Source organism: Erythrolamprus reginae, chromosome 11, assembly GCF_031021105.1.
Source record: "Erythrolamprus reginae isolate rEryReg1 chromosome 11, rEryReg1.hap1, whole genome shotgun sequence".
NCBI lineage: Eukaryota > Metazoa > Chordata > Lepidosauria > Squamata > Dipsadidae > Erythrolamprus > Erythrolamprus reginae.
The window spans coordinates 23504491-23576579 of NC_091960.1; the positions used below are offsets into that span (position 1 = coordinate 23504491).

At 44.0% G+C, this 72089-nt stretch overlaps 1 protein-coding gene across 5 annotated transcripts; it reads right to left on the reverse strand.

Moving 5' to 3' along the window:
* Positions 1 to 26462: 26462 nt before the first annotated feature.
* On the reverse strand, positions 26463 to 38036 carry SMIM12 (small integral membrane protein 12). 5 transcript variants are annotated; one of them, XM_070764379.1, is made up of 3 exons: positions 37921 to 38027; positions 27224 to 27566; positions 26463 to 27132 (listed from the first exon to the last, which is right to left on the reverse strand). In XM_070764379.1, the coding sequence occupies exon 2, from the start codon at positions 27550 to 27552 to the stop codon at positions 27271 to 27273; it is 282 nt and encodes a 93-aa protein (XP_070620480.1). In that variant the 5' UTR covers positions 27553 to 27566; positions 37921 to 38027; the 3' UTR covers positions 26463 to 27132; positions 27224 to 27270. The 5 variants fall into 5 exon arrangements, with proteins under 5 accessions (XP_070620480.1, XP_070620481.1, XP_070620478.1 ...); XM_070764380.1 differs by having other exon boundaries at positions 37842 to 37927; XM_070764377.1 differs by lacking the exon at positions 37921 to 38027 and adding an exon at positions 36952 to 37266.
* Positions 38037 to 72089: the final 34053 nt, after the last annotated feature.

Here is a 72089-nt window from a genome sequence, read left to right on the forward strand (position 1 = left end):
GTCCTGTCCCCATTTCTAAGAGGTCTGTAAGGGGCGTACATAAGCACACCACTGTGCCTACCATCCCTGTCCTTCTGTCCTATTGTCCTCTTTTATCCTTACTTTTTACTTATAATTATACGAACTATTACTATCCTATACATATTTGACATATATGTATTTCACAAGGAAGCATGTGCTTTGATGGGGCTGCCCAACCAAAGGCAAAGTTAGGAGCAGAACATCTGTCTTGGCCACCAGGGACTGCCTTACATTCTTCTTCTTATTTTTAGTGGTTAGCATCAGCAAACAAGACATTGTTGCCTAACAATGGACAAGGGTCACGTCAATTGAGGAAAAGGAAATGAGCCACTTGGTTAATTAAAGACTCAGCTGAGACGGAAATCCCGTTCCACAAATCTGTTTCTCCTCAGCCCCCCTGTTTGTTCTCATCTTCACCACTGGGGGCACATCTTTCCTGCAGAGTCCTCGATGTTCTCTGGGCTTGGTTGTTTACTTGTAGACAAATTATGAAAACATCTGCAAGAAAACAACTTAGCTCAGAGAGACAAAAACTCCAACCTGCAACCCTGAGTTATTCTCTTCTGTTGGAGCTCTTCCTTGGCTTCATTTTGGAGGAAAAGGCATTCTGAACCGATCCAGACTGGGGGGAAATGAGATATTAAGGGGAGGAGATTCTGGGGAAATATTTGGAGATCTACAACTGTGATGTTGCAAAATATTCCTCCACTTTTATTTCCTGTTCTCATTCAATATGATAGAGAACTGAAGTTTGGCACTTCTGTCCATACAGATGAGGCTCGGACATTTATTTAATAGTGACACAGTAACCAAAAGACTTATGGGAATGGCCTTTTATTGTACACTCAACTCTCCACTAGTCTACTATTTCCCATTTAATTCCCAAAGAAGACATATAGTCCTATTTATGAATTTACTTCAGTGTAGGCAGCTAGTGTTCAAGACTCCATCTTGGGGTTTTTTATATGTGTTAGTTTGGTCTAATGTTTAAGGCAGGTGTCTCCAACCTTGGCAACTTTAAGACGTGTTGACTTTAACTCCAGAATTCCTCAGTCAGCTGGAGTTGCCAAGGCTGGAGACTCCTAAGGCACCAAAACCAGGAGGTAGTAAATTCTAGTCCTACCTTAGGAATAAAAGCTGATTGGGTGACTTTGAGCCAATCACCAACAGACTTGAGTTCTAGTTCCATCTTAGGTAAGAACGCTAGCCTGCTGACTTGGGACCAATTACTATGAAACAGTCAGTTCAATCCCTCCCTTGTAACAAGGAAGCGAGTTCAGAACTTTACCAAATTTGGATTCTTGTGCTGAGCACCAAGTGGGACTTTTTGTGGTCAATCAGCTCTTTCATAGGTGGTCGCTAAGTTTGTTTCCTGCCAAACACAGACAGAATTTAGGCTAATTCAAACACATTTTAAGCACCGTTCCCTGTAGGCTGCGCACGTGAGCGCGCGCGCACCCCAAAATACCGGATCGCGCGCCCTTTTCCATGGGCGCGCAGTCCCCATTTTCCATGGGTGCGCAGTCCCGTGGGGGGGTGGGGGCGGGGAGGCGCCGGCAGCAGAAGGGAAGGGAGCCGCAGTCGCCCCTGCCTCCCCATGTTGCTTCCGGCCCCCTCGGCCTTTCGTCACTGCCCCCCGCCCGATCCGCCCCCTCTGCTCCGCCGCCGCCTCCTACCTTTGGGCGCGGCTCCTCCGCACCCGGAACGCACGCCCTGCCCATCTCAGTCCCTTTGCTGAGAGCACTTTCATCCCAGGCTCTCAGCAAGGGGGTTGCAGGAGAGGCGGGGCAGGTTGCACACGCTCCCTATCTCCATACCAGGCCACTTGGAACATTCAAAATAAGAAAAACTTTCGCCAGCAAAGGCTTTTCTTATTTTGAATGTTCCGAGTGGCCTGGTATGGAGATAGGGAGCGTGCGCAACCGCGCGCGCCCCCCCGACGTTGAATATTACCAGCCTCCGCTGAGAAGAATGGAGAGAGAACGAGAGTGAGTGAGAGCAACAGACAGCAAGATAGAGAGAAAGTGAGAAAGAGAGAGAGAGAGAAAGGGGGGAGAGAAAGATAGCAAGAGAGAGAACAAGAGAGAGAAAGAGTGTGAGAAAGAAAACAAGAAAGAGTGAGAGAGAGAGAGAAAGCAAGAGAGGGAGAAAGTGAGAAAAAGAAAGAGACCAAGAGGGGGAAAGAGAGAGAAAGAGAAAGAAAGAAAGAAAGAGAGAGATGAGAGAGGAAGGAAGAGAGTGAGAGAGAGAGACAGAGAAAGCAAGAGAGAGAGAGAAGAGTGGAAGGAAGAGATAGAGAGAAATGATAGAAAAAAGGGGAGAAAAGAGAAATGAGAAAATGATTGAGGCAGAGAATGACAGGAGAGAGAAACAGAGAGAGAAGTGACTTGATTTAAAGCATATGGTAAAAGCACTTAAATAATAACAGAGAAAAAAAAACCAGCCCTCACCTGTTTTTATTAATAGTTATGTTTTTGGTTTTGCTGGTTGATTTAGTTTTAATAGTAATGGATTTTGGGTTTTTTAAATTATTAATTTCTTTTAATAAAAGGGTTTTTTTCCTTATTTATTTATTTATTTATTTATTTATTTATTTATTTATTTATTTATTTATTTATTATTCTATGCCACTCAGTCCCAAAGGGACTGTCGCTCAGACACTATACTTTTCCGCCCACACCGAAAAAAAATTAGAGGGTACATTGATTTTAAGGGAACTTGAACTGAGCTATATACAGAGGTATATCCAGTGAAGGGTTACCAAAATTTTGACTACCACACTGTGGGCATGGTTTATGCATTTTCTTTCAACATCTTTCAGTGCAAATTGGGTGCTCTGGGTGGAGCTCCAGTTTTGCTACCCCACTGCGTTCCCCCCCATCCAGGCAGTAGCCCATCCCTGGGTATATCCCCGCTTAACAATGGGCCACAATGGTGACTGTATAAATGTTTGAAAGATCTCATCAAAACTGTGTACATCCCATTTTTGAAGTTCTGACAATTTTACACCCCCTGCAGTCACAATTGTGGGCACTTGGCAACCTGTTCACATTTAAGGCCACTTGCTTCATCCTGGAGTCATGTGACTACAATTTTCAGCATTTATTGTGATTTTCTAGCTTTTTTTTTTTCAAATTTCCAGCAAAAAGCACCCATCAATATAATGGACTAGCTTAACAACCACTACATTCTCTTAACCCAGTGCTTCTCAATTATTTTCTGTTATGCCCCCCCACTCCAGGAAGAAGTAAACATTTGGTGCACCCCCAACTCTCCACTTGGAGTATTATTAGCAATATTTGTCACTTTTTTGCTGAAAAAATTCAAGCAGCTTATCAGGGTGATTGGGATGTTTAAATAATGCCTTAATTTATTTGGCTTCATGCTGTCCGCTGCCAACATTTTTAGACACAGTAAACCTACTGGCCTTTCCTTGTCTCTCACTGTAGTCACGGTGAAACCAAGCACTACATACACTTCATCATATTTTCTCGTCTTAGCTTTCGGGAGACTTTGTCTCTTTATCTCTGTCTCTCTCCTCCTTTCTTTTCATCCATGTTAAATATTTTTCCATGGTGTCTCTTAAGGGTTTGTTATCTGCACTTCCTATCTCCTGCTCTGTGCTGTGTGCAAAAAACAAAAGAACACCCTACTCCCTGCGGCAAAAAAAAAGCACCCCTCTCCCATTGTTCTGTGTCTCCCCCACGGGGCCTACCCCACTATTTGAGAAGCACTGGATTAACCACAGCTATAAAACAAGGCTGTAAAGTCAAGCACAGTCATCTGGTGACTCCCTTAACAAACACAACCTAAGACCAGAATTCTGGGCACAATTACACTTATAATTTAAGGAATACATCTGTTGCTCATGATGGAACACACAGCAGAAGTGTGCAAAAAAGAAACAAAAAGACCATGGACTCATGTAACCTTCTCTGCAATAGACAAGGCTACTTTCAGTGACCAAAATAACTTTGCTCAAAAATTTGGTGATCTGTTGTAGGTGTATCGAGGTACACCCACATTACTCCAACACTCTATGTGTTGCACTGGCTCCCAATTGGTTTCCAGTCACAATTCAAGGTGTTGGTTATCACCTAAAAAGCCCTACATGGCTTAGGGCTAGGCTATTTACAGGACCATCTCCTGCCAAATAGTTGCCAGTGACCCATTAGAGCCCACATGGTTGGCCTTCTCCATGTCCTGTTGACTAAGTAGTGTCAGCTGGTGGGACCGCGGGGGAGGGCCTTCTCTGTGGCGGTTCCGACTCTTTGGAATCAACTACCCCCCAAGATCTGTACTGCTCCCACCATACTGGCTTTCCGTAAAGCCTTGAAAACCTGGCTTTGACAGCAGGCCTGGAAGCTGTGAGCAATTGACACCTCTAACTCTGACTCCAATAAGATATGGTATGGTATGCATAATGGTATGATTGTATTGATGTGATTTTAAATTGTTTTTATATTATTTTATTGTTATAAACCACCCAGAGTCCTTCAGAATTGGGTGGCATACAAATTTAGTCAAATAAATAAATAAAATCTGGACTAAGCAGAGAAAAAAAACATTCCACAAAATGCCACCATTGCTTGACTCTGCCAACAGATGGAGACTTGGTATCTTCAGCTTTGGGGTGTAGCTGCGGGTTTCTGGCTTTCCCGATAAACTAAATAAGTACTGCCGGTTTGTGTGCAAAGACAGATAACACACACTTGACCAATGTGGGAACACTGCTTCCCTATCACAGGAAACAATGCTGTTTTGGGGGCAGGGGAGGAGACTTACTTCATTATTCCTGAGAATAATCCAAGTCAACCATGCTTGGTCTCCTACCCATCAGAGTAGGTAGGAGGCAGGAAGCAGCAGGTGAAGCTAGGCAACATCACATCGGATACCTGATGGTAGGGCCCTCCAAGGCTGTGTACTCTGAACACTTCTCTTCTCTCTATATAACAATGACTGCCTCTCAAATATTCCATCTGTTAAACTACTGAAGTGATTAGTCTCATTCAAGACAATCATGAAACTGCATACAGTCAGGAGACTAAACAACTAGCCCCTTGGTGTGACTGGAACAATCTTGGAACTGAACACAATCAAAACCATAGAAATGGTGGTAGACTTTAGGAGAAACCCTCCCATTCTACCACCTGCTAGACAGGACAGTATCAACAGTAGAGACCTTCACATTTCTTGGTTTGATCATATCTCAAGACCTAAAGTTGTCACTTAACATCAAAAACGTCATCAAAAAAGCACAACAAAGCATGATCTTTCTGCGCCAACTCAGAAAGCTCAAACTGCCCAAGGATGTAGTTGTAGCTGCTGATACAGTTCTACAGAGGAATCATTGAGTCTGTCATCTGCACCTCTATAACTAACTGGTTTAGTTCTACAATCCAGCAAGACAGACACACACTTCAGAGGATAATCAGAACTGCAGAAAAAAACAATTGCTGCCAACCTTCCTTTCATTGAGGACCTGTATACTGCACAACTCAAAAAGAGGGCCATGAAAATATTTACTGATCCCTCGCATCCTACCCTCCTACCCTCAAAATGATGCTATAGAGTACTAGAACTAGACACAAGGACAGTTTTTGCCCGAACTTCATCACCTTGCTAAACAAATAATTACCTCACCACTGTCAAATTATTCACTAAGGCTGGATTATTATTTCTATTAGTTTTTTCATCGTTCCTATCACCCATCTCCTCCCACTTATGATTGTATGACTGTAACCTGTTGCTTGTATCCTTATGATTTATATTAATATTGATTATTTCCTGATTGTTTATTTCTACCCTATAACAATCATTAAGTAAGGGGGACATGATCGAAACAGGGGGACATGATCGAAACATTTAAATATGTTAAAGGGTTAAATAAGGTCCAGGAGGGAAGTGTTTTTAATAGGCAAGTGAACACAAGAACAAGGGGACCCAATCTGAAGTTTATTTATTTATTTATTATTCAGATTTGTATGCCGCCCCTCTCCGCGAACTCGGGGCGGCATACAAAGTTAGTTGGGGGAAGATCAAAAGCAATGTGAGAAAATATTATTTTACTGAAAGAGTAGTAGATCCTTGGAACAAACTTCCAGAAGACGTGGTAGATAAATCCACAGTAACTGAATTTAAACATGTCTGGGATAAACATATATCCATCCTAAGATAAAATACAGAAAATAGTATAAGGGCAGACTAGATGGACCATGAAGTCTTTTTCTGCCGTCAGTCTTCTATGTTTCTATATTTCTAAGTATTATACCTCATGATTCTTGACAAATGTCTCTTTCCTTTTATGTACACTGAGAGCATATGTACCAACGACAAATTCCTTGTGTGTCCAATCACATTTGGCCAATAAAGAATTATATTCTATTCTGTTCTATTCTATAGCTCACATCATTCTTTCAAGGCTTGATAGAGATTCAAAAGTTCAGCAGGCGGGCAGTCTCTAGACCCAGCTAAAGAATAGTCCCAAGTGTAGGACAAATGCTTTGCATTGTGCACAATAGTTGATGGAACTCAAGGCCACCAGATGGTTATGAGTCACTGGAACAGAGAACATTTCAAAAAGAAAAATAAATGGACTCTAAATAGTATATGGAACATAAGAAATCTATGATAAAAGTTCGTGAAATGAGTTTCCATATTTTGTGGAATATCAGAAGCAGGAAATCTGGTTTCTTGGGCACTGATGTATATGCAGATATTTCCTCTTACTGTCTCCACCAAATATATTTACATGGGGCTACCTTTGAAAAGTGTTCGGAAACTTCAGATCATGCAGAATGCAGCTGCGAGAGCAATCATGGGCTTTCCCAAATATGCCCATGTTACACCAACACTCTGCAGTCTGCATTGGTTGCCGATCAGTTTCCGGTCACAATTCAAAGTGTTGGTTATGACCTATAAAGCCCTTCATGGCATCAGACCAGAATATCTCCAGGACCGCCTTCTGACGCACGAATCCCAGTGACCAGTTAGGTCCCACAGAGTGGGCCTTCTCTAGGTCCCGTCAACTAAACAATGTCATTTGGCGGGACCCAAGGGAAGAGCCTTCTCTGTGGTGGCCCCAGCCCTCTAGAACCAACTCCCCCCAGAGATTAGAATTGCCCCCACCCTCCTTGCCTTTCGTAAGCTTCTTAAAACCCACCTTTGCCACCAGGCATGGGGGAACTGAGATATTCTTTCCCCCTAGGCCTTTACAATTCTATGCATGGTATGTTTGTATGTATGTTTGGTTTTAGAATAAGGGGTTTTTAGTTGTTTTATGCTGTTTTTATTATTGTTGTTAGCCGCCCCGAGTCCAATAAATAAATAAATGAAAAAACAAACAAACAAATAAATACATTTAAAGCAGCTTTTAATTTCAAAAGAAAGAGAGAGCAGGCCAGCTATAAAACCACATCAGAATCATCTTTGCTCAGAATGATTTCTCCAAGTTTGCAGAGGTGTTAAAAAATAAAAATGTTAGGTGGCTGCAGTCCAGGTTTTCTTTGGCTGGATGCCCATTTGTCCAGAAAAAAACAACAGCAAAGGCGAGATGGATGAACCCCCTGGGAATTAGAAGGGGAGATAAGACCCAAACTCATCAGTTTGTCTTCTGTTCAATGGGCATATTGCAAGTGGACCTTGCCAGTAATATCCAATGTATCAAAAGATTTAAACAGACAATGTGCATCTTTAGATAGTTCCAAAAAGTTTCCTAAAGACAAAGTGTTTTTACCTTACGATTATACATTCTTTTTTAAAAAAACCTAGAATTCTTTATTGGCGAAATGTGATTGGACACACAAGGTCTTTGTCTTTGGTGCATATGCTTTCAGTGTACATAAAAGATACATTTGTCAAAAATCATACAAACCCTGGCCTGCAGCCACCTAACATTTTTATTTCTTAACACCTCTGCAAGCTTGGAGAAATCATTCTGAGCAAAGATGAGTCTGATGTGGTTTTATAGCTGGCCTGCTCCCTCTTTCTTTTGAAATTAAAAGCTGCTTTAAATATATTTGGTGGAGACAGTAAGAGGAAATATCTGCATATACATCATAGAACACTTAATGACTGTCATAGGGTGCAAGTAAGCAATCAGGAAACAATATTAATATAAATTGGAAGGATACAAGCAACAATTTACAGTCATATGATCATAAGTGGGAGGAAATGGGGGGTAGGAACAATGAGAAGACTGATAGTAATAGTAATGCAGCCTTAGTGAATAGTTTGAGTGTTGAGGGAATTACTTATTTAGCAGAGTAAGAGCGCTTGGGGAAAAAAACCCTTATTCTTGTCTCTAATTGTCTTGGTGTGGAGTGCTCTATAGCAGTGTTTTTCAACCAGTGTGCCGCAGCACACTAGTGTGCCGTGAGACATGGTCAGGTGTGCTGCGAAGCTCAGAGAAAGAAAGAAAACAAGAGAGAGAGAAAGAGAGAGAGAGAGAAAGAGAGAAAAAATGAGAGAGAGAGAAAGCAAGAGAGAGAGAGAACGAAACTAAGAGAAAGAAAGAGAGAGAAAGAAAGAGAGAAAAAGAAAGAAAGAGAGAAAGAGAGAGAGAGAAAGAAAGAGAGAGAGAAAGAAAGAAAGCAAGAGAGAGAGAAAGAACAGGAGAAAGAAAGCAAGAGAAAGAGAAAGAGAGAGAGAAAGAAAGAAAGAGAGAGAGAGAGAAAGAGAGGGAGAGAAGGTGGGAGAGAGAAAGACATAGAGGGAGGGAGAAAGAAAGAGAGCAAAGAGAGGAAGGAAGGAAGGGAGAAAGAAAGGGATGGAGAGAGAGAAAAAAAAGAAGAAGGGAGAGAAAGAGGGAGGGAGAGAGAAATAGAGCGAAAGGGAGGAAGAGAGACAAAAAAAATTTGTCCAAACTTTTTTTAGCTGCCCCCCTCCTCAATGTGCCCCAGGGTTTTGTAAATGTAAAAAATGTGCCATGGCTCAAAAAAGGTTGAAAATCACTGCTCTATAGCATCATTTTGAGGGTACAAATTGAAACAATTTACGCCCAGGATGCGAGGGGTCAGTAAATATTTTCACAGTCCACTTTTTGATTTGTGCAGTATACAGATCTCAATAAAAGGCAAGTTGGTAGCCATTGTTTTTTTCTGCAGTTCTGATTATCCTCTGAAGTCTGTGTCTGTTTTATTGGGTTGCAGAACTGAACCAGACAGTTATAGAGGTCCAGATGACAGACTCAATAATTTCTCTGTAGAACTGTATTAGCAGCTCCTTGGGCAGTTTGAGCTTCCTGAGTTGACACAGAAATAACATTCTTTGCTGTTCTTTTTTGATGACGATATTGATATAAGGTGACAATTTTAGGTCTTGAGATATGATAGAACCTAGAAATGTGAATGTCTCTGCTGTTGATACTGTTCTGATACTGTTGATACTGATACATTCACTAACAAGTTAGGAATTGTGGTTTGTTGACTAGTCCCGTACCATGACGTAGGGCTTTATAGATCATAAACAACGCTTTGTGCAGGTGTGATACCTGCAAGCAAGCTAACAGCTAGTTGTGGTAGCTATGCAGAAGACCATTGTTATTTGGAGGAGTTCAGTGACATATTTTTATTTCTCCTTTATATTAAGGAAAGTCTTAAAGTTTAAAGCTCATTCAGATATAACTTGTTGTTGTTGTTGTTTTACTTTTGTAAAAAGGGGGCAAAACCTTCCTGTAAATTGAAGTCTCAGTCTTTCAATTCCTACCCTAAAATCCATGTGTCACTCAGTCAATGCCAGGTCTTGCAGCCTTCTGTCCATAGCAGGGCTATGAAATCCTGGTACCAAATTTTGATAAAACCTTTGGGTCAGGGGTGAAATCAGGGGGAAGGTAGTGGAAAATGGAGCTCCACCCCAGAGCAGCCAATTTGTACTGAAAGATGTTGAAAGAAAATGCAGGGCATCCTGTATAAACCACGGCCACAGTGGTAGTAAAAGTTTTGGTAGCCCTTCGCTGGGTGAAATTCAAACTTTTTCCCTACAGGTTCTGTGGATGTGGCTTATTTATTTATTGGGATTTGTATGCCGCCCCTCTCCTTAGACTCGGGGCGGCTAACAACAGTAATAAAAACAAGTTTTTATTAAAAGTTTAACAATCCAATATTAAAACAGTTAAAAACCCTTATTATAAAACCAAACATACATACAGACATACCATGCATAAAATTGTAAAGGCCTAGGGGGAAAGAGTATCTCACTTCCCCCATGCCTGGTGGCAGAGATGGGTTTTAAGAAGCTTACGAAAGGTAAGGAGGGTGGGGGCAATTCTAATCTCTGGGGGGAGTTGATTCCAGAGGGCCGGGGCCACCACAGAGAAGGCTCTTCTCCTGGGCCCCACCAAGCGACATTGTTTAGTTGACGGGACCCAGAGAAGACCCACTCTGTGGGACCTAACTGGTCACTGGGATTCGTGCAGCAGAAGGTGGTGGGTATGGCAGGGGAAGGATACTGCAAAATCCCTATTCCCTCCCCATTCCTGGGGGGAAGGATATTGCAAAATCTCTATTCATCCATGTTCCACTCCGGGGCCAGCCAGAAGTGATATTTGCTGTTTCTCCAAATTACTGCAAAATTTCCATTACCGATTTTCCAGAACCTGTCAGAACCTACTGAATTTCACCCCTGCCTTGGGGTTGTTATTTTTGGGAGTTTTTGCACAGGACCTTGCCCTGGACTCTGTGGAAACTGTCCACCCAATGGGGCATCTCGGCTGCCAGGAGCTCCTGGCAGCTTGTAAGAGATTTGGATACCATCATTTTTGTATGCATGCTTTTTATGTTATATTTTTAAATCTCTTTGCTTGAGGTAATCATAAAGTTTAAAATCCCTGTATTTACTGGTATGCTCTGGATCCAAAAGAATCAGTTGCTTGGGCACCCAATCACTGCAACGAGACTTGGCAAAGCCCCAGTGAATTCACAAACTGGTGTGTCACATGAGCGCACAGAGGCATACTTATCACTGTCCACACTGCTGAATTCCTAACCAGTTGAACCTTCCAAAATGATAATAACAAAATAACAGAGCTTGGAAGGAATCTTGTAGGTCATCTAGTCCAGTGTTTCCCAACCTTGGCAACTTGAAGATATTTGGACTTCAACTCCCAGAATTCCCCAGCCAGCGAATGCTGGCTGGGGAATTCTGGGAGTTGAAGTCCAGATATCTTCAAGTTGCCAAGGTTGGGAAACACTGATCTAGTCCATACCCCCAACTAGACAGGAGACCCTGCCCCATTTCTGACAGATGGCAGACTGGACTCTCTTCTTGAAAGCTTCCAGTAATGAAACTCTCACTACTTCTGAAGGCAACTTCTGTTCCACTGGTTGATTACTCTCACTGTCAGAAAAGTTCTCCTTATTTCTAGGCTGAATCTCTTCTTGATTAGTTTCCATCCATTGTTATATATATTATAACCTCCTATCTAACACCTTGTCTGGCCTTCAGGTGCCTTGGAAAATAGGTTTATTTACGGTACAGTGTTCCCTCGATTTTCGCGGGTTCGAACTTCGCGAATAGCCTAGACCACGGTTTTTTAAAAAATATTAATTAAAAAATACTTCGCTGTTTTTTTCCTATACCAGTTTTCCCCATCCGATGACATCATACTTCATCACCAAACTAATAATTTTTGCAAATAAATAACAAAAAAATAATTATTGTTAATAAATAATTATGTTTATAAATATCAGGATCACTAAGTGCCTTATTCAATGGTGAGTACCAGTAATAATGGTGAGTAAATGGTTGTTAAGGGAATGGGAGATGGTAATTTAGGGGTTTAAAGTGTTAAGGGATGGGTTGTGATACTGTCCACAGCCAAAAATGGTGTATTTACTTCCGCATCTCTACTTCGCGAAAATTCAATTTTCGCGGGTGGTCTCGGAACGCATCCCCTGCGGAAATCGAGGGAACACTGTGTTTGACTTATATGCCTCTCAATCCCGTGGGACTCAGGGATTGAGCCCCTTCCTCTCTGTGACAGCCTCTCAAGTATTAGGACACTTCTATCCTGTCTCCCCTGGTCCTTCTCTTCACTAGGCTAGCCATGCTCAGTTCCTGCAAATGTTCTTCATATGTTTTAGTCTCCAGTCCCCTAATCATCTACAAGGTGCGCCTAGGTGGAACACCTGAGACAATTAAGACAGTATGGAAGGTCTGAACACTTTCAGATCCATGAAATGAAATTGTGCAAAGGTCTTCCTGGCCACAATTATGACCTACTCAATGAGCAGAAGCTGTGAGTACAGAAAGCCCTTCAAATTCCATGCCATTCTTGGACTGCAAGACGAGCACCACTATCCCATCCAAGTTTCCAGATAAGTTCACAATCTAGATGAATTTATTCTCTGCTAAATGGACAGTGCTAGAAGGCAGCACAGTGGCAGATTGTGTTAGTGCGATTGGTGTGCAGCATTCTTTCAGTGCAGCACAACAGTGCCCCCTAAAGCATACAAAAAAAATGTGGATCTTTAAATTGTCCCAAAAGGATCTTCTGGTGCAGAAGTTGGTGATAATTTAACGGCTTGGCAACTCTTTTAATAGTGGGAAAAAATCAGCCGGGGCCTTTACCTTTGGATCAAAAATTTACTAAGGAAGTTGGAGCTCAGGTTGCTGGCCAGACCCAGCGCTTTAGAGCAGGGGTGGGTTCTAACTTACCTCGTTGCTGGTTCGCTTCCTCCTGCGCCGTGTGGCTGTACCGCTTGGGTGCACACACTCTTCTTATTTATTTGCCATATGCCCCCCCACCCCCAAAAAAGTGAAAAACAAGATGGCAACACTTGCGCAATGCCGGAAATTCTGCTTCTGTACATGCACAAAAGGGGAAAAAAACTAAAAAAAATTTCCCCCTCCCAAAATCTAGCCCTACCCAATTCCTGCCACCATTCTTCATGTTTCAAGAACTCATGGTTTTTATAGAAGACCATAAGTTCTTCTCCTGCCTTGGGCACAAAACCAGTAGGGTGGCCTTGGGCCAGTAATCCTCTATCAGAGGCAAAACCCCAGGGACTACAATAGTCACCAGAAATCAAACAATCTCAATCTATCAGTCAGTCAGTCAGCCTGTCTGTCTCTCTATCTCTCTCTGTCTCTCTCTCTCTCACACACACACACACACTCAGTTGACTTTCCTGAATTTCATTATTAACATTATTATCCCATATTGTAATATTGTAAAACACTCTGGACATTTTTAAGAGAAGATTGAACTGCCACTTGACTGGTGTGCTATAGGGTTCCTGCTTGGGCAGGGGGTTGAACTTGATGGCCTTCATGGTCCTTTCAACTCTAACAATCAATCAGTCAGTCAATCAATCAATCAATATTGATCTGCATGACAGGCAGCCTACCATCCTTTTAAAACAATAACTGCACCTTCTACAGCCGTGATTTTCAACCTTTTTTGAGCCGCGGCACATTTTTTACATTTACAAAATCCTGGGGCACACCACTAACCAAAATGACACAAAATGACATTCTAACACAGTACATATTATACATATAGTTAATAATATAGTTTCTAAATGTGTTTATACCCACTTAGTGTGAAACCTGGGTCTGTTTCGATGAACACAGAAGGGCAGGAATAGTAGAAAGACATACACGAAGCTCTTCCTCAACAGTTTGTTTGTTTATTTATTTATTTATTTATTTATTTATTTATTTATTCGATTTTTATGCCGCCCTTCTCCTTAGACTCAGGGCGGCTTACAACATGTTAGCAATAGCACTTTTTAACAAAGCCAGCCTATTGCCCCCACAATCCGGGTCCTCATTTTACCCACCTCGGAAGGATGGAAGGCTGAGTCAACCTTGAGCCGATGATGAGATTTGAACCGCCGACCTTCAGATCTACAAGTCAGCTTCAGTGGCCTGCAGTACAGCACTCTACCTGCTGCGCCACCCCGGCTCATCATTGTTTGTTTGTTTGTTTGTTTGTTTGTTTGTTAATTGATTTGATTTGATTTGATTTGTATGCCGCCCCTCTCCGGAGACTAGGGGCGGCTAACAACAGTGGTAAAACAACATGCGACAATCCAATACTAAAGCAGCTAAAAACCCTTATTTTAAAACCAATCATACATACAAACATACCATACATAAATTGTAGAAGCCTAGGGGGAAAGAATATCTCAGTCCCCCCATGCCTTACGACAGAGGTGGGTTTTAAGAAGCTTACGAAAGGCAAGGAGGGTGGGGGCTATTCTAATCTCTGGGGGGAGTTGGTTCCAGAGGGCCGGGGCCGCCACAGAGAAGGCTCTTCCCCTGGGTCCCGCCAAACGACATTGTTTAGTTGACGGGACCCGGAGAAGGCCCACTCTGTGGGACCTAAGTGGTCGCTGGGATTCGTGCAGCAGAAGGCGGTCCCGGAGATAATCTGGCCTGTTATAGGTCATAACCAACACTTTGAACTGTGACAGGAAACTGATCAGCAACCAGTTCTCAGTCTCTCTCTTTTTTTAATTTTTATTGCGGTCAAACTTGAGAAGCTTAGCTCACATAGATATGTGGTTGAAACTACATGGGCCGTAGTTTGGGGAACCATGTTTAATTTCCCCATGGCACACCTGACCACGTCTCACGGCACACTGGTTGAAAAACACTATTCTACAGAATAAACCTGGAGCAATTTGAACTGAACAGCTGGATATTGCCATCATACTTTTTCAGGTTGCATCGATTCTGTCTAGAAGCCAGACCACCAACATGGGCCTGGAAATGAGGTGTATTAAGGTGGTGACCAGAGTGTATTCGACCAGCATGAGCACAGAGGTGTCCACAGGAGGGTGACTTGGATTGCATCCATCTGACCGCTATCTTAACTTTTTCAACTCCTTCCTGCAGATGCTTCAGAATCAATGCACACCCAAAAAGAGGTAAACCATAACAGAAAGCCATTAGCAAGCACAGGGAGACTTTCCCCTATGCAAAAAAAAGAAAGAAAGAAAAAGAAAAAATCCACATGGCAAGGAAACAAGAATTATTTCTGACAAAAGGCACCAGTTGCTCCAGAAATACCTCCAGGATTTTTGCTCCGTACAGTTTGTTTTTTTAAAACGTCCACCTGTATCTTTGCCTCTCCCTCCTCTGGAGACTCCTAAGTCTTTTCAGATACGGATGACATGTTATGTTTTTCACAGATCGGATGTGTGAACAGTTCCAAAGGGTCGGCCGCTTTCAAGGACAGCACAGGCATGAAAAATACAAAAAGCCTGCTTATCCAAAGCTATCAGCTGTTTGACCCTTTCCCACATCTGCAGGAAATTAGGTGCCCTCTAACCCTGAATCGGGACTGGAGGAAACCAGCAAACAAGCAAACCGTACAAGCAGCTGACAGAAGGACTTTGGAAATGTGGGGACCACCAAAATCACTGTAAAGGAGGAAAAGAAAACAGAATTGGGCGGTCAAAGAAAGGGGTAAAGGAGGAGACCTGAATTCATTAGTTGCAACCCGTAAGGGGCTGCTGCCCTCACGGAGGGGGGACACAGTGGGGGTAGTACGTTTATGCACTATTTATTGAATGCTTAATAGTTTTTTTAATTGTCCTTCCTTCTCTAATATCTTAGTATGATCCTTAATTACTTTTAACATAGGAAATAATTAAATTGTATGTTTTTACCCATAAATGCTTTAATCATTTTAATAATTATCTAGAACTGAATTTTTATAGCAACTAAAGAAAATTGAGCTACTTGCCTAATCTGTTATCATACTGAAACTTGTGGGTTCAGTACAAAACCTTAAAATGTTACTGTGCTCTTCGACAAATAATGCTGTCTTTCGTTTGTCCTTTTTGTGGCTGTTCAAATAATGTGACTTAATCAACTGAAAAAGAGTCCAAGCAACTATTTGAAAACTTATCTTTGTCGGTAAGCCACTCCCACCCAGTCACATGACCTTTAAGCCACCACCACCACCCCGGTCACATGATTGCCAAGCCACTCCCACCTGGTCACATGACCACCAAGCCACACCCACAAAATAAGCCAGGCCCACAGAGTGGCAGTAAAAATTTTGGCAGCCCATCACTGAGGAGATCTGAATTCATTAGTCGCAATCAATTCCTTTTTTCTTTCCTTTCGCACATAATTAACACAGAGCATTCTTCTCCTTCTCCTCCAGACGGGTTAAAATTTCTTTCTTTCTTTTTTTAAAAATATTTATATTTAAAAACAGCATAGAAAAAGAAAATACAACACAAACTTTACAAACAATACATCTGACATCACCAAAAAAAAACCCAAACAAATGCTGTCTATAATGACAGCTAAGCTATAATTAGGGGTGGGCTGCTGCCCGGATGTGGGGGAACGCAGTGGGGTGGTGAAAATGGAGCTCCACCCCAGAGCACCCAATTTGCACTGAAATATATTGAAAGAAAATGCAGGGCATCCTGCAGTGTGGTAGTAAAAAATTTGGTAGCCCTTCACTGACTATAATCCTTTATTTCCAATGATTTTGAAGTTATTCTTGTGTTAAATATCAACAGTAAATATTTAAATTTTTTGAACGATAGTTTGTAAAATACTATTCCTAATCCTAATTCCATAGTTTTTCCTCATATTTATACATTATATTTATTCTTTTAATTCCTTAATACCAAATTCCTGTATTTATATTCCTATATATATATTCAATTGTCTATCTATTAGGCCAGCGGTCCCCAAGCTACAGCCCGCGGGATGGATGCGGCCCGCTGAGGCCATTCATCCGGCTTGCAGGTGACTTCCAGCGCCGTTAACAGTCCGTTGCTGGGAGGGCAGGGACCATGGCGGTCGGGAGATTGCTGTCGGGGCAGCAGGGGCCCACTGACATCAAGCCCTGCGCCCGCCAGCAAAGCCGCCCGCCCAGGGAAGCAGCGCGCTTTTCAAATATGCTGCTTCCCTCAGCAACCAGCTTTGCTCGGCGCCGCCGGCCTTGACATCAGCGGGCCCCTGGTGCCACGAGAGCAACCCCCTGACCGCCGTGCTCACCTTGTGCCACAGGGGCGGGGGGTGGCCGCTTGCAAGCCCGGGGAGGGTGACACTCGGCGTTGGGGCCGCTCCTAGGCTGGACCCTCCGGTTAAATAAAACAAAGCAAGCCGGCGGGGGGAGGGGACAGACACCAGGGAAGCCTTTCCTCCCCTCCCCCTTCGTGCCTTTTTGGCTGGGGAACGAGAGAAGCGGAGACAGGCAAAAGGTGGACGTGCATGCTCAGTTCCCTTTGGAAGCTGCCCCGAGTCTACGGAGAGGGGCGGCATACAAATCTAATAAATAAATAAATAAGCTAACAAGCTGCCAGGGCAGCGCCGCCTGCGGAGGGAGCCCCCTGGTGGTCAGCCACAGCCACAGCAGCCCCCATTGCGAGCCGGGGGCAAGAGAGATGCACCTTTGCCCGTTCCTGCTGAGGGGGAAAGCGAACGGCTCTACTGTGTCAAGAAAGGGAGGGAGGGAGAAAGAGAGAGAGAAAGAGAGGGGGAAGAAAGAGGGAGAGAGAAAGGGAGGGAAGGAAAGAAGGAAGGGAAAGAGAGAAAGAAAGAGAAGTGACTCTTGATTTAAGCATATGGTAAAAAGCACTCAATTAATAAAAGAAAAAAACCCAGCCCTCACCTGTTTTTGTAAATGGTTCAAGAATTCACACACACTCACATACACATGGGGGAAGGAGACAGGGATGGAAAAAGAGAGGAGCAGTGAGAGGGAAGGAATGAGAGAAAAAAGGGAGGAAGAGGGAGAAATGAGAAACAAATGAGAGAGAAAAGGGGGAGAGATAGGAGAGGTACCCAGAAATGAGAACAGTGGTAGAAATTTGGGATTATTATTAAATATGGATTGAATATGGAATATTGGTAAAATATATATTTAAGTGTTGTTTAATATTAGGATGTATTAATTCGTAAAATTGGATTAGAATTTTAGAACTATAGAATTACATAGGTAAAATTAATGGAAGATACATATGATAGACAAGAGGTTTATGATATGTACTGTATGATTTTATGAGTTTGCATTATGCATTTAAAATATACTTGGAAATGTAGAAGATTGATGAAAGTTAATAATAGTAAATGCTAAGTGCCTGAAAATTAATTGAGCTTGGAAATATTGAATGAAATTATAGAAAAGTATAATTTATGGAAATATATTAATTGATGCATTATTTTTCTATTGGTATCTTACTTTTTCATAGGGTTTTTTTATAGTCCAGCCCTCCAACAGTCTGAGGGACAGTGAACTGGCCCCCTGTGTAAAAAGTTTGGGGACCCCTGTATTAGGCAATAAAAATATTTTAAGTTCATTATATTCAGCTTTCTACTATTTCCTTTCTCATATCCCAAAGGTACATTTTCAAGAAGCAACTTTCTGATTGTTGATTTTTAAGACGTTTTGCTTCTCACGCAAGCATCTTTTTCCCGATCTTCAGAGCTCTTTCTCTCTCTCTCTCTCCATCTCCAGACTCTTTTTAAACTCTTTTAAAAAGATTACAGTGATGGAGTACCTGCAGCTTCTGAAGGCAAACTGTTCCACTGGTTAATTGTTCTGTCACAAGGTTTCTCCTTAGTTGCAGGTTGCTTCTCTCTTGATTAGTTTCCACTCATTGTTTCTTGTCTCACCTTCTGGTGCTTTGCAAAGTAGGTTGACCCTCTCTTCATTTGTGGTAGCCCCTCAAATTAATTAAATTCGCAGATGACACCAAGCGGGCAGGAGTGGCCAACACCCCAGAGGATAGACACAGAATTCAGAAAGATCTAGACAGACTTGTACAGTGGGCCGAAACGAACAAAATGAAGTTCAATGTAGAGAAGAGTAAAATCCTGCACCTAGGCAAAAAAAACCCAAAACATGCATACAAATTAGGCGAAACTACACTCACCATGAGTGACTGTGAAAGGGATCTTGGAGTCTTAGTGGCCAGCTAAACATGGGCCAGCAATGTGCAGCAGCGGCTAAAAAAGCCAACACAATCCTAAGCTGCATGAACAGGGGGATACACTCCAAGACCAGAGAGGTAATAATACCACTCTATAAGGCCCTGGTCAGACCGCACCTGGAGTATTGCATCCAGTTCTGGTCACCACACTTCAAAAAAGATATAGAGACTCTAGAGAGGGTGCAGAAAAGAGCAACTAAAATGATAAGGGGACTAGAGACCAGGCCATACGAGGAAAGGTTGCTGGAACTGGGCATGGATAGTCTAGTAAAAAGAAGGGCTAGGGGGGACATGATAGCTGTATACAGGTACTTAAGGGGTTGCCACGGAGAGGAGGGGGACACACTGTTTTCCAGGGCAACAGAGGGCCAGACAAGGAACAACGGTTGGAAACTGACCAAGGAAAGATTCAACCTGGAGATAAGAATTTCCTGACAGTGAGAGTGATCAACCAGTGGAATGGCCTGCCAGTGGAGGTTGTAGACTCCCCAACTTTGGACACTTTCAAGAGGAGATTGGACTGCCATTTGGCTGGGGTGATGTAAGATTTCCTTCTCAGGCAGGGGGTTGAACATGATGACCTGTAAGGTCCCTTTCAACTCTAATAATAAATAAATAAATAAAATAAATACAATAAACAAACACAACTATCTCTTCATCCCTAGTCCTTTTTCTTTTTAGACTAGTCATATCCAATTCCTCCAACCATTCTTCATATGTTTTAGTCCCCAAGCCACAGGTGGGTTCTAATTTATTTCGCTGCCGCTTCGCTTGCTCCCATGCCACGTGGGTGTGCCTTGCGCACTCAGTACTGAATTTAAAAACAAAAACAAAAACCCAGAATCTGAAAACAAGATGGGGTCATATGCCCACAGTGCTGGAAACTCAGCTTCTGCCCATGCGCAGAAGAAAAAAAACTGGGGGAAAATCGCCCCCCTCCATTTTTTAAAAAATGGCAATGTCCACAGACTGGCACAGACAGAACCAGTTCCCTGACATCATTGTGATGTCACCAGCAGCTTGCTAGCAGTTTGGGCGAACCGATCCGTACTGGTCAATGCATAACACCACAATAGAGCTTGTGGTCTTATGTAAGTACTTTACTGACCTGCAATGGTTGTAAATATAAGGTTTAGTCCCCATGTTACTTTTTCATCACCGTCGTAAGTACAAATGGTCACTAAATAAGGCAGTCGCTAAGCAAGCACAACTTGTATATGGTAAGGGAATGATCCAATCAAGCCCTTGGTTAGTTGAAAGAGGCATTGAATTGACTGCATGGAAGTCTTTGCAAATAAACCATTCTGACTTCCTAAACTGCAGTATGAGGCATTCATAATTAATAATGAGAACACTATGAATAAATAATTTTTTTAAAAAAAAAGCAAAGCACTGTTCATTTACAAGCATCCAAGTCTCTATAAACTATTTAAAACCAACTTGAACTGTGTGAGTGCATCGATGTTGTAGCTTCAGAATGTTTAACCTGTGTCCTTTAACACAGCACGTTGAATGTACACAATAGTAAATTCTTGGCAAGCATGCATGCAATTTCAGCCATTTTTAACATGAAATGTTTTACTACTATTCCACCCTGAATAACAATTTTTGAAAGTCATTTGTTTTGCCTTGCTCTTCCTCAATTGGATACCAGTTCTTTAGTTCAAAAAATTTCTTCCATTTTTTTAATGCATCAGCAGCAAAGTCTAAACCAGTGGTTCTCAAACTTTCTACTGCCACGAGCCCTTGTCTAGTGCCAATTCTCCCAACAGAGCAATAATAATAATAATAACCCCCCCCCCCCGCCCAGGAAAGTGGCACAGGAAAGTGGCACATTTGAAAACCACACCGCTTTCCCGTGCAGCCAGCTTTGCTGGCCGGTGCACCCACCCCTTGGCTCCGCGCCCTCCCCTTGGCTCTGCCTCCCGCCTCCCGCCTCCGTGCCCTCCCCTTGGCTCTGCCTCCCACCACTGCCGCGCAGCTCACCTCAGTAGAAGCCTTGACGCTTGAGAGCAGGCTCGGGGCTCTCGGCACCAGCGGCCACCACAGTGCTGTTGCTGAGGTTGCTGTCACGGCAGCTGCCCTGCGCCGGCCAGCAAAGCCAGCTGCGCAGGAAAGCGGTGTGTTTGAAAAGCGTGCCCCTTTCCCAAGCAGCCGGCTTTGCTAGCTGGCGCAGGGCTTGAGCCTAGTGCTGCGGAGGGGGGGGCAGGCGCCTCCCTACCACCCACCACCCCTGCGTAGGAAAGCAGCGCGTTTCAAAAGCACGCGGCTTTCCCGGGCAGCCGGCTTTGCTGACTGGTGTAGGTCTTTGCTGGCCAGTGGGGAGGCGGGGGAGGAGGCAAAGTTCAGGGCCGAATAGGCCGAGCCCCAGCTCCGGGGGCAGCCCCCAGCGCGGCAGCGGGGGAGGAGGCAAATGCCTCCTCTCATGCTGCACGGGTGGGTAGGTGTCAGAGCCTCAGCCCTGGCTGCCGACGCCAAAGCGGGGTGGCGAGGGGAAGGTCCTCTCCGCCGGTATTTAAAATTCCTGCGCTGAGCACTAAGAACCAGCGCGCTATAGCACACTGCGCGCCTTAGAGGAAACACTGGTTAGTGTGACTAAATTTAAGAAAACTTTCTGGCATTAATATACTGCCATAATATATATTTCTTCAATTTTTTGCTATTTCTATGCGCCAGGCACACATGCACAGAAATACATAGTAAACAGTGTACATCATCTATGCTGTTTAATGGGAGGCAGAGGCAGAATTGTTTTTCATTGTTTTCCTTCTCCAAAACTAAGGTGCATCTTATACTCCAAAAAGTATGGTACCTTAGCTTTTAAAATTTCACTTTCACCTCACTATATTTACACCACCTCTATTATCTTTGTGTTAATTGCAATATTGTTTACAAAATGCATTGCTTTTGTTTTTTGTTGAAATTATTTTTAAAGGAAGAGTGGTCTTCAGTGGAACACCTTTAAACTTTGTAATACATACCACAGGTTTTGTGATAGTCTACTCTATTATTACAAAAAAGAATCAGTTTGGTACAGCACTTAAGGCACATGGGCAGGGACCGGGAGACTGTGAATTCTAGTCCTACCTTAGTCACCAACTAGCTAGGTGACTTTGGGCCAATCTTTCTATCTCAGCCCTAAGAAGGAGGCAAGGAGAAACCAACTCTTGCCAAGAAACTGTAGGGACCGGTCCTGGCAGTCACCAGGAGTCAATACTGTCTCAACGGGACAATAAATAAATAAATATCCAAAAACAAACCAGTTTGTTCAGCAGTTGAGTGAACCCAATTACAGACAACAGCAGCTTCACTTCCCAAAAATTACATAATTTTTTTAAATAGATGAGCAAAACTCTAGTCTAGTCTCTAGTCAGTTATTGTTAATGGCGAGTATTCTGAGCAGAGACAGGTTACAAGCAGTGTGCCACAAGGGTCTGTTCTGGGTCCTATTCTTTTTAATATCTTTGTGAGTGACATAGGGGAAGGTTTGGTAGGGAAGGTTTGCCTATTTGCCGATGACTCTAAAGTGTGCAATAGGATTGATATTAATGGAAGCGTCTGTAATATGGTAAATGATTTAGCTTTACTAGATAAATGGTCAAAGCAATGGAAACTGCAGTTTAATGTTTCCAAATGTAAAATAATGCACTTGGGGAAAAAGAATCCTCAATCTGAGTATTGTATTGGCAGTTCTGTGTTAGCAAAAAGGATTTAGGGGTAGTGATTTCTGACAGTCTCAAAATGGGTGAACAGTGCAGTCAGGCAGTAGGGAAAGCAAGTAGGATGCTTGGCTGCATAGCTAGAGGTATAACAAGCAGGAAGAGGGAGATTATGATCCCGCTATATAGAATGCTGGTGAGACCACATTTGGAATACTGTGTTCAGTTCTGGAGACCTCACCTACAAAAAGATATTGACAAAATTGAACGGGTCCAAAGACGGGCTACAAGAATGGTGGAAGGTCTTAAGCATAAAACATATCACGAAAGACTTAATGAACTCAATCTGTATAGTCTGGAGGACAGAAGGAAAAGGGGGGACATGATCGAAACATTTAAGTATGTTAAAGGGTTAAATAAGGTTCAGGAGGGAAGTGTTTTTAATAGGAAAGTGAACACAAGAACCAGGGGACACAATCTGAAGTTAGTTGGGGGAAAGATCAAAAGCAACATGAGAAAATATTATTTTACTGAAAGAGTAGTAGATGCTTGGAACAAACTTCCAGCAGACGTGGTAGATAAATTCACAGTAACTGAATTTAAACATGCCTGGGATAAACATAGATCCATCCTAAGATAAAATACAGAAAATAGTATAAGGGCAGACTAGATGGATCATAAGGTCTTTTTCTGCCATCAGTCTTCTATGTTTCTATGTTTTTAGTCCTGAAGTTTCATTAGGTTTAGTTTATACTTAATTACATAGTTTAAACCTAACAGAAGAAGGTATAAGCTGGGGAGTATAATTGAAAGAGACAGCAAATTTAATCTAGTGGTTAGGGTATCAGATTAAGAAGTGGGTGACTGTGAGTTCTAGTTCTGTCAGCCAACCAGGTGACCTTGAGCCAGTCATTCTCTCTCAGCCCTAAGGAGGACCGAAATTGTTAGTGATGGAAATCAAGATTGATTTCAAGAATACACATAGACCACAGACATGCCATTAAAATAATCCTTCACACTGCAGATAGCAATACAGTGATCCCCCGCTCGTTGCGAGGGTTCCGTTCCAGGACCCCCAGCAACGAGCGGGTTTTCGCGAAGTAGCGCTGCGGAAGTAAAAACACCATCTGTGCATGTGCAGATGGTGTTTTTACTCCCGCAGCGCTAGCGAGGAGCCGAAGATTGGGGGCGGCGCGGCTGTTTTAAAACGTCGCCGCTGGCATGGGGGGCTTCCTAGCAGCCCCCCAAACCCGGGTTGGGGGTCCGGGGGGTGCTGGCAAGCCCCCCATGCCGGCGGCGACATTTTAAAACAGCCGCGCCGCCCCCAATCTTCGGCTCCTCGCTAGCGGGCAGGCAGGCGGCGGACAAGCCGTTCGCTGGCGCTGGCTCTCGGTGCTTTTGAGCTGAGTCCTGGAGCGAATTCGCTTCAGGACTCAGCTCAAAAGCGCCGAGAGCCAGCGCCAGCGAACGGCTTGTCCGCGCTGGCTCTCGCCGCTTTCCAGCTGAGTCCTGGAGCGAATTCGCTTCAGGACTCAGCTCAAAAGCGCCAAGAGCCAGCGCCAGCGAACGGCTTGTCCGCGCTCGCTCTCGCCGCTTTCCAGCTGAGTCCTGGAGCGAATTCGCTTCAGGACTCAGCTCGAAAGCAGTGAGAATGAACGGCGTGGGCGGGCGAAGGGCGGGCGGCAGCGAGGAGTTTGCGTGGGCGGTGGGGAAACTCCTTGCTGATGCCCGCTGCTCGCCCTCCCGCCAGCAAGAGGGGGAAGACCCAGGGAAGCCGCCCAGCAGCTGATCTGCCGGGCGCCATCTACGCATGCGTGCCCATAGAAAAAAAGGGCACACATGCGCAGATGATGTTTTGACTTCCGGGTTGAAAAATCGCAAATTACCCTGTTCGCAATGGTCGGGGACGCAATAACCGGGGTATTACTGTATTTTCTCTTTTGATTTGGAAGACAATAAATGCAAAATTGCAACAAAGCATAGTGGTATAAAAAAGGGCACCTGAACAGTCCATGTCTAAGTTAAATTTCCAGCTGATTCAAAGTTAGTTTTATTCATTAAAAAAATAAATATGCATCCCATTCCACCTGCAGCCCTCAAGCCTCATCAGGCCAGTAACCAATGAAATAACAAATTTTTCAAACAAATTTCCCCAGATTGGTTTGCTCTGTGTTCCTGAATTAATGCATTGCAGTTCTTCAGTTAATTAACTGTATGTCCATGTTCTGCATGCAGTCCCAATTTACTGGTCAGCATAGGATGCTCCGTGAATTCAGCTCTAGATTGTGTGTTTGTATTGTGGCAGCCTTTCTGAATCTATCTGTGTGCATTGTGTTCGTGCACAGGAGAGAGAAAAGGCAGGATTCTGCCTTCCATCAATTTTTTCAGTGTCCCAAACTCCAAATCTTTTCCTCTTTGCATCCCCCCAAGGATTCCAGAATGAAAAGATGAGGTTCTTATCCACAGCATAAGATAGGTAGTCCACAACCTATGACCATCATTGTGCATGGAATTATGATCATAAGTTGTGGCAGTCATGAGGCAGGTCATCCCATGGTGATGCCTGATTATATGAGCTTATTTGTGTCAGTTGTTAAACAAATGCTACAGTCCTTAAGCAAGTCCATGTTATTCAATGTGAATTTTTTTGTTGCAAATAAGACAATGCCGAAAAATCAGTCGCCTGACCACAAGACAGTACCAATGGCCTTAAATATGAGCCGATTGTCAGTGTCCAAACTGCAATCACATTACTGACGGTGTGTGTGTGTATACATTTCTTCCAACTTCAAAATTGGGTCTTAAATACCTTTGGGGGAGGTTTGTCATAAATTTGAATGGTTGCTAAGCAAGGACATGTAGCCTAGTTCTGTTTAAAAAGTGCTATTGCTAACATGTTGTAAGCCGCCCTGAGTCTAAGGAGAAGGGCAGCATAAAAATTGAATAAATAAATAATAAATAAATAAATGTGTAGGTCAAAGTCATCATTGACTTGGAGACTTTGGCCTGCCACACTTTATGCTTTCGAATGCATTTTTGCTGTGGGAATTTGGAAGGGTCTGTTGTATGAAGGTTGTAGAGTTGTAGCCATAACAAATTTCTTCTAGATTCTCAAGGTCATCTTTTGTTCAGCACCTGCCTGGAAGCTGATGGGAGTAATGGACATGTTGGCAGAAGAAAACGGTTCAACGTGATGAAGTGGTGGGTTTGGGAACAAGGGAATGAACTTTAAACTGGGTGGAGAAACCCTCATAGTTTAGAATAGGGTTTCTCCCAGATGTGCCAACATAGCTCTGCTAATAAATTGGAACTTTCAGGAATACTTTGCCTCGGACTCTGATTTAATTTTCCATCCTATTTGGAATCCTGACAACATGTATGCTAGGCAGCTCAATATGTTTCAGTTTTCTTGCAGTTCTGTCCTGTACAGTAGGCATTTCTCAACCTCAGCAATTTCAAGAAGGGTGGACTTCCAACTCCCAGAATTCCCTAGCCAGAGGAATTCTGGGTGTTGAAGTCCACACACCTTTAAAAGCAAGGGTGGATTCTACTTACCTTCCCCACCAGTTCGCATTGCAACGGAAGTGAACGTTTTGCTCGCTTGGCTCGCACACCCCTTCCTGGAAAATAATCAAAAAATAGCTGCTGCGCATGCCCAGAAGCAAAAATTAGGTTCTGCACATGAGCAGAAACTAAAACCAAGGTGGCGGTAAAACGCACTGACGGAACCGGCTCTGTGACGTCAAAACTGGTTTATTAATAGTTCTAAAGAACCGGTTAGAACCAGTAGGAACCCACCTCTGTTTAAAAGTTATGAAATTGGGAAACATTGATATAGAGAAAGACCGACAAGCAAAATACGAACTTCTCTGGGTAAAAGTTCTCCTTCATTCCTGTTTTATTGAGGAATCCCTAATACACAGGTGAAACTCTTAAGCACTTTGCATGCAAAGGCACAGCTATTACAACCTGCAGATAAGATTTATTCTCTTCCCCACCCCCCAGCTCTGGTATAAAACACAGGATTCCCAAAACATGGAAACTTGATTTAAATCTTTTAATTTCAGCAGTGGGCTGGTATTCTTTTTAAAACAAAAAACCAGCACAAACTCCCCAACATAAACTTCCAGGGAAAGAAATGCACAATTTCCTGAGAGATACACAAATACACTGAGGGGACAGTGCAAATATGGTCCACGGTGGCTTCTAGCTTCCCACTTGAACTGAGCTTTCCAGCAAGAACAGGAATCATTCTTCATTTGCTTGTCCAGAGTCAAAAAGTCTCCAAGCTAGTTGAAGAGTAGATCTTCCCTTAAAAGAGGTCTACATCGACAATCCCTTTAAAAAAAAATCAAATCCTGCCTTGGATGTGAACTTATCTTTTGGGTGTCCATTAACTGAGCTTCTGCCATGTCTATGGAGGCCGTTCCATTAGAGAATAAACCACCTTTTATAGAAGATCTGAGATTCGGAAGCCAAGGCCGAATATCAAGATTCATGAAGTCCATCGTCATCTCCGTGGAGATCCCAGCAGTTCCAGAAATCTAGTGAGAATGGCAAACATATATTGTATGGGCCGGTGGGCTCAACAATAGTAGGAAACCAACATTCAAAAAGAAATCAAAGAATTCAGACCTCAAATAAAATGTTAACTGGCCAACAAAGGAAACAAACCAGGTTCCTTAATTCTTCTCGGGCCGGTTGCGGTTGAGAACAGCTTTGGGAGCAAATTCCAGCTTGTTCTTCAGACTGATCACTTGGGTAAGGTCTTTCCCTGCACTCTCTTGGAGCTTACGGTCCTCGCGTCGTTCCGAAATGCTCTTCTCGTCCTCGGGGGTCTGCGGAGGGGGCTTGCCCCGGATGAACCACTCCAGGTTGTAGCCCACCACCCCGACCACAAAGGCTACGGGGAAGGTGACGTAAGGAGCATAGGTGCGGATACTCGCCCAGAAGATGGGCCACATGATGCCAGCAGGTTCTGTAGAAGTGAATGAAGGAAGAGACTGTTGAAGGACCAGCAACTCCGCCAAACCTATACAGGTAGTACTCGACTTATAACAATTCACTTAGTGACTGTTCAAAGTTACAACACTAGTTATGAGCTTTGCAGCATCCCCTTGACCATGTGATCAAAATTGATGCTCGGCAACTGGTTTGTATTTATGACCGTTGCTGTATCCCAAAGTCACATGACCCCATTTGGTGACCTTCTGAGAAGCAAAGTCCACGGGGAAGCCAGATTCACTTATCAACCGCAGTGATTCACTTAACAACTGGGGTTGAAAGAGAGGTCATTAAAAGGGAGCAAAACTCCCTTAACAAATGTCTCATATAACAGAAATTTTGGGGGTCAATTGTGGTCGTAAGTCGAGGACTATCTGTGGTTACATTCGAGACATGCTCAGAAAATGGGATTGCACAGGGAAACTTAATCAGCTACGATTAGTCTAGCCAGAAATCCCAACTTAAAAGCGTCTGCTTAAAAGCATCTGTGGGGTCTTTGGTGCTCTCTGAGCTTGGTGGTTTTGGAATTAGAAATATTAGAATTTTCTTGCAGATGTTCCATTGGTACTGGTGACGTTACCTAGTTTAGCAGTGAAATGTCTGCAAGAAATAAGGAATAGAGAATATAATAGAATATAATACAATAGAAAATAGGGAATAGAATAGGGAATAGAGAATAGAATAGAATAGGGAATAGAATATAGAATAGAATAGATAATAGAATAAAACAAGTAGAATAGAATAGAATAAGGAATCGAGAATAGAATAGAATAGAATAGAATAAGGAATCGAGAATAGAATAGAATAGAATAAGGAATAGAAAATAGAATAAAACAAATAGAATAGAATAAGGAATAGAGAATAGAACAGTGATGGTGAACCTATGGCATGGCCATATCTGCTGGCCCGCGAACTGTTGACCTAGCTCAGCTCCAACATGCATGTGTGTGCCAACCTGCTGATTTTTGGCTCACACAGGGGCTCTGGGAGAGCATTTTTGGCTTCCAGAGAGCCTTCGGGGAAATGGGGGAGAGCGATTTTACCCTCCCCTGGCTCCAGGAAAGCCTTCGTAGCCTGGGGGGAGCAAAACATGAGCCTACTGGGCCCACCTGAAGTTGGGAAACAGGCCATTTTTGGCCTCTCGAGGACCTCTGGTGGACAAGGGAAGCTGTTTTTGCCCTCCCAAAGCATTGAATTATGGGTGTGGGCACTCACGCGTGTGCGATAGCATGCACGCACGCTCTTTCAGCACCCGAAGGAAAAAAAGGTTTGCCATCACTAGAATAGAATAGAATAGGGAAGAGAGAATAGAATAGAATAGAATAGAATAAGGAATCGAGAATAGAATAGAATAGAATAAGGAATAGAAAATAGAATAAAACAAATAGAATAGAATAAGGAATAGAGAATAGAACAGTGATGGTGTACCTATGGCATGGCCATATCTGCTGGCCCGCGAACTGTTGACCTAGCTCAGCTCCAACATGCATGTGTGTGCCAACCTGCTGATTTTTGGCTCACACAGGGGCTCTGGGAGAGCATTTTTGGCTTCCAGAGAGCCTTCGGGGAAATGGGGGAGAGCGATTTTACCCTCCCCTGGCTCCAGGAAAGCCTTTGTAGCCTGGGGGGAGCAAAACATGAGCCTACTGGGCCCACCTGAAGTTGGGAAACAGGCCATTTTTGGCCTCTCGAGGACCTCTGGTGGACAAGGGAAGCTGTTTTTGCCCTCCCAAAGCATTGAATTATGGGTGTGGGCACTCACGCGTGTGCGATAGCATGCACGCACGCTCTTTCAGCACCCGAAGGAAAAAAAGGTTTGCCATCACTAGAATAGAATAGAATAGGGAAGAGAGAATAGAATAGAATAGAATAAGGAATCGAGAATAGAATAGAATAGAATAAGGAATAGAAAATAGAATAAAACAAATAGAATAGAATAAGGAATAGAGAATAGAACAGTGATGGTGTACCTATGGCATGGCCATATCTGCTGGCCCGCGAACTGTTGACCTAGCTCAGCTCCAACATGCATGTGTGTGCCAACCTGCTGATTTTTGGCTCACACAGGGGCTCTGGGAGAGCATTTTTGGCTTCCAGAGAGCCTTCGGGGAAATGGGGGAGAGCGATTTTACCCTCCCCTGGCTCCAGGAAAGCCTTTGTAGCCTGGGGGGAGCAAAACATGAGCCTACTGGGCCCACCTGAAGTTGGGAAACAGGCCATTTTTGGCCTCTCGAGGACCTCTGGTGGACAAGGGAAGCTGTTTTTGCCCTCCCAAAGCATTGAATTATGGGTGTGGGCACTCACGCGTGTGCGATAGCATGCACGCACGCTCTTTCAGCACCCGAAGGAAAAAAAGGTTTGCCATCACTAGAATAGAATAGAATAGGGAAGAGAGAATAGAATAGAGAAGAGAATATTCTTTTGGTACTTTTAATTCATTTTGAAATATTTAAGGGTAAAGGCAGGAAGAAAACTGGTGATCGCTAAGAGTAGTGTTCCCAGGGACTCTGTTATACCTCCTCTGCCCCGTTAAATTGGCATGAAGCTTGCATTTAAGGCACATCTGTAGTGGCACAATTTCAACAAACAATGGCTTATAACAGACTGGGGGCCTAGAATCCATTTTGCTAGAAGGGGGAGCATTTATCTGCAGTGATTGAATTCCCCCGGGTGATGACAAAACCACCACGGAGTATGTGATAGCACTTTAAAAGACTAACCCTAACTTTATTGGTCTTTAAAAAGCCACAAGGCTCTTGATTGGTTTTCCCTGGGTAGCTATTTGAAATGTCATTTTGTCCCCTGGGCTCTTTCTTTGCAAAGAGCCAGAAATCAAAACCACTTTATTGAACCAGAATTATCTCTTGCTTGCTTGGCTCCAAAGTCCTATTGCAAACCAACACACCCAAGAATCACTGTGGCCTCTCAGCCTGCTTCAGATTGGACCAGATTTGAAACCGAGGTTATGAAACAGTGGCGGGCTTCACTTTCCTTTGCTACCAGTTTGGATATGAGCATGCGCACTGATGACATTTGGTTGGGTGGGTGGAGCCTCATGCTGCCGCCACCAGTTCACTTGAACCGGGGCGAACCAGTGGCAACCCACCATTATAAATATCCGTACAACAGAGAGTCCTCAACTTACAACAGTTCATTTAATGACCAAAGCTGCAACAGAGTGAAAAAAAAGGACCATATTTTTGGAGTATAAGACGTACCTCAGTTTGGGGGGAGGAAAATAGGGGGGTGTCTGCCTATCAGGTATTTATCTGGCTAGCATCCTTAGTCTGGTCAGCTTCAGCACATTATTTTATCTCCTGGTTAGGGCTGGGGGGAAAAAACTTTTTTGAAGAGAATAGCAATGAAACAAGCCTGCAAAGACTTAGAGTTGGAAAAAACTTCGGAATAGCAATGAAAACAAGCCTGCAAGCTAGGAACATCATTAGTACTTTGTTAGAGCTGGAAAACAAAGCTTTGAAAAAGCTACATTCAGAGTAAAAGATGCACCCAAATTTTCAGCCTCTTTTGTGTAACTGTGAGAGGGATCAATTGTTTAAATATGAGCCAGCAGTGTGCAGCGGCTGCCAAAAAAGCCAACACAATTCTACATTAACAGAGGGATAGAATCAAGATCCCGTGAAGTGTTAATACCACTTTATAATGCCTTGGTGAGGCCACACTTGGAATATTGCATTCAGTTTTGGTCGCCACAATGCAAGAAGGATGTGGAGACTCTTGAAAGAGTGCAGAGAAGAACACAAAGGTGATTAGAGCAGTGTTTCCCAACCTTGGCAACTTGAAGATATCTGGATTTCAACTCCCAGAATTCCCCAGCCAGTGAATGCTGGCTGGAGAATTCTGGGAGTTGAAATCCAGATATCTTCAAGTTGCCAAGGTTGGGAAACACTGGATTAGAGGAATGGAAGCTAAAGCATATGAAGAACGGTTGAAGGAACTGGGTATGTCTAGTTTAATGAAAAGAAGGACCAGAGGAGACATGATAGCAGTGTTCCAATATCTCAGGTGTTGCCACAAAGAAGAAGGAGCCAAACTATTATCCAAAGCACCTGACGGTAGAACGAGAAGCAAAGGGGGGAATCTGAACAAGGAGAGAAGCAATTTAGAATTAAGGAGCAATTTTTTGACAGTTAGAACAATTATCAGTGGAACAACATGCCCCCAGAAGTTATGAATGCTCCAACACTGGAATTTTTAAAGATGAGATTGGACAACCATTCATCTGAAATGATATAGGGTTTCCTGCCCGAGTAGAAGGCTGGGCTGAAAGACTTCCAATCTCCCTTTCATCTCTCTACTCTACTCTTAACCAGCAAACCTGATCCTTTGTGAGAAACAGACCAATCCAATTCCAATCACTTCCGCAGTTGCATTACCCATCAACAGTCCTTGTTAGGATGGAGCTTTACTGATTTTTCTTTGCAGGGAATCAACTGAGCTGGAGGTTGATGTAACCAAATTTCTAAAGTGCTTTGGAGCTGTCTTGGCCTGTTTCCACCTAGTGGAGTCAATACTGAAAAGTGAAAGACCATATCTCTTATTGAGATGCATAAGAACAAGGGACATGGCTATCTTACAAATATTGACAAGACCTTGCTCCAAATTCTGAGGTGCTGCCATGTTGTATTCCCAGGAGAAAAAGACAGGGACAAAGTAGAAGTCTGAAAAATCCTACAGCAGGAAAGAAATGGAGCAAAAGTTCGCGGAGAGGGGCGGCATACAAATCTAAATAATAAATAAATAATAAATAAAAGTGGATTTTCTCTACTGCTCAAGAACAAGGCCATGAAAGTCTCATGGCCTCAAAGAACAAGAGCATCCCACGCGGAGAGAATTGACAAGGCTATACAATTTGGACACACAGAAAGAGACAGACAAACAGATATGGCAAACCAGATATTAGTTCTTCTGAGCTTCTCCAAATTTTACCTTCTACTGGAGATTAAACCCCAAAAAATGAAAGTCACATTCAAGGAAATACCTCAGGAGAGGCTGAAGCCAAGAACATGTTCTTGAACTTGAGACATTTTGGATGTCTAACCCCACTCTTGATAGAATAGTATAGAATAGAATTCTTTATTGGCCAAGTGTGATTGGACACACAAGGAATTTGTTTTTGATGCACATGCTATCAGTGCCCATAGGGAGAAAAAATACATTTATCAAGAATCATAAAACACAACACTTAGTGATAGTCATAGGTTACTAAATAGGCAACCAAATCATACTAGGAAAACAAATAAAACAAAATAAATTGTAGAGATACAACCAACAAGGTTTTTAGTTATAAGTGGGAGGAGATAAGAAATAGGATGGATGAGAAGAATAATAGTAATACAGTAAATAGTTTGAGAGTCTTGTGGGAAGATAATTGTTTAGCAGTGATGCCATTCAGGGGGAAAAACTGTCCTTGTGTTTAATTGTGCAGTGCCCTATAGCATCGTATTGAGAGTAGAAGTTGAAACAACTTATGAACAGGATGTGACAGGTCTGCGTACAACAAACACACATATTATATATGTATGTATATACGTAGAACAAGGACAGAAGCACCAGCCTGAAGATGATGAGTGGGACCTCATCGAAACGTCACCAGAAATTTCCAAATCCTACATGGGAAGAAACCCGAATATGCCAAGACCATCATACCTGTACCCGTGAAAATCTACAAAAACAAATATATATCCCTTAATTTTCAAATTCAGCAAAAACAACAACATGTGACATATATATATACACACACACACACACACACATACATACACATATACATAACATTATATTATATTATAGTAATATAATATTACTGCATTTTCCAGTGTATAAGATGCACCGGTGTATAAGACGCACCTAGATATTACAGGAGGAAAACAAGGAAAAAAGTATTCTGAACCAAATGGTGTAGTATTATATTGTTTAACAAAACACTAGTGTAGCAGAATACTATTTTATAACGATGTATACTTTTTAAAACCATGTACACTTTTTACAAACTTCAAACTTGACAGCCTGGAGGACTTCAAGCTTGTGGACTTCAACTCCCAGAATTCCTCCACCAGTTATGCTACCTTAGGAGTGGGAGTTGAAGTCCACAAGCCTTAATCTTGCCAGGTTTGAAGACCCTCGCACTTCTAACCCCTAACCCAGGGGTCTTCAAACTTCACAGTTTTAACACTAGTGGATTTCAAATCCTTGAATTCACTCCACCCACTTACCCCCTAGCTACCCACCCGGATTTCTTTCTTGGTTTGCTAAAACTTGGAAGTCCAGTTTGCGCTTCTGCGGAGGTAGGGGGGATGAGAAATCCACCCAAAGACCTCTCCCTCCCTCCTTTCCTCCCCCCCTCTCTCCCTCCTCTATTGCTCTCCAATGCAATCCGTTGAAACCCACCCACTTCTCTATAGCTGCCGTCGCGCGTGCCCACCTCACCTGCGACCTCCCAAAGGCACCCCCGAAGGCAGAAGATTGGGGTGGAGGCTGATGGAGCTGAGCCCCCTTGCGCCAATCAAGGCCGCCTCACAGGCTTTCTCCAGCGACTGGATACACCTAGTGCCGAGGGATGCCCATCCACTTCTCCTTAGCTGCCGCTGCGCGCCCCATATCACTTGCCCAGCAGCAGGCATTTCTCGTGATGTCCCTGCCGGCACTACCCCCAGTTTGGATGGAGTCAGCTAGTTGCCACAGGCATCCGAAATGGGGGTGGTGCCGGCAGATGAGAAGTGGATGGGCATCCCACGGCGCTCTGGAGCTGCTGGAGAAATAATAATAATAATAATTTATTAGATTTGTATGCTCCCCCTCTCTGAAGACTCGGGGCGGGACAGCCTTGTTCGGCGCGAGGGGGCTCGGCTCCATCAGCCCCCACTCCAATCTTCTGCCTTCGGGGGTGCCTTTGGGAGGTAGCAGGTGAGGGAGCCACACACGCCGGCAGCTGCAGAAAAGCGGGCCCGCTTCGCAAGGCCTTGATCATCCGGCGTGGGGGGGCTCGGTTCCATCAGCCGCCCCCCTCACTGTGCTGTTGGGTGGCCCGTTCGACTGGGCAAGCGGCTCTGGCAGGGGCTGGGCAGAGGCAAGCTGGAGAGTCACTGCTACAGCCGCTCACCTAGCCGAGTTGAGCCGGCCACCCAACAACACAGCGCTGGTGCGGACAATGGCTCTGCTCCTTTAGGGCCTGTTCACCGACCTCCTCAGCCTTGTGAATCGGCCTGGGGCATGAATATGACATTCTCATCCATAAATGACAGCTGCCGGAGCTGCCTCAGCAGTTGCCGCTGCCGGGGGGACTGGCTAACTCGGGTGGTGCACTCGCCTTTTCCCTGCCAGCTGGAGGTCCCGGGAAACCGCCTGGTGCTATGCCCGGCACCCTGCCCAACCCTGGGGCCGAGATGCCGGGCGGCCTCGGCAGCGTTCGATGCATAAGAATTTTAAAATTCTTATACAATTTTTAAAGCGCTTTTTTGCAGTAAAAAGGTGTGTCTTATACAGTGTTCCCTCGATTTTCGCGGGTTCGAACTTCGCGAATAGCCTATACCACGTTTTTTCAAAAAATATTAATTAAAAAATACTTCGCGGATTTTTTTCTATACCAGTTTTTCCTGCCCGATGACATCATACGTCATCGCCAAACTAATAATTTTTGCAAATAAATAACAAAAAAAATAATTATTGTTAATAAATAATTATGTTTATAGATATCAGGATCACTAAGTGTCTTATTCAATGGTGAGTACCAGTAATACAGTGATCCCTCGATTATCGCGAGGGTTACGTTCCAAGACCTCTCGCGATAATCGATTTTCCGCGGTATAGTGGTCCGGAAGTAAAAACACCATCTGCGCATGCGCGCCCTTTTTTCCATGGCCGCGCATGCGCAGATGGTGGAGGCGGGGAGCGACGAGAGTGCGGAAGCCGACAGATTGCTTTGAATGGCGGCTGCCCCCGCCCCCCCCAGCACCCGCCCGCCCGGCCGCCGTTCGCCGCTCGCCCGCCCGGCTGCTCGCTCGCTGCTCGCCCGTTCACCCGCCCGGCCGCTCGCTCGCCCGTTCACCCACCCGCCCGGCCGCCGTTTGCCGCTCGCCTGTTCACCCGCCCGCCTGGCCACCGTTTGCTGCTCGCCCGTTCACCCGCCCGGCCGGCCGCCGTTTGCCGCTCGCCCGTTCACCCGCCCGGCCGGCCGCCGTTTGCCGCTCGCCTGTTCACCCGGCCGCCGTTTGCCGCTCGCCTGTTCACCCGCTGTATATATAATAAGGAACCTCACATTTTTGCTTCTCAACATCTAATGAAATCTATATTCGACATAGAGTGGTGTGGGAGAATGTAGCTTTCCATTCTCTTTTGGAGAAATCTCAGTCCATCCTTCGGAGGATATGGAAATCCACCTTTTGAATCAAAGGAGGAAGGCACCCTGAGTCCAACAGCAGCAGGTTCGTTTTGCAAAGTTAACAAAAAAACCTGATGACTTAGCCAACTTAGGACAAAGTTAGGCAAACAAAGAAGAAATTCCTCTTGCAGAGCCCCCAGACCAGTTTCTTCGACCTTAGCAACTTTAAGACTTGTGGACTTCAACTCCCAGAATTCTCCAGCCGGCTTCTAAGAGTTGGAGTCCACATATCTTCAAGCTGCTAAGGTTGAGAAAGACTGCTCTAAACATTGGATCAATTTTATAAATATCCCCAGGCACAAGTGCCATCTCAGAAAGTTTAGCAGTGGTATTTTTAAAGACAGATAGAAATTGCTGGATTGGAGGAGCAAAACTGTTGAGGGAAGAGGAGCATCTCCGTGGAAACTCCTATCAGTGACTGGCAGAGAGTGACATTTCCTAGGGGACCTAGCCCACTAGGCAAGAGAGCAGTTAAGTTAGAGCAGGGGTCTCCAAGCTTGGCAACTTAAACACTTGTAGACTTCAATTCCCAGAATTCGTCAGCCAGCTTTGCTTTAAGACTTATGGACTTCAGCTCCCAGAATTCCTCAGCCAGCTTTGCTTTAACACTTGTGAATTTCAACTCAGAATTCCTCAGCTAACAAAGCTTTGCTGGCTGAGGAATTCTGGGAGTTGAAGTCCACATGTCTTACAAGTTGCCAGGGTTGGAGATGCCTGAGTTAGATGACAAAGCTTACATGTAAAGAAGACCAAAAGTTAAGCATGCAAAACCCACTGAAGTACAAAGTCTTAATTTATAATTAGCCAGGGTGGACTTCTCTCTCTTTTCCACCAAGGCAGAGGGATCTGGATAGATCCATTTCGAATCGGATAAAAAATGTAATTATGTTGCACATGATCCAGCATCAAGGGGGAAAAGTTACGGTTTTATTAGGATCTGGATCTGCCAACTATATCTCACCCTTTGCCTTGGTTTCCAAACTCGGCTTTGTTCCTCTCTGCAAAGACAAAGGTTGCATCCAATTCCATCTCGGGTAGGGGGCTTTCCTATCTCCCCCGGCCCCAAATTTCTCCTAGGCAGGTTGCTCAGCCCCTTGGCTCCCTCCAGGTTAGGGAAACTCTGTAGATAGGTAGGTAGGTAGGTCTCTCTCTCTCTCTCTCTGTGTATATATATAGAGAGGGAGATAGATAGAAGATAATAGAGAGAAGAATAGAATAGAATAGAATGGAATTCTTTATTGGCCAAGTGTGATTGGACACACAAGGAATTTGTCTTTGGTGCTGTCAGTGTACATAAAAGAAAAAGATACATTTGTCAAGAATCACTTAATGATTATCATAGGGGTCAAATAAACAATGAGGAAGCAATCTGTATTAATAAAAATCTTAAGGATACAAGTTATAGTCATGCAATCGTAAGTGGGAGGAAATGGGGGATAGGAATGATGAGAAAAAATTAGTAGTAATAGTAGTGCCGCCTTTGTAAATAAGATATAGGTAGGTAGGTAGGTAGGTAGGTAAGTAGGGAGGGAGGGAGGGAGAGAGAGAGACAGACAGACAAGACAAGACACACAAATACACACACACACACACGCAGTCGTGGCCACCCCAGCGGTTTAAAAGAGCCTGGCTTTTTTCCAAAGGGGGCGCCCGGAAGGAGCAAGCCAGCCCCTTTGGAAACGGCGCCCGCGATCTTCCCTCAGCTCGTCCTCCTCCAAGGTCGGCAGCCCTCCGCGGCCGAAAAAGCTCCAGCCAGGCGTGCCGGGAGCGACCTTGCGGTCGATCGCCGTTTCCCAAAGCCAACCGGGGGCCTTCCCAGCCCGTGCAGGTCCCCCCCACCAGCACCCTCACCGGCGGGCTGGGAAGGCTGGGCAAGGGAAGCACGCAAGGGGGCTTCCGACGGCCAGGACTCGCCTCCCCTCCGTCTCACCTCCGCTTCCTCCGCCTCCTCCTCCAGCGGGGCCGCCGCCAAGCAAGGCCAAGCCTCCTCCGGCGGGCTCCGCGTGCGCCCTGGCTCCGCTTCCTGCCGCCGCTTCATTGGGCGCCGTGGCTCTCCGCCCAGGGCTGCCCATTGGCAGCGGGAGGAGAGGCCGGGCCGAGGAGGGACCGAGCGGGAGAGGCTTCAGGCCCGGTCCTGAGGCCCGCCTTTGCGCGCTCCTTGAAGGGAAGGACAGAGAGAAAGAGAAGAGAAGATAATTTAATTTAAAATGTTATTGGCCAAGTGTGAGCACAAGGAATTTATCTTTGGTGCACAGTCTATCAGTGTACATAAAGGAAAAGATACGTTAGTTAAGATATAGAGGCCTTCAAACTTAGGACTTGTGGACTACAACTCCCAGAATTCTCCAGCCAGCATAGTCAGCTAAGGAATTCTGGGAGTTGAAGTCCACAAGTCTTAAAGTTTCCAAGTTTGGGGACCCCTGGTTAAGAATCATACTATACAACATTTAATGATAATCCAGGTACAAATAAGCCATCAAATCATATTAGGAAATGGTCAATATCAATCGTAAGAATATAAGCAACAAAGCGTACAGTCATAGGTAGGAGGCGATGGGTGATTAATAGTAGTACAGTCTTAGTAAATAGTATGACAGTGGTGAGGGAATTATTTGTTTAGCAGAGTGATGGCATTCGGGGGGAAATTATTCTTGTGTCTAGTTGTCTTGTTGTGCAGTGCTCTATAGTGCTGTTTTGAGGGTAGGAGTTGAAACAATTTATGTCCAGAATGTGAGGGGTCAGTAAATACTTTCACCGCTCTCTTTTTGACTCATGCAGTATATACATCCTCAGTGGAAAGCAGGTTGGCAGCAGTTGTTTTTTCTGCAGCTCTGATTCTCTTCTGAAGTCTGTGTCTGTCTTGTTGGGTTGCAGAACCAAACCAGACAGTTATTTATAGAGGTGCAGAAGACAGATTTGTTTATTGGTTTGCTTGTTTATTTATTAATAAAACTTGGGAATCTGGTTTCCCTCTTGACTTTGCTTGTCAGGAGGTTGCAAAAAGTGATCACATGACCCTAAGACATTTCAGTCATCATAAATAAGAATCGGAAACCAAGCATCTGAATTTTGATCATGTGATCATGAGGATGCTGAAATGATTGTAACAGTGAAAAATAGTCAGAGGTCTCTTTTTTTCCAGTCCTGTTGTAACTTTGAATGGTCACTAAATGAACTTCGTGGGGCTTCCTAGATTCGCCCACGTTTCTCCAGCACTCTGTGGCCTGCACTGGCTGCCGATCAGTTTCCGGTCACAATTCAAAGTGTTGGTAATGACCTTTAAAGCCCTACATGGCATTGGATCAGAATACCTCCGGAACCGCCTTCTACTGCACGAATCCCAGCGGCCGATAAGGTCCCACAGAGTTGGCCTTCTCCGGGTCCCGTCGACCAAACAATGTCGTTTGGCAGGCCCCAGGGGAAGAGTCTTCTCTGTGGCGGCCCCGGCCCTCTGGAATCAACTTCCCCCGGAAATTAGAACGGCCCCCACCCTCCTTGTCTTTCGCAAGTTACTTAAGACACACTTATATCGCCAGGCATGGGGGAACTAAGACATCTCCCCCAGGCTTCTTATATTTCATGTTTGATGTGTATTTGCTGTATGGTTTTTATATATTTTATTATTAGATTTGTTCCATTGTTATACTGTTTTTATTACTGTTGTGAGCCGCCCCGAGTCTTCGGAGAGGGGTGGCATACAAATCTAATAAATTGAATTGACTTGAATTGAACTTCCAAGATGAGGGCTGCCTGTATTAGTACAGCTTTATAAAATCTTAGTAAGGCCACATCTGGAATACAGCATCCTGTTTTGTTCACCAAATTACAATAGCATTTAGACTTGTTTACCGCTTGCTTCATAGGGCTTTTACAGCCCTCTCTAAGCGGTTTACAGAGTCAGCCTCTTGCCCCCAACAATCTGGGTCCTCATTTTACCCACCTCGCAAGAATGGAAGGCTGAGTCAGCCTTGAGTCGGGGGTGAGATTTGAACTGCTGAACTACAGCTAGCAGTTAGCTGAAGTAGCCTGCAGTGCTATACTCTAAGCACTGCATCACCCCGGCTCTTGAATTTGTTTTTAGTTAAGTTTCAGCCATCATTGACAAATATCCATTTGTCTCTTCCACCTATCACCCATAGAACATAGAATCATAGAATGACAGGCAGGGTTGGATTATTGAGATTTTGGAAAGGGTTGGCTTCCCTGAATTGATTTGTAGTTTTTTGATGATTCTAGCTGTAGTATTTGTATTGGAGAAAAGCAGGAACTCCAGACAGGGTTACTCATGCTTGAGGATTCCTCTGAACATAAACACTAAGTCTTCTCTCAGATGTCAATGAGGACTAGTAACTTCCTTTTAAAGATCCAACAAGCCAGGAATGGAGTCTGTTGAGATGTTGGCAAAAACTGGGCATGGCTAATCTAAGTGAAGAGAAGGACCAGGGCAAACATGATAGCAGTGTTCCAATATTTGTGGGGGCAATATGCTGGCTCTGTTAAAGAGTGCTATTGCTAACATGTAAGCCGCCCTGAGTCTAAGGAGAAAGGCGGCATAAAAATCGAATAAATAAATAAATTTGAGGGGCTGCCACAGAGAGGAAGGGGTCAAGGTATTTTCCTAGGTACTTGAACAAGGTACAAGGAACAATGGATGGAAACTGATCAAGGAGCGATTCAACCTGGAAACAAGGAGAAATTTTCTGACAGTGAGAACAATCAATCAGTGGAACAGAAGTTGCCTTCAGAAGTTGTGGGAGCTTCATTGCTGGAAGTTTCCAGAAAGAGATTGGGCTGCCATTTGTCAGAAATGATAGTCTCCTGCTTGAGAAGGGGTTTGGACGAGGTGACCTCCAGAATCCCTTCCAACCCTGCTATTCTGTTATCTTCTGTTAACGTCTCTTTTAAGTAGTGAGTTGGAGTAGAAGATCTCAAAGGTCCTTTCAACCCTGTCATCAGAGGTGAGTTCCTCCCAGTTTGGACCGGTTTGCCTGAACCTACTGGTGATGTCACGATGACATCACTGAACCGGATTGGTCAGTGCCAGTCCGTGGGTGCCACCATTTTCTTTTGAATTTTTTTCAATTTTCTTTTTCAATTTTTTTTTCTTCTGCACATGCACAGAAGCCAAGTTTCTGGCACTTGTGCATGCGGTCGCCATTTTGTTTTAGTCATTTTTTTATTTTGGGGGGGTTGTAGTGCACATACGCATACGTGCAAAGCATGTGCATGCCCATGAGGTATGGCCACGCAGCGTGGGTGGAAACAAACCAGCAGTGAGGTAAGTTGTAACCCACCCCTGCCTGTCATTCCATGATTCTATGTTCTATGGGTGATGAGTCAAGATGGCACAGCAGGTAGAGTGCAGTACTGCAAGCCACTAAAGCTGACTATGGATCTGTAGGTCAGCGGTTCAAATCTCATCACCGGCTCAAGGTTGACTCAGCCTTCCATCCTTCTGTTGTGGTTAGCTCTGGCTCAGCTCCTGCCCCAAGGAATGTGGAGGTGGAGGTGGGGGAGACATCCACATGCCGCAGGCCTGTTTTGCTCCCAGTAGAATCTGCCGACAAAGTCTCCTCTGACAGCCCAGGAGGAGATCAGTCATCTGTATCATCCTGGGTCTTGAAAGCTTAGAACTACGATGCTTTAAACATGATCTAAGTATTGTCCACAAGATCATATGTTGCAATGTCCTGCCTGTCAAAGACTATTTCAGCTTCAACCACAACAACACAAGAGCACACAACAGATTCAAGCTTAACATTAACCGCTCCAAACTTGACTGTAAAAAATATGACTTTAGTAATCGGGTTGTTGAAGCGTGGAACTCATTACTGGACTCCATCCCCTAACCCCCAACATTTTACCCTTAGACTATCCACGGTTGACCTCTCCAGATTCCTAAGAGGTCAGTAAGGGGCATACATAAGCGCACTAGAGTGCCTTCTGTCCCCTGTCCTATAGTCTCTCCTACATCTCGTATTTCTTCTCTACTATATCCTCTATAATCTTCATTGTGTATTATTGTGTATTGAAATAAATAAATAAATAAATAAATAATCCCTTTCTCTGCTATTACGCCTGGTTTCAGCCAGCCTGATTAAGCCTGATTTAACCAGTTTTCCTCACCAGTATTAACCATACCAGTTATTTCTGAAGGCAACGAAGACGGAGCGATTTGAAAAGAGGCAACACTTCTTTTTAATTTAATGTAATTTTACCGTGGTACAGTCTCTCCCGCTAATGATTATTTATTAATCTAATTTATGGGATAAGAGTGTTATTGGGGAATGCTCTGTCAGTTTGATTATTGTCATTTGTATTGTTTGCCATGGTCGTTTTATTTTTTAATGGTTGTGCTGTGGATGTTTTATTAGTTTGTACTGTTGGTTGCACCCTGGATGCATTAATTGGAGTTTGTGTCAGCTGCTGTGAGGCTGAATAAATTTCAGGCACACAGAATTCATAAATAAAGTTAGAGCTCCCACAATACAGGGACTGGGTTTTCACCACATGCAACATTACAGCAAACCTACAACAATTAACTTTAGCTCTGGGTTCATAGTACATGTTAAATATGATTTTTTTTTAAAAAAAATTGTAGTTGCTGTGTTTATGCCACAGATTAAAGTGGAACCAACTTGTAGTTTACAGAACTAGTTCAGTGCATTGTAAGATAATAATAATGTAATGGCCTGTTTTGAATATAATGTACTGCATTCAAAATGGTGCAATTCTACTTTTGAGGTTTTACTCTGTCTGGAATGGAATGGAATGGAATAGAATAGAGTAGAATAGAATAGAATATTATTGGCCAAGTGTGATTGGACACACAAGGAATTTGTCTTGGTGCATATGCTCTCAGCATACATGAAAGAAAAAGATACATTTGTCAAGAATCATGTGGTGCAACACTTAATGATTGTCATAGGGGTCAAATAAGCAATGAAGAAACAATCAATATTAATAAAAATCTTAGGATACAAGCAACAAGTTACAGTCATACAGTTCTAAGTGGGAGGAAAAGGATGATAGGAATGATGAGAAAAACTAATAGAATAGAAGTGCAGATTTAGTAAAAAGTCTGACAGTGTTGAGGGAATTACAGGTATTTGTTTAGTAGAGTGATGGCGTTTGGGAAAAAAACTGTTCTTGTGTCTAGTTGTCTTGGTGTGCAGTGCTCTGTAGCGACGTTTTGAGGGTAGGAGTTGAAACAGTTTATGTCCAGGATGTGAGGGGTCAGTAAATATTTTCCCCACCCTCTTTTTGACTCGTGCAGTATACAGGTCCTCAATGGAAGGCAGGTTGGCAGCAATTGCTTTTTCTGCAGTTCTGATTCTCCTCTGAAGTCTGTGTCGGTCCTGTTGGGTTGCAGCACCAAACCAGACAGTTATAGACAGTGTTCCCTCTAATTTTTTTGGGGGGTGGGCGGAAAAGTATAGTGTCTGAGCGGCAGTCCCTTTGGGACTGGGTGGCACAGAAATAATAAATAAATAAATAAACAAACAAACAAATAAAAACCCCACCCTGTTTTGCCTCAGAGAATTTCAAAATAAAATACTGTACTGTGTGTCTATAACAGTGAGCTCATAATAGGGCAACTCTATCAATATCAAAATGCCACTTAAATAGTTGAGCTAGTTTCAAATTAGATTTTGATTTTCTTTCTCTCTTCCTTACTCCCATTCTTTTTCTTTCTCTTTTCCTTCCTCTCTTTTTTCTGTTTCTCTCTCTTCCTCTCTTCCTCTCTTCCTCTCTCCTTCCCTCTCACTCTTTCCCTCTCGGCTTCTGGGCAGGTTTGGAAAACTCTGAGTTGATGATGATTTTTAAGTGAGCGATTGCTCACTGCTCAGCTTAGAGGGAACTATGGTTATAGAGGTCCAAATGACAGACTCAATGATTCCTCTGTAGAACTGTATCAGCTGCTCCTTGGGCAGTTTGAGCTTCCTGAACTAGCGCAGAAAGAATATTCTTTGTTGTGCTTTTTTGATGATGTTTTTGATGTTAGGTGATCATTTTAGGTCTTGAGATATGATAGAACCTAGAAATTTGAAGGTCTCTACTGTTGATACTGTGTTATCTTGTATTGTGAGAGGTGGAAGGGTGGAAGGGTTTCTCCTAAAGTCTACTACCATTTCTACGGTTTTGAATGTGTTCAGTTCTAGATTGTTCTGGTCACACCACAAAGATAGTTGTTCAACTTCCCATCTGTATGCAGATTCATCATTGTCTCGAATTAGTCCGATCACTGTTGTATTATCTGCAAACTTCAGTAGTTTAACAGATGGATCGTTTGAGATGCAGTCATTAGTGTATAGAGAAAAGAGAAATGGTGAGAGTACACTGCCTTGGGGGCACCTGTGCTAATTGTACATGTATCTGATGTGATTTTTCCTAGCTTCACCTGCTGCTTCATGTTTGTGATCCACTTACAAGTGTGTTCAGGTACCGCTAGCTGATTTAGTTTGGTTAAGAGAATGTCCGGTATGATGGTATTCAATGCTGAACTGAAGTCTACACAGAGGACCCTAGCATAGGTCATTGGAGATTCAAGATGTTGAAGGATGTAGTGTAGAGCCATATTAACAGGGGATATTAATAGGGGATTCTTGGTTTTGTTGAAACCAATCATGTCCCCAAACTCTGACTGAATTCTACAATCATTTCACATGCTGGTTTTTATGTATGTGATGATGAGGAGAAGTGTAATTTTGCCATATTCTAACACCCTTGATCTTTAATTAGTTGTATCTTGTCCTTCATCATGGAATTTTATTTTCTTGAAAATATTCAGATCAGAGTTAGAAGGAACCTTGAAGGTCATCTAGTCCAACCCCCAGCACAAACAGAAGATCCTGTACCATTTCTGTCCAGTCTCTTCTTGAAAGCTTCCAGTGATGAAGCTCCCACAACTCCTGAAGGCAACTTCTGTTCCATCGGTTAATTGCCCTCACTGTCAGGAAATTTCTCCTTATTTCCAGGTTGAATCTCTCCTTGACCAGCTTCCATCCATTATTCCTTGTCTGGCCTTCTGGTGCCTTGGAAAATACCCTGACCCCCTCCACTCTGTGGCAGCAAATACTCTCAAATACTGGAAGACTGCTATCATGTCTCCCCCTGGTCCTTCTCTTCAGTAGACAAGCCATGCCCAATTCTTGCAACTGTTCATTGTATGTTGTGTGAAGGCAACCGTCAAAGATTGCAAGTATTATAGTATAATACTTGACGTACAATTTGCCACTTGGGGCCAGAATTTCAACTACTAAGCAAGGCAGTTGTTAAATGAGCCATTCTCAATTGTATGACCTTTTGGCCATATTTGTTAAGCCAATCACTACTCAAATGATTCTGACTTCCCCGTTATCTTCTGCTTGATGGAAACTTCCTGGGAAGATCTCAAGGGCCAATCACATGATCCCAGAACACAGAACTGTCATAAATACAGGTGCTCCTCAATTTACAACAGTTCATTTAGTGACTGTCTGAACGTACAATGGCGCTAGAAAAAGTGGGACGTGAACCACTTTTCACACTTATGACAATTCCAGCATCTCACATGATCAAAATTCAGATGCTTGGCAACCGACTCATATTTACGACAGCAGTATTGTCCTGAAGTCATGAGACTTTGTGACCTGACAAGCAAAGATTCAGTTAACAACCGTGTTACTGTCCTACTAAATTAAAAACTGGAGTGATTCACTTAATAACTACCATGTTTCTCAGAAAATAAGACCGAGTCTTATTTTCTTTTAGACTTGAAAATAAGCACTTGGACTTATTTTCGAGGCAGAATTCCTTTTTTTGAGGTGCAGCAGGTGAGACTCGGTAAAGTGTATGTGCCGTGAACGTAGCGGCACCTCCATTCCGAACTTTCAGCGTTCAGAATGGAGGTTTTTTGGTGAATATAAGGTCATTCATGCCCTTATCACCTCACGCTTGGACTACTGCAATGCACTCTACATGGGGCTACCCCTGAAGAGTGTTTGCAGACTACACCTGATCCAGAATGCAGCGGTGCGAACCTCTGTGGGTGCACATTATACCAATTTTCTGTGGACTGCATTGGCTTCCAATTGGTCTCCAAGCGCAATTCAAGGTGCTGGTCATTACCTTTAAAGCCCTACATGACTTAGGGAAGGACTATCTTCACGACTGCCTTCTACCATATAGCCCCCAGCGACTGATAAGGGCCCACAGGGTTGGTCTTCTCTGGATCCTGTCAGCTAAACAGTGTCGGCTGGCGAGCCTGTGGAGGAGGGTCTTCACTGCGGCGGCTCTGTCTTTTTGGAACCAGTTACCTCCTGACCTTCCGAAAAGCCATAAAGAACTGGATTTTCTGGCAGGCCAGGGTCATTGATCAGAGAGAATTCCATTGGGATCTGACCAGGAAAGATATGCATGGTTTTTAGTTGCTTTAATTGTAAATTTGGGTTTAAAATTGTTTTGTACTGTTTCTTTGTTTGTTTTTAGGGTATTTTATTGTATTTGGTTGTAAGCCACCCAAAGTCCCCCAGGAGTGGGGCGGCATATAAATCCAAATAATAAATAAATAAATGAACAAATAAAATGGGGAGGAGGAGGGATTTTCCTGCCTGTCATCTATTCCTCAAGCTCAGCACAGGCTGAGGGAAGGAGGGCAGGCAGGAAAATCCACCCTCCCTATTTTCCTTCCATTTTCCAAAAAACCTCCTGCAAGGCCCCCCAAAAGAGGGGGAAGGCAAAGCAGAGCTGCCAGCTTTGGGGGAGCAACCCGACGAGCAAAAGCACTGTCCCCAGAAAGAGAAGGACAAAAGTGGTATTGGCACTGCCCCAAGGGGGCAGCAGGCCGTAGCTGCAGCAGGACAGTTCCCCACCTCCCAGTGCCCACAGCGCCACTCATGCTGGCTATGACCACCCTCCCGGCTTTTTATGGGTGAAGACTCACCACCACCACCCAAAAAAATTAGGGGAGGTCTTATTATTGAGGTGGATCATGTTTTCAGTGCGGTCAGGTGGTAGGGAAAGGAAGTAGAATGCTTGGCTAGAGGTATAACAAGCAGGTAGAGGGAGATTGTGATCCCGCTGTAAAGAGCGCTGGTGAGACCACATTTGGAATAATATTGTGTTCAGTTCTGGAGACCTCACCTACAAAAAGATATTGACAAAATTGAACGGGTCCAAAGACGGGCTACAAGAATGGTGGAAGGTCTTAAGCATAAAACATATCAGGAAAGACTTCATGAACTCAATCTGTATAGTCTGGAGCAGAGGTCCCCAACCTTTTTTGCACCAGGGACCGGCTTTAAGCTAGACCAGTTTTCCATGGCCCGGTGGGGGGGGGGGGGCTTTGGTCATATGGGGGTGGGGTTATGGAGGGGTGGAGCCAGGGCCGCCATCAGGAATTTTGGGGCCCCATACAGCCTAAATGTCTGGGGCCCCCCCTCCCCGCCATTTTAAAACTACTTTATTTTGCGACATACCAATTATGTATGAAATTTACCTTCTTTGGGGAGGGGTGAAAGGGGAGAGTAAGTGAGGAAGGAGTGAAAGAAGGGAATGAGGGAGGAAAGAAGAGAGGAAGGAAAAGGAAAGCAAGAAATGGAGGGAGGAAAGGAAGGAAAGAAAGAAAGAAAGAAAGAAAGAAAGGGGGAAGGGACAGGAACAGAGGAAGGAAGCAAGGAAACTTATGAAAGGGGAGAGTAAGAGAGGAAAGACTGAAGGAAGGGAGGGAGGGAAGAAGGTAGGAAGGAGAAAGAAAAGAAGAAATAGAGGAAGGGAAGGTAAAAGAGAGAAAGAAAAAGAGCAAGAAAGAAAGCAAGCAAGAAAGAAAGAAAGAGAATGAAAGAGAAATAAAAATAGAGAGGGGGAATGAAAGAAATGGAAGGAGGGAAGGAAGGAAAGAAAGAGAAAGAAAGAAAGCAAGAGAGAGAAAAAAGAATGAAAGAGCAAGAGAGCAAGAGAGCAAAAGAAAGAGAGAAAGAAAGAAAGAAAGGCAACTTCAAAGAAAGGCTCACTGAGCATCTCTCACTCTCTTTCTATCCCTCTTTCTTTCTCTCTCTTCCTTCCTATCTCTCCTCTTCCTTTATCTCCTCTCTCTCTCTCCCTCTCTTTCTCTCCCCCCTCTCTCCCCCCTCTTTCCCTCTCTCCCTCTCTTGCTATCTCTCCCCCCTCTCCCTCTCTCTTTCTCTCTCTCCCTCTCTCTCTTTCTCCCCCCTCTCTCCCTCTCTCTTTCTCCCTCTCCCTCTCTTTCTCTCTCTCCCCGCTCTCTCCATCTCTCTTTCTCCCTCTCTTTCTCTCTCTCCCCCCCTCTCTCCCTCTCTCTTTTTCTCTCTCTCTCTCCCCCCCTCTCTCCCTCTCTCTTTCTCTCTCTCCCTCTCTTGCTATCTCTTTCTCTCTCTTTCTCCCCCCTCTCTCCCTCTCTCTTTCTCCCTCTCCCTCCATTCACCCATCCCAGGGGTCTTTTTCGGACTTCCCAATCCAAGTCACGCAGCCTTGCGGAGCTCCTGGTGGTCTCTCATCCCCGAATCAGCCAGGTAAACACGGCCCCCTCTTCCCTGGCCCGAAACCAGCGAAGATTGGGGGAATTTCTGCGCAACCCCGGCCACTTTCGGGGTTAAATTCCTCTCCCCGCCCTCTCCGCACCTCCGAAGGGAGCAGGGCAGCGTTGCTGGGCTGGCCAATTCTGGGCACGGGGCGAATTCCTCCCGGGGGTGTGGAGGTGTGGATGTGTGCGTGCGCCCGGAAGGCGTCCGAACTTTGCCCGGCAGAGCTCTGCAAACACGAGGCAGGGAGGGAGGGAGGCCGTTGCCCAGCCAGCGGGCACCAAACAGGGCAGGGCTCCATGGGAGGGGAGGGGGCACCTCGCGGTTGGGGGCTGCCTGGCTTTGTGATTTTGGCTGGGGGGGGGAGTTAGGAAGGTCTTACTTCTCCCCCCCCAGCCAAAAATTCAAAGCCTATCTGCTGGATACGGGCGATGAGTGGGACAGAGCGGCGCGGAAGCCTCTTGCAGCAGCTGCCACAGCCACCGGCTTCGGCGCCGCTCGTCCCGCTCATCGCCCGTATCCAGCAGATAGGCTTTGAGTTTTTGGCTGGGGGGGGGGAGAAGTAGGACCTTCCTAACTCCCCCCCAGCCAAAATCACAAAGCCAGGCAGCCCCCAGCCGCCAAAGGAGCCTCCTGATTCTTCCCGCCCTGCCCGACGCCCCACCCTGTCCTGCATAATGTCCTCTGCCGGGAGGGCAGCGGCGCCGCGGACCGGCTGAAAAACCCCAATGGCCCGGTCCCGGTCCGCGGACCGGCGGTTGGGGACCTCTGGTCTGGAGGACAGAAGGAAAAAGGGGGACATGATCGAAACATTTAAGTATGTTAAAGGGTTAAATAAGGTTCAGGAGGGAAGTGTTTTTAATAGGAAAGTGAACACAAGAACAAGGGGGCACATTCTGAGGTTAATTGGGGGAAAGTTCAGAAGCAACGTGAGAAAATATTATTTTACCAAAAGAGTAGTAGATGCTTGGAACAAATTTCCAGCAGACGTGGTTGGTAAATCCACAGTAACAGAATTTAAACATGCCTGGGATAAACATATATCCATTGTAAGATAAAATACGGGAAATAGTATAAGGGCAGACACATGAGGTCTTTTTCTGCCGTCAATCTTCTTCCCCCCTGTCACTAGCCCTTCTTCCACCGCAAGCCCCTCCCTCACCTCTCATGCCGGCTCCCTCCACCGCACACGCTTATGCTGGCTCCCCTCCACCACCACCGTCCACGCTGCCGCCGTTCACCCCAAGAGCAAGAGGCGATTGGGGCAAACAGAGGTGAACGGTGGTAAGTAGGCAGTGGGGGTGGGCAAACAGCAGCGGGCAGCGGCGAACAAGCACTTACCTCTTTGCCCATTTCCGGATTCTTTTCGCTTCTACGCAGGCGCAGAAGCAAAAAAACCCATAAAGCACACTTGCACACTCGTGTGAGATTCAGCTTCTGCACATGCGCAGAAGCTAAATCCCGTGCAGGCACGCACATGTGTGCGTGCGTGTGCTCCCATGCGGGGGGAAAGTGAGGGCACGCTCCCAGTCCATTCCGGAAAGGGCAGAAATGGTAGCCCACCGCTGCATATATATCTATACTAAGATATAAAATACAGGAAATAGTATAAGGGCAGACTAGATGGACCATGAGGTCTTTTTCTGCCATCAACCTTCTATGTTTCTATCTTTCAGCGAAACACAGTATGATAAGAAAGTAAATAAGCCGGAGCAAATTCACTGAACAGCTGTGTCACTTAGCAAAATAAATTTTGGACTCAGTTTTGTGGTAATAAGTCAAGGACTACCTGTACATGCCAGTTCCAGGGACCGATTGCTTCTGCTGCTGATACCAATGCACTGTGCGTGCAGCTTTGGTTGTGTTCTGCGCATGCACAGAAGCAAAAAATCACTGAAATCTGTCTCACGCATGCGTCCCCTCACAAGATTTTGCTTCTGTGCATGCACACAAAGCAAAAAATACAAAAAAAGATGGTGGCACCCTTAAACTGCCACTGGAGCGGTCGTGCGCAAATTGCACAATCTGGCCGCCGCTACCAGTCTGCAGTCCACTACCACACCTGTAGCAGTCCATTGTTGTCCAGTTCCCAAGTAACCAAATTTAGATCATGTGACCGTGGGGTGCTGCAATTTTTGTAAGTGTGAAAAGCAATTTAAGTCACTTTTTTAATCAGTGATGCCATAACTTGGAACAGTCGCTAAATGAACTGCTGTTAGTCGAGGGCTACCTAGCAAATCAAAGGCTATGAATTCTCCCCATGGATATTCTAAGATTCCTCTTCAGGGAATTCGTAATCCTTAAATTCTATCAGGTACCTAGAAAATAAACATTGATTTGTTTAGATCAGGCAATTCTCTCCCGTGCTTTTCCTTCAGACACTCAAAATCGCTTACAGTGAATAAATAATGCATATAAACTATTTTTGCGGTAGATGAAAGCTACGAAATGCTACTTGCATTTGGGTGAAGCTCTGTACATTTTTTCTGCCCAATGTTTTTTCCCCAAGAGAGATGCTGCTGTTACTGGCTCTATTCCTGCTTGTTGATTGCTTCTGGCTTGGGTCACACATCACATTAAATCTTGCTTTCTTTAACCACGGTGTGTGAAATTAACTTTGACTGGATTCACACAACACGGCAAGCCAGGAATCAATAAACTGCGTTAAGGTTTGGTGTGATTCTTGAGCCCCCTGATTCTATGCCCACAATGTAACTTTCTCACACAATATTCTAGGCTTACTTGGTATTGGGTTTTGATCTTTTTGTAGTTCAGTGTATTGTGTGAACTCAGGCCTCTTGACTCCTGTTTTGTTTAATGCTAGTATATCTAAAATAAGTTGATGCACTAATCAAAGTTAAGACTCTTTCTTTAGAGATTGTTAAGGAAATATAATGAAGATAGAAAGTGACAAAAATACCTTAATATTGGATTAGAGAGGTAAATAAATTTATTAAAAGATTAGATTAGATTAGTTGGAAGTGACCTTGTAGGTCATCTAGTCTAACCTCCCCTCAAATGGTCCATACACCATTTCAAAAGATCTAATATGTCAGGCCATATCAGTAAAAAAAAATGTGATCCAAAGTTTCTCTTCTATTTTCATTTCCTTTCATTTCTAACAATCAGAAATGTATTTCTTTAATTCAACCCTAAACTAATCCATGAAGACTTTGTTTATATATTCCACTATCCTTTATTCCTTTTAAAATGCAAATCTCTGCACTCTTCTCTTTTTCTCATGTAAATATTCTTGTTCAAAGATTTAAATGCAAATGCTATGAAATGTAAGCATTTTTTTTTAAAAAAAATGACTGCTGCTATTTGCCGACATATTTTTGTTTTATTACTAGCTGTGTCTCATTGTTAAAATCCAATTCTGAACTCAATTCAAAACTGGCTTTAAACTTGAAATTATCTTACCTTTGAAGTTCTTGGAGCTTGATGATTTGCTTACAAACATTACTTACCCAGGTAGGTACCGGTAACTTTATCAGTGTGAGTGAATGTGGTGTCATATATGCTCTGTTTATATACATTAACTTGCCCTGCTACTTTGGTTGTAGCAGGGCAAGAAGTGTAGTTTTCTTGATTAGAATATTGTTTTCCGATTGATTGATTGATTGATTGATTGATTGATTGTCTGGTATCTCACAACCCATAGATAGACTCAACTATAGTTTCAACTGAGAAAATTTTAGCATCTTAGACCAAACAAACAAAAAATGCACTACAGAATTTCTGGAAGCTTGACATTCAAACAGATTAGCTTCAATCGACCCATAGAGGTAAACCACATTTACACACCATTCAAAAGAAGCAATTAAAAAACCTAGGAACAAAATACGAAGACCATGGGTGTTGACTCCTTCAACCGACACCCAGATAAGCAAGGTTTAACACCAGACAAAGAATCGTGCAGAAAACTCTGTGGCTATTTGGGTAATGAAGGAAACAAAGCTTAGAGATCACCAAGAAATCCACAGTTTAGATCTGAGATACCTGAAATATTTTCTTATATTGAACTCCTTTATCTTTTAGTAGCCTGAGCAGCTTCCTGCCTACTCTTTGCGAGACTCACAAATTAAGAACAGGTTTAAGGAACCTCAGGGCTGTAGCCACATTAGATGAGACTGGGGTAAAAAAATCTGTGTTTGCGAGAAAAGCTCATGTCACTCTGATTTGAGCTCAGTTTTTCAAGGGCTATAGGTGATTTTACAAAGCGCCCTTACAATTCAATTCAAATATCTTTTTTTTTTAAAAAGAAAAACTGTTTCCCATAGAATCTTTTGGAGTATTTACCATATTTTTCAGAGTATAAGACACAGCTTTTTCCCTGCCTAAAAGAGGCTGAAAATTTGGGTGCATCTTATACTCTGAACGTAGCTTTTTCAAAACTTTTTTTCCCCCAGCCCTAATGATGTGCTAATGATCTTCCCAGCTCTTATCAGCTTGCAGGATTGCTTTCATTACTTTTTTAAAGCCCTAACGGGATAAAATAATGTACTGAAACTTACCAAACTAAGGATGTTAGCCAGATGAATACATGGTAGGCAGATTTCCCCCCCCCCTATTTTTCTCCCCAAAAGCTACAGTGTGTCTTATATTCTGGTGCATTTTATACTCTGAAAAATATACTGTACAGTGATCCCCCGTTTATTGCGTCCCCGACCATTGCGAACAGGGTACTTCGCGATTTTTCAACCCGGAAGTCAAAATACCATCTACGCATGCGTGCCCTTTTTTTTTCTATGGGCACGCATGCGTAGATGGCAACCGGGAGATCAGCTGCTGGGCGGCTTCCCTGTGTCTTCCCCTCTTGCTGGCATCAGCGAGGAGTTTCCCCACCGCCCACGCAAACTCCTCGCTGCCGCTCGCCCGCCCTTCGCCTGCCCACGCCATTCGCTCCCCCTCTTGCTGGCGGGAGGGCGAGAAGCCCTCCCCAGCACCCCGCTCGCCCGCCCTTCGCCGCTCGCCCGCCCTTCGCCCTGGCGGAGAAATTCCAGCCCCCACCTGGTCCCGCCCGATCCTCCTCCCTGAGGCAGCTCGCCCTCCCATGGCCGCTTCCTCCACCCTCCATCGCAAGCCCTCGCCACCGCAGCCAACGCGCGCTGCGATCTTCAAGCCCGGCTCCTTTCGGCCCAGCATCCCGGGCCAAGCAGCTGCCTTCCGTGACTGAGCCTGGCTGGCCCGGAAGATCGTAGCGCGCGTTGGCTGCAGCGGCGAGCGAAGCCAAGCCGGCAGCAATGTCGCCGCCGCTGCAGCCAACGCGCGCTACGATCTTCCGGGCCAGCCAGGCTCAGTCACGGAAGGCAGTCGCTTGGCCCGGGATGCTGGGCCGAGAGGAGCCGGGCTTGATCCGCTGAGCCTGGCTGGCCCGGAAGATCGTAGCGCGCGTTGGCTGCAGCGGTGGTGACATTGCTGCCGGCTTGGCTTCGCTCGCTCGCCGCTGAGGAGCCGAAGATTGGGGGGCGGCGCGGCGAGCGAAGCCAAGCCGGCAGCAATGTCGCCACCGCTGCAGCCAACGCGCGCTACGATCTTCTGGGCCAGCCAGGCTCAGTCACGGAAGGCAGTCGCTTGGCCCGGGATGCTGGGCCGAGAGGAGCCGGGCTTGATCCGCTGAGCCTGGCTGGCCCGGAAGATCGTAGCGCGCGTTGGCTGCAGCGGTGGCGACATTGCTGCCGGCTTGGCTTCGCTCGCTCGCCGCTGAGGAGCCGAAGATTGGGGGGCAGCGCGGCGAGCGAAGCCAAGCCGGCAGCAATGTCGCCACCGCTGCAGCCAACGCACGCTACGATCTTCCGGGCCAGCCAGGCTCAGCGGATCAAGCCCGGCTCCTCTCGGCCCAGCATCCCGGGCCAAGTGACTGCCTTCCGTGACTGAGCCGGCTTGGCTTCGCTCGCTCGCTCGCCGCTGAGGAGCCGAAGATTGGGGGCGGCGCGGCTCTTTTAAAACATCGCAGCCGACATAGGGGGCTTGCTAGCACCCCCCCAAACCCGGGTTGGGGGTTCGGGGGGGTGCTAGCGAGCCCCCCATGTCGGCGGCGATGTTTTAAAATAGCCGCGCCGCCCCCCGATCTTCGGGTCCTCGCTAGCACTGCGGAAGTTTAAAACACCATCTGCACATGCGCAGATGGTGTTTTTACTTCCGCAGCGCTACTTCGCGAAAACCCGCTCGTTGCGGGGGGTCCTGGAACGGAACCCTCGCAACGAGCGGGGGATCACTGTATATGTTGTGGTTAGCTCTGGCCCAGCTCCTGCCCCAAGGAATGTGCAGGTGGATGTGGGGGAGATATCCACATGCCGCAGGCCTGTTTTGCTCCCGATGGAATCTGCCGATGAAGCCTCCTCTGACCAAGGAAGCATGAGTGACAGAGACGAGGGGAGTTTGGCAGATAGCTCAGGAGGAGATCAATCACCTGTATCATCCTTGGATTCTGAACAAGAATTAATGACACATCCACCCATGCGTAGAGTAATGCATAGGAGACAACAACTGAAGGATTATTACAAGAGAAAATGAGGCCACCTGTGGTTGGGTGGGGCTCCAGTAATTAGGGCTGCTGCTATAAATAGCAGCATGTGGGTTTGGCCGTTGTGAAAGAGTATCTGATCGCAGTTCTTCAGGAATTGTGTGTTGCTGTTTTCTGGACTTTGTTGATTTTTCACGCCTTTGAAACCACAGCAGAGCAACGTGTGTGTGTGTGTGTGTGTGTCTCACTTCATTGGAAGAAGGGGTGTGAAGTTTCTTCACAGCTGCTAGCTAAGTACTTAATGACTGCTTAAGGGAAATTGTACAGACTACCTGGTTGTTTTGGGACGAATGCTCTTTGCAATACAACAAGAGTGCTTAGTTTATTTTGAATTTTGTGATAAAGAACATTGTTTTGAATTTTCAAACGTGTGTGTCTGCAATTTGTACCCTTGAATTTTTGGTAGGCTCCTACCAGAGAGCCCGGCAGAACAATATACAATTATTCTGCCTTCATAGAACTAAGGGGGGATTTCCTGACAGTTACCATAGAACAATTAGTCAGTGGAACAATTTTCCTCCAGAGGTTGTGAGTGCTCCATCACTGAAGGTTTCTAAGAAGAGATTGGATAACCATTTGTCTTAAATGATATAGGGTTTCCTGTTTAAGCAGGGGATTGGACCAGAAGACCTCCAAAGACCCTTCCAGCTCTGTAATTCTGTTATTCATTCTTTAAAAACATGATAAATGTAGGCATATCTGCGAGGGCTTTCTGTATCTACCAGCATGGGGAAAAAATTAAACTGGAATTCTGGAATTCGAACTTAGTTCAAGGCTCCCATCGCTTTTTGTTCTGTCCTCCAGTTATACTATCGGTATCCCTGAGTTTTGTAACAATGGAAGAAGCAATGACTTGCAGTGAAAGCTTTAATAATAGGATACGTGAGTTTCAGCTAAGGCAGATTAATGAATTATCCCTACAAAAGGAAAAGTTCGGGTTTTATCTGCTAGAAAATTGCTGACTGTTCCACACACCTGCTTCCCTATTTCAGAATTGGTGAAGAAATTATACATATAAATATACATTTGGTTGCATGTAGATCATCTCTTTCTCTCTTTTTTTAACCCCAGAATGTTACTTCTATTAAAAGCGTAAAGAATAGAAAAACAGGTACAGCTAAGCTATGCAGCTAGTCTCCAAATGGGTCATACTGCAGCATTTTGAACTACAGAATTGATTTCCCTGTGTTCCTTCAAAGGGTGACTTTTAATGTCTAGTCTAATCCGCAGCCCCTGGGAGGGGGCACTTCAGAGGTGGGTTTCAACAGGTTCCGATCAGTTTTGGAGAACTGGTAGCAGAAATTTTGAGTAGTTCAGAGAACTGGTAGATACCACCCCCATCTATTCTCTGCCTCCAGAGTCCCAGCTGATCAGGAAGAAATGGGGATTTTGCAGTATCCTTCCCCTGGAGTTGGGAGAAATGGAGATTTTGCAGCATCCTTCCTCCAAGAGTGGGGGGCCAGCACTGTGCATGCAGTCGCCATATTGTTTTCAGCTTTTTCCCCAGAAATGTACCCACGTGGTACGGGGGGAAGTGAACTGGTAGTGAGTAAGATAGGACTCACCCCTGGTAAAACTTTATGTGAGTTTTTCAAGTTGGCTGCTGGATGGTAATTAAGTTTGGTCAGAGAATTTAATAATAATAATAATAATAATAATAATAATAATAATAATAATATTGTTGTTGTTATTATTATTATTATTATTAGTGAAATACAAAGATCTAAAAATCGAGCTGCAACGACTCTGGCATAAGCCAGTGAAAGTGGTCCCAGTGGTACTTGGCACGCTGGGCGCAGTGCCAAAGGATCTCAGCGAACATTTGAAAACCATCGGAATTGACAAAATCTCCATGTGTCAATTGCAAAAGGCCGCTTTACTGGAATCGGCAAACATAATTCGCCACTACATCACACAGTCCTAGGTGCTTGGGAAGCGCCCGACTGGTGATGAAATACGAAATGCAGCATAGTGATCTCGTTTGCTGTGTTGTATTGACATAATAATAATAATAATAATAATAATAATAATAATAATAATGATGATGATGATGATAATAATAATAATAATAATAATAATAATAATAATAATAATAATTATTAGACTTGTATGCCGCCCCTCTCTGAAAACTCAAAACAGAATTATTTATATGTAGCAATAAAATAGCAATGGAAGACAAATATGAAATTTACAGAGAATTAGAAAAAAATGCTTTTTCCCTGATATATTATTCCAGTGGTGATTACTTAAATGGATAATTCATAATCTGAAACTTCATGGAAACACACTCGTTTAAATTGGATCATTTTTTATATTATGTTTAGTAGAAATATATCTATAATTCTGGAAAATAATGAACATTTACATTCCTGCAAAATGAAGTAAATTTTAAATATTGATTTTTCTTTCCTGCCATCTGTTTTTTGCTAACTGTTATGAAACTTTACATTCCTACAAAATATACAGACTCTGTGTACGGAAACAGTTATTGGAATACTTCATGTTTTTTCCTAGATATTACACATCTTTAAAAGAATGGCAAAGTTTTAGGGCACACTAACAGTGAGTCAGTATCAAAAATATTTTCATATTTAAAAGTGAACTGGGAGCAGAATTTAACTTAACCTAGGAATTATTTATGGATTGTAATTCTAATTATTATTTAGTCATGCCGCTTATGGCATTTGAATTATTCTTAATGCAATGGTTTAAAACATTAGATTTTGTCTTTCTTGTTATATGGTCCTTACAGACATTTTGATTAACTGTCTTATCTGACTAATTATACTTATCATATTCTTATTTTTTTAATTCTTATTTTGTTCTTTGAATTAATTTTAATGAAAGTTACTCCAACGTTATTTTAAAATCCTTGTTCAATTTTATATATCTGAATACTTCCACAATTCTCAAAAATCCTTGTTTTTTTTTCCTTGATTGAGTTTTTAAAAGTCTATTAAAATGATTAAAACAAGCCAAAAAACCACCTACTTTAAAGAAAGCCTGAGATTGGAGTTGCACTATTAGAGATTCTTTGAATGCTGAGAGGTAATCCTCAGGATGTGATCCTTTTATAAAAGTGATTAAAGCTGTGTTCACTGTTGCAAGACAGCAGCTGCGCCTTTCACACTTCAACACGACATCACAAGTACAACAGGAGCAGAAATGGCATTATGATGGTGCACTACTGCCTTGTTGATTGTTGCCTACCTACAGGACAGAGGTGGCTTTCAGATTTTTAAAATTACCAGCTTTGTGGCCATGGCTTGGTGAGTGTGGCTTGATTTGGTGGCCGTGGCTTGGTGGGGCTGGCAGGGGAAGATTACTGCAAAATGCCCGTTTCCTCCTGATCAGCTGGGACTTGGGAGGCAGAGAATAGATGGGGCAGGGCCAGCCAGCCAGAGGTGGTGTTTACTGGTTCTCCAACCCACTCAAAATTTCTCCTACTGGTCCTCCAAACTATTCAAAATTCCCTCTACTAGTTCTCCAGAACTGGTCACAACCTGCTGAAACCCGCCTCTGCTTCAGTACATACTACAGTATATATGCAACTTTAGATTAACAGAGTTGGAAGGGACCTTGTAGGTCATCTAGTCCAAACCTCTCCCAACCAAGCAGGAGACCCTGCACCATTTCTGACAAATGGCAGTCCAGTCTCTTCTTGAAAGCCTCCAGTGATGAAGCTCCCACAATTTCCAAAGGAAATGGTTGATTGTTCTTACTATCAGAAAATGTCTCCTTATTTCTAGGTTGAACCTCTCCTTGATCATTTTTCCATCCGTTATTCTGTCAGGATTCCAAGCAATACACCAATTACAAATGGCCACAACCAGGTCAGCTTCAGGGTTGACATTTATTCCTTGTCTGGCCTTTAGATGCCTTGGAAAATAGGTTGACCCCCTCCTCTCTGTGGCAGCCCCTCAAGTATTGGAACACTGCTAACATGTCTCCCCTGGTCCTTCTCTTCACTACGGTAGCCATGCCCAGTTTCTACAATTGTTCTTCATATGTTGGCAATGCCAAGTGACAGCAGCACCAGGAAGGAGCATGAGAAACTGGAGAAGGAGCAGAGCTGAAGGAGAAATTTAGGGAGGACAGGGAAAGTAAAAGGCAACAATGGTGCTATACTTATTGATGACAGCAAGATTACTTTACTCTTAAAAAGTGGAAAGACGCTTCAATTGCAACAATGAACGAACGTCTGCAAAGGTTGATGAAGTTAGCAGAGATAGTGAAATTGACCACTTTAATCAAAGAAAAAAATACAAATACCTTTGATTCTACCTGAAAACCACTTCTGGACTTTTTGCTTGAAGTAGAAAAAAATGAAACTTTGATTTTGGTTTTTACCGATTAGATAAATATGGTGTTACGGCAATGGCTAGTTGAAATTACTATGGCATGTAAAACTAAAAAATTGTGGTTTAATGTTATTACCCTATTCTACTGCACCAAAGGGAGTCAAAATTCAATGCCTTTTCTTTCCTTTTTCCTACTCTCTTCCTTAGGAGATGATGTGCATCTCCGTTTCTTAGCCGAGGGAGCCAGCATTATCTAAAGATGCTCCTATGGTTGTGTGAGCAGCATGACTATATGTTGAGGTGCATGAGATGCTGTTTCCTTCTCACTAAAGTGGTACCTATTTATTTACTTGTATTTGCATGCATTCAAACTGCTAGTGGGCAGGAGCTGAGATCAGTAATAGGATCTCCATCCACTCCACTCCATCACAAGACACTGGGGTTTTAAACAAGAGTTATTGACTTTAGAGCCAATAAACGCATCATCTTAACTGCTGAGGCATTGCACCCCTCTAGCCCTAGATGTTTAGGGCTTTAAAATGTAATATCAGCACCTTCAGGTGCACCTGTTACACAAGAGGATCCTATATGGGTCTTTTAATAAAAAGTCAAGCACTTCCTGTAGGTTCTACTAATTACTGTAGTAGCTTTGCTGCCATGTTTTTGTATCAGTTGCTACCCCTGAACACTTTCTAAGGATAATCATAATCATGGAACATTAATAAAATATGCATAATACCACCTTTCCCAAGGTGGCATCCTCTGTAGCAGTGTTTTCCAAAGTTGGCAGTTGCGTAGATTTCAACTCTCACAATTCCTTGGCAGGCATGGAATCAGACACAACTCATGGCAAATCACAAGCCATGTTTTTTAAGTCACCATATTTGGGTCAACCCAACGTGCTAAACCAAAAGCAATAGCCCACATTTGTGGTTGCATGTGGTACTTTAACTTTTGCATTATACAGTCTGTATACTATATAGGGAAACATGCTAGGCAATTGAACCACTTCCACATGACCTGCCTCCATATAATTCTGAGAATAAAGTGCCTGACACTGAGATCCTCCCCAGAACAGGCCTGCCATCAATTCCCACCCTGCTGATGAAAGCCCAGACATGCTGTGCAGGCCATGTTGCTAGGATGGTAGACCATCACATCCCCAAACAACTCCTATGGTGAGCTGTCTAAATGAAAGTGATTGCATGGAGGACAAAAGAAATGATACAAAGACACGTTGAAAGACTCCTTCAAGTCCCTCGATATCAACACCACCTCCTGGGAAGCCCTGGCACAAGATCGACCAACATGGTGCATGCTGTTCCACCAAGGCTGCCAAACATCTGGGGCCAGAAGAACATTAATAGCAGTAGAGAAGCAAGCACGCCACAAAGCCAGAGTTGCAAAAGCTGTGACAACAGTGCCCACACATGCCTGCTCAACATGTGGCAGAACACTTGCAGAGACATTGCGTACAGCCCACAACTCATTAGATGTCAAGGTCTTCTTCGAACGAGATGGACGAACATCATCAACCTTTGCATTAAAATGCAAGGATAGTTCTGCTAGATTAAAGTAGTTGGAAGGAATCAATATTATTGGCAGTATCTTTCTGGGGGAAATTAAAATGCCGCAGGGATGCTTAGGTTTCTGAGATCTTCCAACTCTATTTATCAGGCAAGGTCTTTTTAAGAGAGGGGAAAGAGAGGGAGAAGGAGAGAGGAAGACAGAGAGAGGGAGAGAGAGAAAGAGAGAGGGGTAGAGAGGGGGGGAGGGAAGGAAAAAAGAAAAGAGGGGAGAAGGAGATTTTCTGCAGAGGATTAAAACAAAACATAGCAAAGCACTGAAGACAGATCTATCTCTACCCAAGCAGCATTGAATGGAAGTGCACAAATGAGTAACAGATGGCCAGCATACTAAACCTGAAATCCAGGGGCTTTAGAGTCCCTTGGAGTGCTGCAAAATTGGCCACGTCCCATATAACTGAATAAAGTTTAGTTATGGATCCTCCAGAGATATCAGGACTGACGTGTTTGTGGGTGCCAACTAAGTACTACTGAAAAATACAGATTACTTCAGCAAAAGATTGAGGTTCCATCTGTAAAAATCTTCATTAGATTCTTAACTATTTGACATTTACACTATTATAATAATAAATAACTTGATATTAATAGCATGGAAGTTCCTTTCATGCTATTCCAGGTATACCTTTGTTAGCTGTTTGATCTTTTCTGCACATTAGCAACTGATGGGAGGAAGAGAGGGAGGGAAGGAAGGAAGGAAGGAAATTACAGAAGAACAAATGAATTTATATTATGCCACTTGCAGTCTTTCTCACTGAAATGGTTCTCTCTTCCAATTAAAGTTACATGTAAAACTACCCAAATGAAAAATCTGTGTATCTGCAGGATGGTGGATGGATATCAAATATTTTGTCCTCATCATACAAAGGATGCAATTTGTACAATATGCATCCTTTGCCAATATTGTTATGACATGGGTGATAGGATTCTGCTTTTTGCCAGATGCCAATGGATGTCAAAACAATGGTTTCTTGGTCTCTTCCATCTTTCTAAAATTCATCCTGGGTCTGCTACCATTGAACACTGATTCTGGATGTTTGATACAGGCCAATTAGGATTTTGTTTTTTTATCCCTGGATATATGAATGAAAGTTCTGGTATCACATTTTCATCACTTACTCAGAATCAAAAGAGAATGGAGGAAAATTACAATCAGCTTGATCTATGTAAGAGAATAAAAGATTGAGAATGGAACTATTACAATGCCTTTTTATTATTATTAAAGTTTTTATTTAGAAAAGTTGGTTAGTTTTTAGTTAGTTTATTGACTTGATGGAGTTGTGGTTGTGATTCATTTGTTGACCAGGGCTTAGTTTCCAGATAACTGATAGGCAGGAAGTATCATCACCATACAAAGTAGTATTCCGTTTCTTCTATTTTCTTTTATTTTCTTTCTTAATTTCTCCATTTTGGAACAATCCAATATTTTTCTAATTATGTTCTCATCTTTTGTTATTTCCTAATTTTTTTCCAAAATTGGGCATATGTTATTCTTGCCACTGTAAGTATGTGTATAATCTAATAGTGTAATTCATTTTTATACTTTTTATCCATTATACCCAGTAAGAATAATTGGAATTTCCTACCTATATCTTCTTTTATCTCTTTCAACCATAATCTAATTTTGTTCCAATACCATTTTATCTTTAAACAGGTCCACCATATAAGGTTATAAGTTCCATTTTCCTTCTTACATTTCCAGCATATTGGAGATGAGTTTGGGAACATCCTGGCAATTCTTACCAGGATTGGAGGGGGGGGGTCCTAAATGCCCCATCTACCTATGTGGTTATGCGTGCCACATGGATTGTTCCATCCAGGAGCGGAGAGGGGTGTTATGTACTGACAGTTATACATGGTTTCACCTAGGTCCAGCATTTGAAAGGGAGAATGCTCAAAAGCTATTGGTTGTTGTGTCTGACAGCTTCCCATAAAAGGGCTAGCTGCCCGACTACAAGTGGCTGGTTGTCTTGAGCAGTTACTAAGTAAAGAGTTCCCTAGAAGTCTTTCTTATTCCCACAATTTAACAATCTGCTTCCCCAGCAACTTCCTAGGTCAGTGATGGTGAACATTTTTTGGTTCTCGCACCAAAAGGGTATGTATGCATGTTCTAGCCTCTGTGCATGTCTCTACTATACTCATTCTCTCCCATACACATATGTGCACCCACCACACTGCCCCTGCACATGCACACAATCCCCCCCATCCCCAAGCCTAGGCCTCACTGAAGCCTGGGACAGTGGAAAAACAGTCAAAAAGGGCAAACTGGAAGTTCGGAAAAATTTACTTCCGGTTTGCCCATTGTGCTGTTTTTGCACATTGGAGCTTTTAGGGAAGCTTCCTGAAGCCTAAGAGAGTGAAAAACAGCACAATAGACAAACCAGAAATCCATTTTTCCAAACTTCCAGTCTGCCCATTGGGCTGTTTTTTGCACGAAAAAAACAAGGCCGAAAATCAGCTGGCTAGCACGCGCATGCATGCTGGAGTTCATAGGGCAATGTCTTGCATGCCCTCCAATATAACTCTGCATGCCACCTGTGGCACATGTGCCATAGGTTCGCCATCCCGGTCCCAGGTCAAGACGTTCACATATTCCATCTCTTCAAGCCTTAGGAGAATTGATCTCACCAAGGCCCTTCTTGCAAAAGCAGCAGGCTCTCTGCCTTCAGGTAACCAATTAATCAAATTCGGGGGTGGGGGAGGGACAGTACCAACAATCTAGAAAGCAAGAGGGACTTTGAAAGTCAATGCTCACAGCTTCCTTTTAATTGACTTTCAGGGACAGCGGTTGAAATCACTTAGTCAGAAAAAACCACTTGAGAATCCAAAGCTGTTTTAATGCTAAACATTGGATAATGACAGTTCCTTTTCTGACAAGCCAGCTGCTACTTCTGCCCATCTGTGTAAAGATGACTTGGCTTTGCATTGCCAATCTGTTTGGTTTTTACCAACCCTCAGCTCTTAGAGTCTACGGAGAGGGGCGGCATACAAATCTAATAAATAAATATTTATAAACTTTTGCTGGTGTGCTTGCTTTTGCCAGAATTGAGTCCAGCTCGGTTTTCTTTCACTCTTGGACATCATCCATTGTCATGTTTTTGTGACATGCGCTGGTGTTTAAATACATAGGGGTCGGCTGCTGGAGGGTTTGCTACTGGTTCGGGAGAACCTGTAGCTATGATTCTGTGAAGTTCGGAGAACCCTCAAATCCCACTCCTGGATGGCCCCACCCACCTTGCCCTGCTCATTCCAGGAGTCCCCATGCAGCCCGTTTTGGATGCAAGTAAGTGCAGGACATATTCAGAGGCTTGGGGAGGGCAAAAAAATGGGCACACTTCTGGCCTTCAGAACCTGAGGAGGCCGTTTTTGCTCTCTCGGAGGCTCAAGAAAAGTCTGCAGAGGCCAGAGAGGGCAAAATCACCCCCCACCACTTGCCATGGTGCAGGGGGCTGACTAGGTCATGGCCACGCCCACCCAGTACCTGGACAGAGAATCCCTTGCTAAAATCTTTGAAGCCCACCCCTGCATATACACATATACATACATAAACCTAAGGGTGTGATGACTCAGCAATTAAAGATGCTGAGCTCGTCAGCTGTAAAGCTGAGAGCCAGGGGTTGAGACCCAAGGGCCTGGTGAAGGGGCGAGCTCCTGTTCCTTGCCCCAGCTCCTGCCCACCTTAACAGTTTGCAAACGTGCAAATGCAAGTAGATAAACAGGCACCACTTTGGTGGGAAGATAATGGTGTTTCATATATCTTTGGCATATAATATGCTCGCTATATGGCCATGGACTACACTGGCTCCCTCAGCCAAGAAACTGGTAGTGCACTGCCTGCTAGAATCAGACACAACTGGATGTAGGATGCGTCAATGGGGAAAAGTTGGGTTTATTTAACAACCATGCTATTAACATATACAATGATCCATGTAACCACTGTGGCCAAAATGTGGTTGTAAAATTGGGTGCAACTGTCTTAAGAACTGCCTTGCTTAACTATCACAATGTTGCTCCCACTTACAATCATAAGTCAAGCACTAGCTGTGGTTTATAGCCCAAATATAGTCAACTACTGGAAACTCCCGCCCCTACCAGCTTTTCTTAGGGGTATTTGCAATGTCAGCTAAGGGTCAAGCACCTGGAAACTAGTGCCAACTCTGGATTGTCCCTTTTCAGAAAGATATTGGCAGGTGAGGGAAGGGAAGTTGAGAGGTCAACAGTTAACATGAGGCAGGGACGGTGGGTTTCTACCAGTTCGCACTGGTTCAGGCAAACTGCTAGCAGTAATTTGGCTTGGGTCACTGAACTGGTAGCAACCTAAAGGAGGGGAGGTTTGAGGACCTCTGATTTAAGTGCAATATAAAAAATGCAAACAATTTTTTTCTGCAGACCACCAAAATTTTCCCATGGACCACCAGTAGGTGACCGCTGTTTCAGTAAATGGATTTTCCAGCTACAAATCCCTGCAGAGACATTAGTGGCAAATCTTGGTTCCTGCTCATTTTCACAGGAGGCCTACACTGAAAGAGTTAATTTCGAGAGCTTCTATGTAGGGACATCCTCCAAAGAATGCTTCATCCACACCTTCCTCAGAGGAAATATTCCAGGCTGGAACAGGTCAGCCTCATTGCAGCCCATGCATTTTTCAAAGCCACAAATTAAATTTTCATTCTCAATTTATGTAGCTCTGATAACCGAAAGCTTGAGCTGCAAAAGTGAAGGTTGATTGAGTTAGCTTCTTGCATCTCTCCAGTGGCTGGTCTCCCGCTTAGTAACAACCGGCTCCTCCATAGTTACAGGAGCTGATGAATTTCAGCAGACGAAGAAGTTGTTCTAAAAGGATGGAGGATGGAATATCAGAAAGAGAAAGGGCTTGTAAGCAATAGGCAGGAGAGATCATTTGCAATCTTGCGATTCCTCCACTGACCATTTTAGGGCAATAAACTCACCCAAAACAGTGCAGTCATTTTACTTACACTCAAGGAAGATTTCATAAAAGGTCAAGCATTCCAGAGATTCTTTCTCCCTACCACCACAATATATATATATAATGTGCTCCTCCACGGGTTGGCTGATGGCCACAAAAATAGTACATACCGTATTTTTCAGAGTTTAAGATGCATCAGAGTATAAGATGCACCTTAGTTGGGGGGAGGAAAACAAAGGTGAGAAATCTGCCTCTGCCTCCCAGCAATTTGCCAAACAGAAAACAGCAAATAGTACAGATTATATACACGGTTTGCTGTGTATTTCTCTGTGTGTGTGTCTGACCCATAGAACTAGCAAAGAGTTGGAGAAATGTACATTATGGCAGTATATTAAGACCAGAAAGTTTTCTTAATGTGCTCACTCTAACTCCTCCCAATTATTTCAATAGATCTACTCCAAACATGACTAAGTCAGGGTTTAACTCAGCTGCCTTTTCTTAATACTAAACAGGACACTGTTACATTTCAGATTTACTTTTATAAATCTTTAAAATTGAGGTGGCAGGCTAAGCTCTGCAAAGCATTACTATTACTACTCCATCCATCCATATATCCATCCAGGAATGTGCCCTTAAATGCTCTCCAAAAAGAACAACTACAGCCCATGCAGTTTATGCTGACCAGGTGCTATGCAGCTTCCCTCTTTTTCCCCTTTCCTTGGGCTTAACCCAGCAATCTTCTTCATCACTTTTTAATGCAGAAACCTTGTCCCTCTCTTATTAATCTCACAAACAGGTAAAGAGAAAAACATTGTTTCTGCTTTTGAGATTTCTTTTTATTTCTAATTGTAATATAGAGTAGATTAGACTACTCTCCAGAGCAGGCCTGCCATCAATTCCCACCCTGCTGATGAAAGCCCAGACACGCTGGGCAGACCATGTTGCTAGGATGCCAGACCATCACATCCCTAAACAGCTCCTCTATGGTGAGCTGTCTAAAGCAAAGCGATCACACAGGGACAAAGGAAGTGATACAAAGATACATTGGAAGCCTCCTTCACATCCCTCGATATTGACACCACGTCCTGGGAAACCCTGGCACAAGCTCGACCAACATGGCGCATGCTGTTCCACCAAGGCTGCCAAACATCTGAGGCCAGAAGAACATTCATAGCAGAAGAGAAGCGAGCACTCCACAAAGCCAGAGCTGCAAATGCTGCAACAATGGTGCCTGCACATGTCTGCCCAACATATGGCAGAACATTTTGTGCCCGTAAGGGCCTTACCAACCACCTGTGGACACATCATGGACAGCCCATGTTAGATGTCAAGGTCCTCTTCAAACATGATGGACAAACATCAATATAGAGTAATATCTCCTTTGCCTCACTTGTTGGCAGAAAGGAGTGGGAAGGTATGCTGGCTTGGAAACATCTCCCTTGCCCCAGCGTTTAAACTGAATAACGTGGGGGGGGGGGCAGTACGTAGAGAGATTTCTCCTGCCGAGACATTTAAGGGTCCCTGGAAATGTTATAATGGTTTGTCTCCCCACAGTCAGCCAGATGGGTAGACTGGATTTGTCACTTTTATCTACTTATTGAATCCTTCCCAAGGATCTGGCATGGACAGATTTATTTATTATTTATTTATTAAACTTAGAAGAAACCATGTAGGTCATCTAGTCCAACCCCCTGATCAAGCAGGAGTCTCTACACCATTTTGGGCAAATGGCAGTCCAGTCTCCCTTTGAAAGTCTCTAGTGTTGAAGCTCTCACAGCCTCTGCAGGAAAGCTGTTCCACTCTCACCATCAGAAAGTTCCTCCTTATTTCCAGGTTGAATCTCTCCTTGGTCTGCTTCCATCTGTTATTCCCTCTCTGGCCTCCTGGTGCTTTGGAGAATAGCCTGACCCCCCTCCTCCATGTGGCAGCGCCTTGAGTATTGGAACACTGCTATCATGTCACTCCTGGTCCTTCTCTTCGCCAGAATAGCCATGCTCAGTTCCTTGAGCAAACAGATGCTCTTGTTTGATGGTGGTAAAGGTATCCCTCACAGGATGTAAGCTGTTCCAAGTCGTTGCCTTTTGCAATTGACCAATGGTGACTTTGTCAATGCTGATGGTGTTCAAGTGATGCTTCATATGTTTTGAGATTGTACCCAAGGCATCTGTTATACTATGGTTCATTGCATAGTCAGCCAGATGTTTAGCTGAATTTGGCATTTTTATCCACCTACCGAAGCCTTCCCAACGACCTGGGTTAGGCGGATGTTGTTCAATGTTCTCTTTGCAAGTTGTCAGTTGTTCTAAATAAAGCTGCCTTTTGCAATTGACTAATGGTGATTTTTGCCACTGCTGATGACATTCATACGGTGTTCCAGATGTTATGGGATTACACTTATGGAATTGTCTATTTTAGCAATAACAATAGCACTTACACTTCTGTACTTTCCCATAGTGTTTACAGCAGTCCCTGGGTGGTTTACATGATGCCCCCAACAATCTGGGTTCTCATTTTACCAACTTCAGGTGGATGAACGGCTGAGTCAACCTTCAGCAAGTCAGGAACAAACTCCAGGCTGTGGGCAGAGTTTGCTGCAATACTGCATTCTAACCACTGTGCCCCCAGGGCTCTTTGGCTTTCTTTTGCCACCGTTATTCTACTGTTTGCAAGTTTTCCAATTTGTTATTTTCTACAGGTCTTTCTTTTATATTCTGTTGTCTCCAGGTACTGCCACTATTATCCAGGCTTTATTATCTTTCTTGTCAACAATTGTTATGTCTGAGGTGTTGTGTGGCAGGTGCTTGTCGGTTTCAATTCTAGACTCCCAGTGCACTTTATTTTCTTTCTTTCTTTTTTGTCTAGTTTGTGGTCCTAAAGCTCTTTTATCTAGTTTGTGGTGGCAACGCTGATTCAAAACCAACCTTCTGACTATTTTTTTGAACCCCACACATTAACTTTTCTTTTAGTTAAATAGACATGCAGGATGTTCAAAGATGAAATTGGAACCATGCTTGGAAAACAATTCATACAAAAGAAGAGGATATTTGTAGCTCCAGGTCAAACAGTGGAGTCATTGATGCTCTCTGAGCTTGGTGGTTTCTTGCAGACATTTCATTACCGAACTAGGTAACATCATCAGTGCCAGTAGGATTTGTTCTCATGGTACGCTCTCAGTTTTGCACAATTGCAGCAGGGGTGAAATCCAGCAGTTTCTGGAGAACCAGTAGTGGAAATGTTGACTAGTTTGGAGAACCAGCAAATACCACCTCTAGCTCAGCCCAGAGTGGTGAGGTAATGGATATTTTGCACTATCCTTCCCCCAGGAGTGAGGAGAGAATGGGGTTTTAGCACTATCCTTCCCCCAGGAGTGGGGATTTTGCACTATCCTTCCCCCAGGAGTGGGGAGAGAATGGGGTTTTAGCACTATCCTTCCCCCAGGAGTGGGCAGAGAATTGGATTTTGCAGTATCCTTCCCCCAGGAGTGGGGAGAGAATGGAGATTTTGCAGTATCCTTCCCCCAGGAGTGGGGAGAGAATGGAGATTTTGCAGTATCCTTCCCCCAGGAGTGGGCAGAGAATGGAGATTTTGCAATATCCTTCCCCCAGGAGTGGGCAGAGAATTGGATTTTGCAGTATCCTTCCCCCAGGAGTGGGGAGAGAATGGAGATTTTGCAATATCCTTCCCACAGGAGTGTGAGGGGAATGGGATTTTGCAGTATCCTTCCCTTGCCATGCCCACCAAGTCATACCCACAAAACTGGTAGTAAAAAATATATATTTGGATTTTACCACTGAATTGCAGGTGTGGGTTTCATATCCTGGTGGACATCTGAGCAGCCCAATAGCTTAATGCTAAACTCTTTGGTTTCAAGCACAGAGAAGGAAGGGTCTCCTTCACATTATTAATTTATTAATTAATTAAGCAAATTTAATAATTAAATGGAATTAATTAATCCAATAATTAATTAATTGGATTTGTATGCCATCCAACTCCCAAGGGTCACTTTCTCAGGGACTATTCACTATGGGGGAAAAGGGGCCATTTAAACTGACCCAAACTCATCTTGAACTATGAGGACCATTTTCTCACTTAACACCAGCCTTTCTCCTTTTCCCCTCCTAAAGCTAATCTTCTGTCACTTCTCCCCTTCCCACCTTCCACACATTCAGGGCAGGCCCCAACAGCTATGAATATTCAGTTACACTGATGGAATTTCTCCATGAAATATGTATCAGCTTCTTAAATACCTTGCTTTGGGAGCAAGCAGCCATTTCACAGAGCTCACATTTTGCTTGCACTTATATAACATTATAATTGCATGCAGCAACTTTGTGCAGTATTTCTGGATTTTAGCAAGGGGGGAGGGGATGCCTTCCATACCTGTGGCTTTAAGTGTTCCCATGAAAAAAGTGAGGGATTCAAGTGACATTTGCAACAAGAGGTTAAAAAAATGTTAAAGTAAAATTGTACTATTTTAGGCTTTCTGCCTTTTAACATTGTCTGTAAAAAAGAGGTGGGGTGTGATTCAGGCAGTTGGTCAGCTACCATATTTTATTTTTATGTCCTCCAGCCCACTCCTGGGGGATTCCTGCAGGAATGTATTGAATACCAGTTCAAGAACAATCCTTGTGCCATATACACATACCATATTTTTCAGAGTATAATATGCACCTTTCCCACCCTTAAAAGAGGGTGGAAATGTCAGTGTGTTTTATACAATGGATACAGCTGCTTTTGGCCTCCTGAACCCCCACACCCATGACCCATTTTTCATAAAAATGCGGTGTACACAGAGGTGGACCGAAGACAGGATGGAACACAGTTCCACCAATGGAAAGTTATTTATTTATTGAAGCTGTATGCATCCCCTTTGCAAGGACTCGGGGTGGCTCATAACATAAATGAAGCTGTGTGCCCAGCTCCAGCTGACCATCCCACCCTCCCATCCTCCTCCTCGGAAAGTGGCAGGAAGACCAGCACCAGCAGGAGTTGCAGGGGGCCCATTTCCTCCCCTCTCTTTTCTCAACAGCTGATTGGTACCCGTTCGTCTAGCTACCCAGCCTGAGGCAGGGGGTGACCCAGGAAGGAGAGCGTGGGAAATGCGAAGCAAATTGTCACCCTAGAGAGCGACACTGGTTGTAAGTCGAGGACTTAACAGTTCACTTAAACAATGATGATCGTTCAAACCACTCCCACCTGGTCACATGGCCAGAAAGCCACTCCTACCCAGTCATGTGACCATCAAGCCACACCCACAAAATAAGCCACACCCACAGTATGGCAGTAAAAATTTTGGCTGCCCATTACTAGGTGTGCAGAAGGTTTGGGAGGCCTGTAGAGAGCTCCTGGGGGCTAGGGGAAGGCAACCCCCCCCCCAGTTTTTGTAAAAAAACTGATGAAAAATGGGGGCATTTTTGCCTTCCCGCAGCTCTCAAGAGCAGTATCAGGTTGCTACCAGTATGGATAAGGACAGTGCACCAGTAGTGAAAATTGAGCTGTGAGCACAACTTTGCTTCCACTGCAGGCGTGCAGGTGCATCCCAGCAAGATTTTGCTTCTGCGCACACGCGGAAGCAAAAAAATTGCCGAAATCTCATGCACACATGCATCCCTTCATATGATTTTGTTTCCTGCACAAACACCCATAGCAGAAGCAAAGCTGTGCGGGCGGCACATTGGTAGCAGCAGAATCGGGAATCCGCTCCTGCTAAGGAGCTCTCTGCAGGCCTCCCAAACCCCCTGCCCACCCTATTTTTGCAAAACATGGGTGAAAAACAGTTTCGGTTTTGGGAAAAATGGGATATATAGAGGGTTTGGAAGGCCTGCAGAGTACTTCTGAGGGCTGGGGACGGCAAAAACTTTTTTTTCTTACTTACCTCTTTGAAATCTTGGTGCATTTTGTATACCGGTGCGTCCTCTAGTATGAAAAATGCAGTATGGATAATTCTCTTGGTTTACAGGATTTAGAATACTGAAGATCCTTCCCCTGTTATAATGCAGGATGCTCCACTGCCTTCTCCTATTTGGACTTAATGTGTACTATGCAGTTATTCTTAATAACTTCACATTTTGAATGGGTGGCGTCACACTGGGCAGAGCAAATGGTCCTTCCTTTTTTGTTTTAATGAAGAAAGCTTCTTTCATGTCGAAGGGACTATGATTCATTTCTTCTTATTAACGGTGTGCATTTCAGCTGAAAATCTCGCAGTGTCTTTTGCTTCCAAGCTTCAGAGGATTTT

Bases quoted from the DNA above. Each gene is read 5' to 3' on its own strand.
- SMIM12 (XM_070764376.1), bottom strand. From the start codon at position 38,028: ATGAAGCGGCGGCAGGAAGCGGAGCCAGGGCGCACGCGGAGCCCGCCG. The intron at 27,567-37,841 runs GTGAGGGTGCTG...TCACTTCTACAG, and splicing joins CCAGCCTTCCCAGCCCGCCG to AACCTGCTGGCATCATGTGG.